The sequence below is a fragment of the Eschrichtius robustus genome, chromosome X (assembly GCF_028021215.1).
Source record: "Eschrichtius robustus isolate mEscRob2 chromosome X, mEscRob2.pri, whole genome shotgun sequence".
Taxonomy (NCBI): Eukaryota; Metazoa; Chordata; class Mammalia; order Artiodactyla; family Eschrichtiidae; genus Eschrichtius; species Eschrichtius robustus.
Window position 1 is genome coordinate 3,627,075 of NC_090845.1, and position 72,089 is coordinate 3,699,163.

A 72,089-nucleotide genomic window follows, 5' to 3' on the forward strand; every position below is an offset into this window, starting at 1 on the left:
GGGGCCTCTAATGACTACTGTTTAGGGTAGAAGCCACAATTAGCTTCACGTCAGGAAGTACAGTGGCTGCCAAAGACATTCGACCACTTCTAGATGCCAGGAAACAGAAGTAGCAAAGGAATTAGATTAATACAATGTCATCCATGGCAAAAATCTAATTTTCAAATAAATCTCTAAATGTATGGTGTTCTCTTGTATTAAAAACATAGCACCTGCTTTGAGAATAGTTAACTTTGTATTGATTTCAAGTTGCATTATTTTAACCTATGTTTGATAAGAAAAATTTATTATAATGTTGCAATTCACTGATGAAACAGTATACAGTATTTAATTACATGGTGCAAGTTCTGTCCTTAAAAATTTGGGATTTTTCTGGAAAAATTATATGGATTATATGAAACCGATGATATGGATAATAATGTGCCCTTTAAAAGCATGAGCTTTGTAACTATATTTAAAATTATACAGGATTTTCTTTATGAGTTTCGGAGAAGAAGAGACTCCAAGTGTACAGAAATATGCATTTATTTAGGGATTGTGGGGTGGAAGATACCCCAGCAAATAAGGGGAAGTGTGACTTTGTTAAAATCTCACATTTTGCTTTCCTTTTAAAAAGCTGTATGTGCACTTTTGAGTACTTTCAGGGAGGTGCATACACCTTACATTTTATGTTCTATTTTCGTCTATACAGGATCTTAGAGAATTCCATGAATAGAACTGGTGAATTGATATCAGTTTAAAATCTATCTTTATTTCCAGTGTGGTGGCCTTGAGAAACAGTTGACATGAAATTTCCGTTCTCATCCATTTCCTGCACACCACTCGACACCCACATGTCTTTAGGAAAAACTTGACATGCCATAAAAAAAAAAAGAGGGGCTATCATTTATGGCAGTGGGATACAACTTATGTCATATCCAAAGTTAACAGAATTTAGAGGCAAATTCTTAACTTGTAATAACAAAATGTAGGGAGATTTGGAAATGGTGAACCAGGACCATTTTAATAAGGTGCTGAAAACATGCTATTCTGCAAACCGTTCATACCCCAGACGTTACTAGGAGTTGGGGAGAAGAGGGGAGACCAAGGGCATTTCAAAGAGTGAATATTAGGGTCATGAACTTCTTAGCTGTCTTCCAGGTTTTGGTAAGCAAGGTAACTTCTGTAGGCCAGGGATCAGCCACCTGTCCTCTGTAGAGGTGAATATTTTTAGCTTTTCAGGCCACTTTCAGCTCTTCTGTCATGCCTGTCAGCTCCGCCAGTGTAGCATGGAAGCAGCCTTAGAGAATCTGTGAACAAATGTCTGTGTTTTGATAAAACTTTATTTACAAATATAAGTGGTGGACCAAATGGAGCCGTAGGATGCCAATTTCTGCTACTCTAAGCCTCATTATTAAACATGTAAATCTTTCCTCAAAGGAATTCGGTTAAGGGTAGACCATGAATGCTTTTCAATTAAAATGCACTCAGAAAAGTTATTCATTATGAATCCAGCTCAGAGGATGGCAAGAACCCCAAAGAAGCCTCTGTTCTTCCGATTTGGAACAACCAGTAAACTGAACATGTCTTCAGAAGACAAGGGTTGGAATACAGGCCCCTTTTTCTGACTTTTTCCCCCTAAGGGCAGAAGACTAGCTGTCTCCCTGGAGCTATGGGAAACTATGAAAACTACAAAACTTCATTTGCAACAAATACTTACTCTCCGTGCCAACATCCAGTCCTGAAGAGAGGCTGCTCAGAATAACGTGTTGTTCAAGCCCAGAAGAGGGAGACCCCCAATCAGAGAGTTTGGGGAATATTTTTAAATGGGGCGGTCAACAGAAAATATCAATAGCATTTGCAGGTCTGAATTTTGGAGCGTTAAGTTGGGCCTTTGGGTGTGGGTGTCTGAATGCGGGCAAAGGTTGTGTACAATAGTTTGGGGCTGGTTCGCATTGGAGGGCTTTGGAATGAGTCTTTATTAATTTTTTTCTTTTAATATTCTTTCATTTTTATTTTTTATTTTTTTTAGAATGAGTTCTCAATGAGTAAAGAGTTGATGTGATAAGCAAGACAGTTCACCCCTTTGAACGATCAATTAAACTTAAGAGAAGCCTGTTTACCCAGCAGAGTCATCTGATTTTTGAGTAAATAGATTACTCCAAGGTGCCTGAATGTAACTGTGAAGTTATTTACTGGTCTACAACCTTCCATGCACAAGCATTGCCTGGAAGAAATCAAGGTCAGGCTGATGATGTAATCTTGGTACTGAATCTCTGGGGAGGTGGCATCCCAGTTTCAACCACAGGCTGTAATAATGGCCACAACTATCTAGATCAGGGGCTAGACAACTACGGCCCACCTGTTGCCAACTGCTTTTATAAATAAAGTTTTATTGAGACACAGCCATACCCATTCGTTTGTGTATTTTCTGTGGTTGGTTTCATGCTACAAAAGCAGAGGTGAGTGGTTGAGACAGATACCATATGGCTCACAAAACTGGTAATGTTGACTCTCTGCCCCATTACGGAAAAAGTTTGGAAATCCTAAAATGAGCCAATATTTCCCACAGATACGTGGGTGGGTCCACCATCAGCTACAACATTTTTCATTAAAAAAAAAAATATCCGCTAGCTATCTTAATATGTGTTGACTATTACTTATTTTCTTATACTGTTTCTACAAACACAGGACTGTGGTTTCTCCCCCCACCAAACAGCCTCAGATTCTATAGGCAGTAAATAAGATTCCCTTCCCTCACAAGTCACCTTCTGTGCTGCCTATTAAACAAACTAGGTCCATTTTAAGTGAAATCATACTGTATATTTGTACTTAAAAATGATTCGTGCTTCTCGTCCTACCACAGAAAGAAATATTACTCAAAACTGGAACATCTGCATATAATAGGACATGTCATGGTTGAGATTTATTTTAAATTAAAACAAGGAATAAAAGTAACTTGCATGTGCATATATATTCATGGTTCTAAAATTTCCTTTAAATATATATGTATATTTATAGTATGCCCATTTTTACACATGTGCCTATGTATTATATATATAATATATATCTGTGTATATTCCTTTTCTGATGAAAATAAGCAGAACAGATTATATCGTCTTCATTTACTAGTTAAAGAAATTACAATTTCTGGGCTTGTTTTGGTAACAGTCAAATTTCGAAAATGGCTGGAACACAACAGTTTTTTTCTTTTCCATGATGGTTTATCACAGGATACTGAATACAGTTCCCTGTGCTCTACAGTGGGACTTTGTTGTTGATCCATTCTATACATAATAATTTGCATCTGCTAATCCCAAACTCGTAATCCATCCCTCCCTCCCCACCCCCCCTCCCCCGTGGCAACCACAAGTCTGTTCTCTCTGTCTGGGAACACAGCATTTTTAAAGAAAAGTAACTTGAAAATAAAGGCACATGATGTAAGATAGAACCAAAGTGAGAATGAACACGAGGGCAAAATAATTTCAAAATGTGAGTTAACTCATGGTCACACTTTGACATTTCTTAGCCAACTGTTGGTTTATACATTTTCTTGAATACTGTCTATTTTTAGCTGGAAATTACGTACATTTCAAACAAGATGGTTAGTCATTCTAAGAATTTATAAAGAAATCCTTTCCTCCTACAGACGTTCTTTCCCCTTTAACAGAAACATCTTTCTCTCATTCCTCTCCAAAATATACTCAAGGAATTGGTATTATAATTCTGAAAATGTTAGACATCAAGGGGAGAAGTGCCAAGAACCTTTCAGAAATACTTTCGTTATCACGTGCTCCAAATCAAGTAAATGAACTACAGCATGAATATAAAAACTATCTTTCTGATCTAAATTCAGAGTAGAGTGGATTTTATGCATGCTTTCCATGAGTTTCCATCCAATTTAAAGTTGAAGAAAGTGAAAAAAATTATCCTGCGGATCAAGAGGGATAACCCCTGCGTCTTTTAAGTGCTATGATTTCTGAGCACCATTTCCATGAATATCAAATGAAAGGCAATGTGAAGAGTGTTATGCAAACTTTTTTTTTTTAATTTGCTACATGCTTGTGTATTGTGAGTGGGAGCTGTTCTGAGAAACACACACGATCATCACGTACCACTGAGGCCCTTTCAAGTGCCATGTAAAGATACACATTATTTACGTGTGTGGCACCCTAGTTATCCTTTCCTAATGCGTCACAGGAAAAAAAAATATATGTAGTATTGTGTTTGGGCAAAACATTCTTTTGTGCCAAGTACATTTTTGGTGGCGGGGAGGATGCGGGTCAGAGACCAAGTCACTTGTTTATGGATTAAAATATACATTTTACAAAATTAAGACATTTTAAAACAACACGCAAAATCAATCTCAGAAAACGGAACCTGATTTTTAAATAACACATTGTAAAAGAACACTACATGATTCTATATAACAATACTCACTTCCGAAGGTTAAATTATTTTGTTTTATATATTACTCATTCACGGTTAGTTATGAATAAAATATCCAGCGCATGGGTTAGACGGACAAATAGAGATGGAAAGTGATGAAAAAGCTAGTTATCTGCTTAAAATGACACTGGAGTTGAATTAAATATTTTGGAGGATTTTTACTTTAATCTCTCTATTTGTCCTTCACACCACCTGCTTCCTTTCCCTTCTCTGTCTTTTCTCACTCCCCGCTCCTTCTCTTTCTAATTTCCTTTCTTTTTGGCTGCACCGTGCAGCATGTGGGATCTTAGTTCCCCAACTGGGGATCGAACCTGTGCCCCCTGCCCTGGAAGCGCCGAGTCCTTAACAACTGGATTGCCAGGGAAGTCCCTAATTTCCTTCTTTTCTTAAAATAAGAGTAGGAGGTCTAGTTAATCAAATGTGTCTGTTCAAGACTCCTGAGCAAACATGAAAGTTCAAGGAGTCCGTTTATCCCATCCTTCTTGCTGCCTCTAGAAGGTCGTTTCCAAAACTTCTATGAAACCGCCTATTATAATACTTGGTATTTTTTTCCTCACCATCTTCTAGCTTGTGAGTTCTCTGAGTGCAAAGAATGGGCTCCTTATCCTCAATACCACCTACATGGTGTGGAAAACAGGAGGTGCTCAGCCATGCTTGATAAGTCAACAAAGGAACTGAGACATGAACGAATAAATTCTGTTTTAGCAGAGCATGCAGACAGTGGTCATGGATCATGCAAAGATGTGGTGTCCTTTGCATTTGGGATGGGGTGTAAGTTAATTTCTCTGGGGTGCAGATTCTGGGTTGCCGGTGCTTATTACGAGTGGTCTTTGGGGTCAACACCTGTGGGAAGGAATCGAAAGATATAGGGAAACATATAAAAGAGACGGATGTGGATGGATGAATGGATACATGGGGGGATGGATAGGTCACAGACACATGGATATGTGGACATACATATCTGTAGTATTTTGTATCACATGAATTATAAATTTGCTGACATAGGCAATATCTAACCATTTTTTAAGTTACAAATATGGTCATTTCATATAAGTAATATATAGACATGTATCTATACATACTATATATACACATATACAATACATAATATAATTATACACATGTATGCATGTATATACACATTAATATTTTTACATTTTATTTATATGTAGACAGAGATATGCAGAGAGGCAGAAGTCATGTCCAGAATGAAGGGAAACACTCAAATACATAAAGAAAAATTATGTTTTAGCAACAAAAAGGTAACGCAGTAAACCACATATTAAATATCTAGAGCTCTGCCTATAAACTGATTTTCTGTATCAGAATACATTATTACTTCTTTTCTATCTTATATGTAATTTACAGTGTTTCATAAAATAGAGGGTGGACAGTTAAATTTGAATTTCCAAAAAACACCAAACTCCCTCTTCATATACGTGCATTCCAACTAGTGCATGAGACATAGGTATACAAAAATATATTTGGTGATAATTGGAGATTCAAACTTAACAGGACGTGATGTAGTTTTATTCGCATAATCCAGCACCTTCTGCAGAAGAGAGGCGGGGTCCTGCAGAAGTTTAGAAAGCAGGTCCACGTCAAAAAAGTAAGACATCGGGCTTCCCTGGTGGCGCAGTGGATGAGAATCTGCCTGCTAATGCAGGGGACACGGGTTCGAGCCCTGGTCTGGGAAGATCCCACATGCCGCGGAGCAACTAGGCCCGTGAGCCACAGCTACTGAGCCTGCGCGTCTGGAGCCTGTGCTCTGCAACAAGAGAGGTCGCGATAGTGAGAGGCCCGCGCACCACGATGAAGAGTGGCCCCCGCTCGCCACAACTAGAGAAAGCCCTCGCACAGAAACGAAGACCCAACACAGCCATAAAAAAATTAATTGATTAATTAATAAAAGCAATCTTTAAAAAAAAAAAAGTAAGACACCTTCCAATGGCTCTACGAGTGGAGAGGCACTTATGATGATATCCAAAGAAATTTAGGATGGAGCAGTAAGTTTCCGAAGTCTTCATACCCTGGACGTGGGTCACCTTATCTGTTTGTGGGATGGCAGGGGTTCTAAGAAACATGTTCAAGAAATGCTAGATGATGCCCTTATTTTTGTCTGCCAGCTGGGTTCACTTCTGTTCTGAGCGCAGGCGACAATAGGCTGCATGTAAGAAACATTGTGATAGCAAACATGTGTCTTCTTTCAAATATTCAGAAATGGAACACAGGCAAACTGCAGGGTCCACCTTAACCTTCCTTTCTCTTCCCATGCGCTCATTTATCTGCAGCAAGGTAGATGATGCAAATGGAACATAGCCTCTGATATTAATTATGATGGGATTTTCTCATATGCTCAGTAAATAGGGCAGCGATTATTCCAGGTGTAAGCATGATTAATTATAGCAACAGAGAAAAACGCTTCAGTTTATCACAAGGTTCTGGGAAAACCTACTGCCGTGTGACACCAATACTCCAGAGGCAAAAGGAAATACAGAGAAGAGAAACTGGAGGTGCTGAAGGAAAAAGAATGTTACTTAGAAAAACACTGCATGAATGGCTGGCCTCTTGGGGAGAGTTTTCCTAACTGGTTTGTATGTTGTCTCCATACTTTTATAAATAATACAAAAAGTATGAACCTCTTCTACAGTGCGTTTAGCTTTGTTACAGTTGTGGGAAACGCATGAAGCACAATAAAAACCCGAAGGGAACTCTTTGTATATATTTATGTCATTATCTGATGTTAGCTTACCTTGAATATTTTCAAATAAATAAATGTCCATTTATCTATCTACCTCTATCCACCCACCCATCTACCCATCTGTCTGTCTATCATCTGTACACTCACATTAAACACTACTCCCAAAACACCCTCTTGTAGAACAAAACACTACATTTAAAAAATGTTTGATTTTAAATAGAATGTGTTCATTTTCTAGAGACAGAAAGCAAAATAAAAGTTTTATTTTTGTGTACAACTTTTACTATTTTGACATAATTTACTAGTATTAGAAGTAAAATGTCAATACATTTGAACCTCTAATAAGCATTCATTTGTTTTTATTTCTTTCTAACTAGAATTACATTCGAATGTGTAAAACGAGTATTTAAGGTATAAATTGAATGAGTGTTTTGACCACACAATACTGATTTCATTGTAGACTCCAATTTTGAAATCATATTGTGATGTGACAAAGAAACTTTCAATAATTTTAAAATAATTTTAATCATATGAAACATTATTTTTATATCCCAACATAGGAAATTGTTGGATTATACATATCCATTGTGTTTGAAATCTGTGTGTGTAAAGAGACTTTTTAGCATTATTCCATCTATATGTACACTTAATAAAAACCGAGTGGGCTTCCCTGGTGGTGCAGTGGTTAAGAATCCGCCTGCCAATGCAGGGGACACGGGTTCGAGCCCTGGTCCGGGAAGATCCCACATGCCACGGAGCAACTAAGCCCGTGCGCCACAACTACTGAGCCTGCGCTCTAGAGCCCGCAAGCCACAATTACTGAGCCCGCGTGCCACAACTACTGAAGCCCACGCACCTAGAGCCCGTGCTCTGCAACAAGAGAAGCCACCGCAATGAGAAGCCCATGCACCTCAATGAAGAGTAGCCCCTGCTCGCCGCAACTAGAGAAAGCCCGCGCGCAGCAACAAAGACCCAATGCAGCCATAAATAAATAAATAAATTAATTAATTAAAAAAAAAAAGTTGGGGAAAATGATAAGAGAAAGAAGGCAGATTCAGGAAGTCAAGTATCTGTCTTAATAGAGAAAACAAGTGCAGAAAATATTAAGGAAAGATGAGGAGAAAAACTTTCTATGTCCAGAAAAAAAAAATGTTAAATTTTAAGATTGAATTTTTAGAGGGAGAAGGGGAGGGAGGAAGAAAATAGCGAGACAGAGATGGAGAAAGAAGAGGGAGGTGGGGAGGAAGACCTTTATTAAATACTAAAGATATTGAAAACTTCAAAAGTTGAGGAACGTCTAAGTATCTACAGACAAGAGTGGGAAAAGCATTCTGTATAAGGAGAATTACTGAGATATTGAAAGGAGAAGACAGACACGTGATCCCTTCACAACGTCAGAAGACATATCTTTAGCTTAGAATTTTATATACTGTCCATGAAGGACAGTTTAAAATCAATACAGACGTAGTGATTTAAGAACATTTACTGCCCACCTCTGTTTAAGATAGACTTTTACTCAAGCATGTACCTTCATCCAAATTCTATTTTGTACCTCAGGAATCTAACCATTGCCCCATCAAGGTTGAAGTTTCATCTCTCTAAGCACAATGTGTGTACACTGGACTTTATTTTTAGAAGTCCCAGAAATGGAACTTCTCAAACACCTCTCCTTCCGAGAGAAAATGGGTCGGGATCTCCATCTGTAATGTTTGCAAACTTCAAACGGAACAGGAATTGATAGGAGATTAGGAGAGAGAAAGTTTAGGTGCTTTTCTGTTTCAATCACGAGGACTTCAGTGTTGTTACCTAACAAATGATTACAGGCTGTGCTGCTGTTGGAAAAATAGATTTGGTTATTTCTCGTGACTAAGAAATCGAAAAATGGAATAATTTTCTACTGCTTCTGAACGTGGTATGAAAGTTCTCAGTTTTCCATCTTAGTTTCCGTAGTGGTTTCTTTTCTTATTTTTCCAAATTGTACTCACTTTCTTCTACAAATGATAGAGTTGATGCTAGTTGGGTTGCTTAAATCCATCGTGGATAAACAGCCAACAAGCCACGCAAATAATAGTTTTTACTCTGAAATATATCTCTGTAATTATTTCTGTAGGTACCTTTACTTATGAATGAAAAGAAACAGTAATTACTTGATCTATGGAGATTTCCTTGTGTATAACACCTTGTAAATGTGGATTCCCAGGGAGAGAAGGCAAGAAGACTGGCTGATAAGCATGTATGTACCATCTTAAATCTCCAAATTAGGATGAAATATGGCAATTCTTTTCTTGTCTTGAGGGATACATTGTTTGGCTAAGGTAGTTAAGCTAGCCCCTCAGTGCATCTATTGTCAAGGAAGAAATGATAGATAACTCGTTTGAATCATCCAAGTATCTGAATAAATACGGAGAAACAAATTCTCTTTTCCTGAGTGTCCGACTTTTGCAGAGATCATTATTACGGTTTTATATACTATAGCGGAAGCTAATTTCTGAACAAAATGGTTCAAGCGTGGGTCATCTGTTAACAAAAAGCATTGATCAGTTATGCCTTTAATAAGATTCCTTTACATGCTAACTCTTTTATTCTTTTTTAAAATTTTTATTTATTTTATTTATTTTTGGTTGCATTGGGTCTTCGTTGCTGCGCACGGGCTTTCTCTAGTTGTGGCGAGCGGGGGCTACTCTTCGTTGCAGTGTGTGGGCTTCTCATTGCGGTGGCTTCTCTTGTTGCAGAGCACGGGCTCTAGGTGCGCAGGCCCAGTAGTTGTGGCTCGAGGGCTCTAGAGCGCAGGCTCAGTAGTTGTGGCGCACGGGCTTAGTTGCTCCGCGGCATGTGGGATCTTCCCGGACCAGGGCTCGAACCTGTGTCCCCTGCATTGGCAGGTGGATTCTTAACCACTGCGCCACCAGGGAAGCCCTCTTTTATAATGTAAGTAATTTTGTATATTTCTGATTAGTTGTCATAGTATGTTTTCAGTAACTGACGTTACATTGTACCTTGAAATTCAAACCTATGTATGACATGTGAGGAATCTGCTTCACAGATGGAAAGGGTAATAATGACAAAATAACATATCAGTAGAACACATGCTACACTTGCCTTATGTGAAAAATAAAAATTGCCGGGACTTCTCTGGCAGTCCAGTGGTTAAAACGTCGCCTTCCAATGCAGGGGGTGCGGGTTCGATCACTGGTCGGGGAGCTAAGAGCCCACGTGCCTCTCGGCCAAAAAAGTAAAACATAAGACAGAAGCAATATTGTAACAAATTCAATAAAGACTTTAAAAAATGGTCCACATCCAAAAAAATAAAGATAAAAATTGCCTCTCAAATTGTGAAGAGGAGGTAAAAATGTGAACCTGATTATTGTTCTCTCTGCAGAAAATCCAGCAATGGCTTCTGATTTCTGTGATGAAGAAGTTCCTTTTGGCCCTACACGAGTTGGTTCTTCTTTTATGTCATCTTCTTCCGTTCTCTCTGCATCTCCCAGCCAAGCCACACTAATTGTATTTGTGTTTCTAGAACCAGCCTTGTTCAGCGACTCCGCAGAGCCCTTGCACAGGTTCCGTGCTCTTTCCAACGCTTCTCTCACCTTCAAAAGGTTGCCTTCTCTCCCTGACTCAAGCCTCAACATAAATTACTTCCCAAAGCCTTCGCTTGTCTATCCTATTTAAATTAGACCTCACGCACCCCTCTCTCAGCACTCCCTCTCTGTGCTTGGCAAAATTTATGACTTTGTCAAGTCACATGTTTAAGCTTTTCTTTATTCTCTTGTGCATTTTATGGTTAAAATCCACAAGAATGCCACCCATAAGGGCACAAACCTCGCTTATCTTTTTTTTTTAAATATATTTTATTGAAGTATAGTTGATTTACAGTGTTGTGTTAATTTCTGGTACACAGCAAAGTGATTCAGTTAAATATATGTTTATGTATATATATTCTTTTCCATATTCTTTTCCATGATGATTTATCACAGGATATTGAATGTAGTTCCCTGTGCTCTACAGTAGGGCCTTGTTATTTATCTATTTTATATATAGTAGTTTGTATCTGTTAATCCCAAATTCCTAATTTGTCCCTCCCCTCCTCCCCCTTGGCAACCACAAGTCTGTTCTCTGTCTGTGAGTCTGTTTCTCTTTTGCAAATAAGTTCACTTGTGTCATATTTTCAGATTCCACATGTAAGTGATATCACATGATATTTGGCTTTCTCTTTCTGACTTACTTCACTTAGTATGATCATCTCTAGGTCCATTCATGTTGCTGCAAATGGCATTATTTCATCATTCTTTTTCATGGCTGAGTAGTATTCCATTGTATATATGTGCCACATCTTCTTTATCCCTTTATCTGCCGAAGGACATTTAGGTTGCTTCCATGTCCTGGCTATTGTAAATAGCGCTCCTGTGAACATTAGCGTACCTGTATCTTTTCGAATTATGGTTTTCTTCCGATATATGCCCAAGAGTGGGATAAGCCTTGCCTATCTTGACCCTGTTGCAAATGCAGCTCCAGAAAAGATGTTGAATGATGGATGTTGCACACACACACACACACACACATATGTTTTTTACATAATTGTACATATACACATTATATATGGATATATGCACACACATAAATATGACTTGTCTATATATATATATACACACACCCAGTCATACATACAAACATTGCTATTTTTTCAAGTGTTCGTAATCTATTACTATACTTGTTTTATTTGGTGCTCAAATTTTCCCAGAATGGGATCTCCTTTATTACAGCTTCTATGTCCTTCTGAGAAGTTCTTCTACTATTTTTGAGCACTTTCTTACTTTTTGGCCGTTGGAGATATTCCAGGTTCATCTTAACATCTCCCAGCCATGCAATCAGCCGTATCTGTACGATCCGGTTCCTTGAGTGAGGACTGATAGTATTAGAAAGTAACGTCTGGGCACAAGGTTGGCTCATTGTGCTGGGGGTCTTGCTCCTTGGCTCTTTGAGTGAATGGACATAGGCAGTGTATGTATGTATGCATCAATTGCCACATGCCCGCGGTTACACACACCCACACAAGCACATACGCACATTTACTTGCATACGCGTACTCCAGAAATCATTATTTTACAATGATATCTTCAATTTCAAGCCATTCCCATATGGACCTTAGGTTCCTACCCTTGGATTTCTCCTTCCACTATGAGAACCCTAGCTCCCAACACTTAACTTTTCCCCCTGCATTATCTTAATAATGAACAGTGGACCATCCATCACCACTCTGTGTGAACGTGTATACCCACACCTATTACAGTTTTGATAAGAGGCCATTTGTATAATTGACATGTACATTTTCCTCGGAATTTTCTGCTGAAAAAAATGGGTGTGGATAATGGGCATATACCCTGAGAAAACCATAATTCAAAAAGAGTCACGTACCACAATGTTCACTGCAGCACTGCTTACAATAGCCAGGAGATGGAAGCAACCTAAGTGTCCATTGACAGATGAATGAATAAAGAAGATGTGGCACATATATACAGTGGAATATTACTCAGCCATAAAAAGGAATGAAATTGAGTCATTTGTAGTGAGGTGGATGGACCTAGAGTCTGTCATACAGAGTGAAGTAAGTCAGAAAGAGAAAAACAAATACCGTATGCGAACGTATATATATGGAATCTAAAAAAACGGTACTGATGAACCTAGGGGCAGGGCAAGAATAAAGATGCAGATGTAGAGAATGGACTTGAGGACACAGTGGGCGAAGGCGAGGCTGGGACAAAGTGAGAGAGTAGCATTGACGTATACACACTACCAAACGTAAAATAGAGAGCTAGTGGGAAGCAGCCACATAACACAGGGAGGTCAGCTCGGTGTTTTGTGACCACCTAGAGGGGTGGGATAGGGAGGGTGGGAGGGAGACACAAGAGGGAGGGGATAGGGGGACATATGTATACGTATAGCTGATTCACTTTGTTATACAGCAGAAACTAACACACCATTGTAAAGCAATTATACTCCAATAAAGGTGTGAAAAAAATAACATAAAATGGGCGTGGATTTTTCCACTATTTTATGTAAACAGAGACGGATGTCACTTATCCCTAGGATAAGATGGATTTCAGAGAAAATCAGCAGTGAGAGCATATTGAACGACTATTAAGAACAAGGTTTACAAATGCTTTTTGAAAACACTCTGGTCAGCTGCCTGTACGATGCCAGAACGCACAGCCCATTCACCTACTCAGTATGTGGTAGGACTAACCACATAGGCATGTGTATTATAGAAAGCAGAAGACGTGTTCTACAGTGTCTAATAACCTTTGCCAAATGATAATAAATGGTTCCTCTTTTAAGTTATATAATATTTCATTAAAATACAGCACAGCACGTTAACTCCAATGTATTCCTTTTTTTTACTGAAAGTTTTATTCCTGTTTTCTTAGGAATACATTTGTAACTTTTAACCACCTTTCTTCCCCCTAAAGTCATTCAGAATATAAAATTGAGACACAGTGTGAAACAAGAGTGATTGAAAGGGTTCTCCAAGCTCTTTGCCACTCTCGAGAATAGTAAAAAGGCAGAAAGGGCGTGATTTGCAGCGTAGACTTATTTCCCAGGAGGCTCGCCACCGAGCTCAACAATCTGATCACAAGACGGATAGACAGGCCAGGCTGAGGACCCGGCCTTGTGTTTGTCAACCACATAAAATAAGGTGTCACCACTCTCCATATTTCCTACCGACGTTCTTTATGTTCTGTTCCCATACCATGTTCCCCGAGGAACAATTCCTTCTGAGGAAACAGCTGGTCATGGAAGAGGTGAAGTTGTTAAAATGAATGTTGTAATCACTCCCACTGTGCCAATCTGCAATGTATCTCAATTCAGAGTACCCTGTGTTGGCTGGAAATACCTGGTTTGTTTTCCACCCATAAAAGAAATAGGAATGAGACAGGGAAGGATCCAACGTCCTACATATGGTCTATGGTGCCCTCATTAAAACGGGCTCCATCAACACTCGTGCCTTGAATCACTTCTCTGTGTTGATGAATCACCTGGAGTATTATTTTTTACACAAAATTTTTTTTTAATTTATTTATTTATTTTTGGCTGTGTTGGGTCTTCGTTTCTGTGCAAGGGCTTTCTCTAGTTGTGGCAAGTGGGGGCCACTCTTCATCGTGGCGCGCGGGCCTCTCACTATCGTGGCCTCTCTTGCTGCGGAGCACAGGCTCCAGACGCGCAGGCTCAGTAGTTGTGGCCCACAGGCCCAGTTGCTCCGCGGCATGTGGGATCTTCCCAGACCAGGGCTCGAACCCATGTCCCCTGCATCGGCAGGCAGATTCTCAACCACTGCGCCACCAGGGAAGCCCCTGGAGTATTATTTTACATCCCAGAACACCGCATCAGGCACAAGAGGTGCCTTTCTCTGAGAGACGGTCGGGGGAGTGAGAGATGAAGAAGCAGAAGACCCCATCATCACCCACAGCAAGGTCTCAGGAAGAACAGGGTTTTGTTTTTGTTTTTTGTTTTTTTAACAATTTATATTTTTATTTTATTCTACTTTAAATCTCACTCAACTTCTAAGATTTTTCCATCTGCCGTGGTCACCAAGATTCTTTAAAATCGTTCTTTTAAAACATTATTTTAAAAAATATTTATTGAAGTATAGTTGATTTACAATGTGTTGGAGAGAAAAACAAGGATGTTATAAAAAATGAAATGAACATTCACAACAACAGAGCAGAAAAACTTAAAGGAGTTAGACCTGGAGGTTAGACTTCTGTATTCTAAGCTACATGAAATAAAGAACTCAAATTCAAAATATATTAGATCCAAAAATGATAGCAGCGTCAGGACAGAAAACAAGCTGAATTTATGCATAACTCAATCATGTGATAAGGGATTACGGATGCAAGACTTTTTATCAGTGATAGAGTGACCTACAAGGTAACAATGCTTCAAAGACCCTGGGGCAAGTCACAGAGATGGAAACATTTTGTATCCTGAGCTATCATCATTCAACAGTAAATGTCAGAGAAAGATATCTCCAAACATAGGAGACCGTGGAAAACATAAAGGAGCCCTTCTTAAAAGAAAAAGGGAATCCAAATCCAGCCAGTCAAGTGGATGAATATTAAATCTCAATTCAACATATTGTGAATGGTATAAAGCACTGAGGCAGGTGTTTGTCATACATAATTTATTTGTTATACGTAGGGCAGTCATCCCATTAATCCAGAGTGGAACTGGATGGAGAGAGAGTGTCAGGTAGAAGTGGAAATACGTCTCGTTATCCCTCTTCACAGAGGAAGTAAGTGGACATTGCAAAGATGACGTACGGTGATAGAGATTTATGGACATTATTCAAGGGTTTGTCCGAATCATTATAAAAACTAGAAATAATAAGATAGTGAAAATGAGGAAGAAATGAATAAGGCAGGACAATAATTATTTTTGTAACATCCAGATCTATGTCAATAGGAATCAATGCCAGGTTTATGTGGATAAAACAAGAAGTGATTTTGAATACATTTAAAGTTAATAGTAATCAACTTTTTTTTTTGGGCCGCACGGCGCGGCTTGTGGGATCTTAGTTCTCCCACCCTGGCCCTCGGCAGTGAAAACGGAGTCCTAACCACTGGACCACCAGGGAATTCCCAGTATTAATCAACTTTAAAGTTTAACCATAGATGATGTAAATTCCATGTTAGGGAAGTAAAATAAACCACACACACACACACACTAAAGGGAGAAGATCCTCTAATTGTCATATAAACACAAAATCAAAGATTAAAAGTGAAAACCAGTCTTCTTTTGCTGGGTGACTGTCCATTTTGCATAACGAGGTTCCTCCCCTCTGCAAGTTTCCCTTAAGATTAACTGCACTTTTAAAAGTTGAATTTCAGTACAAGTAAGAGTGGAGGTAAAGGTTTCCCGGCAGATAAAGGATTTCAGTGCTACTTAGAAGAAAGAAACAGTGCTGACTGATATAGGAGAGAAGAAAAAGGCACAAGTTAAGCTTGAAGTGCCCTTCTTGGGAGGTCCGGTGTAAACAGCAAAAGTGGAACCCCAGAACATGGTAAAGACACAGAATGATCATTTTTAAAAGACAATCATTATAAAGGTTTGTGTTTATAGTCTTCTTTATAGAGTGAATTTTGTGACTTCTCAAAAATTCCTATGTTGAAGCTCTAGCCCGCAGTGGGACGGTATTTGGAGATGGGGCCTTGGCAGGGGAGCATGGGGTAGGGTGGTGATTAAGGTTAGGTGCGGTCATGAGGGTGGGATTAGTATCCTTATAAGAAGAGGCCCCAGGGAGCAAGCTTTCTCTGTCCATCACGTGAGGACACAGTGAGAAGGTGGCCGTCTGTCAACCAGAAGAGAGTCCTCACCAGAACCCAGCCCTGCCAGGACCTTGATCTGGGACGTCCAGCCGCCAGAACTGTGAGAAATAAATGTTTCTTGTTTAAGGCACCCAGCCTATTGTATTTTTTTATGGCAGTCCAAGCTGACTAGGACAATCTCCATTCAAAATAACTGACCTATTGTCAAAGAGGAAGCCAGTATTTTTCGGTTTGTTTTTTTAAAGTTTATTTTATTGAAGTATAGTTGATTTACAATGTTGTGTTAATTTCTGCTGTACAGCAAAGTGATTCCGTTATACACATATGTACATTCTTTTTCATATTCTTTTCCATTACGGTTTATCATAGGACATTCAATATAGTTCCCTGTGCTCTACAGTGGGACCTTGTTGTTTATCCGTTCTATATGTAATAGTTTGCATCTACTAACCCCAAACTCCCACTCCACCCCTCCCCCACCTGCCTCCCCCTTGGCAACCACAAGTCTGTTCTCTGTGTCTGTGAGTCTGTTTCTGTTTCTTAGATAAGTCAGTATTTTAAAGACAAAGAGTCAGCTCTATTACCTGTAACAGGATTTGTAAATAGCTGGAAAATACTAAGTATATTTACAGAAGACTGGTGTTTTTGTCTTAGGAAAAGCGGTCAGAGAAGGAAAAAAACCCCACTATTTTAGAAATGCACATCTATGTGTATTCTCAAATGAAGTAGAAGGTATGAAGAGGGACAGCATCTAAACTTTGTTGCTGCCAAAGATGTAGAAAACTGTTGACTGTAGAGACAAAAAACTCAGTTGTGGCAACATAATTGATTTTGCTGTTTAAACAGCAATAATGATACAGATGTACAAATATTCTCACTGATTTTACTTTTGGAATCACCCATATCACTGAAAACAGGATAATTGATGCAGATCTAATATAAGGTCTGTGGCTTGAGAATATAAAAGTATGAATACCATTGATGGAAATTAAAATGCAGAAATGATAACAAAAAACAGGGAAGGTGTTAGAAAAGAGACTACAGAGGACAGCAGAAAGGAACTAAATTTTTATAATATGTAAGTTAATTGATGCATGATATATAAGAAATGTGAAACCTAGATGAAATCATTTTCAGGTAAAACAAAAATCACGCAAATAATAACAGATGATATATAAAGTATTATCATCTAATTATCGAGGATGGTGTCAATGAGATTCTTAAAAAGTCCCAAGTGTAAATGTTTTGTCCTGTAAACTTTTTATAATGTATCAGACTCTTCCAGTGCTACACCAGCTGCTTCAGACTGTGTATCAAGAAAGAAAGCGTTTCATAAATAGAGTCACAGATGTAGAAAACAAACTTATGGTTACCTGGGGGTAAGGCAGGGGGGAGGGATAAATTGGGAGATTGAGATTGACATATACACACTATATTAAATAGATAACTAATAAGGACCTACTGTATAGCACAGGGAACTCTACTCAATACTCTGTAATGGCCTATATGGGAAAAGAATCTAAAAAAGAGTGGCTATAGGTATATGTATAACTGATTCACTGTGCTGTACAGCAGAAACTAACACTACATTGTAAATCAACTATATGCCCATAAAATTTTTTTAAAAATAAAATAATAATAAAAAAAGAAAGAAAACTTTTAAAGCTTTATTTTATGGTTTTGGCATCATTGAATACCAACACCTATAGATTAAAATCATTTATGATTAATGAGGCAAGATTTCTACAATAGTAAATAGATCCCAGGAGGAATACACATAATATATTGCATGACCTAATGGGGCTAACTGCAATAATTCCAAGATGCTTTCACATTAGAAGCTGATGTGTGTGTATGTGTGTGTGTGTGCATTAGTGAGTAGGAGTATAAATTGTGATTTTTTTCCCTAAGAAGGAAAATTACATGGCAGTGGAATAAAATGGGTTTTGAATATATAGGCAAAATGGTGACGTGGGTGGTAGAGCAAGTTGCTTAAGAGATGAGTGAATGCAGTCAGGACCTAGCGGAAGAGGAGAAATTTAGAGTTTCCAGAGGCTGGTGGTGTGGTGAGGCCAGGATTGGGAGTGATCGTGGATGGGGGATTCGGGATCGGGTAGCTTCAGGTAGGTCTCACGGGCCTGGGCTGCTGATGCTTCTGGAGAAGATGGGGGTCACTGAGCAGAGTCGAGGAGGCTGGACCACCCGTCCACAGGCTGCCGCTTCTACTGCCAGCCTTCGGGCTACATCTCACGTCTCCCTGGGGAGGTACCCGCAGAAAGGCCTTGCTTTCTCAGTAAACATGCTCTGTGAATCACAGCAGCTGTGTTTCCTTACATCTCAGGCTATCAGGACCCTCACTGATTTTAGTCTGGGTATTCTGAGACAGCGTAAAGCTGCTCATTATTTGTCTCCTTTTCTTTTTTTTCCTCTTTCCCCATGAATCAACTATTTGTCTCTACTATCACTTGTCTCGCACGGCAGCAGCGAGAAACAAAACAGAGAAAAACCTGTAACGTTTTCTCCACGGAGTAGACTAAAACCCTGAAATGCATTTCACGAAAATACAACAGTGGATAAACTCATCAATATAAATAACTTGGAATAATGTTTTCAAAAAAGAACTTAAGTCCCATTGAGGGCTTTTGGTAGATGAAAGTGTACAAGGCAGAGATCCAGGGGGATGACAGCGTTGTCCACAGATCACGCTGGACTGAAGGAGATAGAAGAGGAAATTGATTTTCTCAAATCAAAACAAAATAATGTTACACCCTGCCGTTTTCAGAAAGTTATTGCCATGGAGATCCTGGGCTTTTCACACTGCATAACTGCAAGCAGTGGGGGAGAAAATAGAATACATGGGGGAAAAAGACTACATATAAGGATCTTTCTTTAAAAGTCAAATATTAGGCATGTATCTTTCAAAAATCAGCATTAAATTCCCATATCATATGATGTACTCATGAAAAACATGCAATTTCGCGTTTTTTAGTTTATTCACAGAATTGCGCAACTACCACCATCCAGTTTAGAACATTCTCATTTTCCATAAAGAAATCTTGTACCCATTAACTCACTTCTCATTCCTCTTCGCCTCCCAGCCCCTGGAAACCCTGCATCTACCTTCTCTCTACAGGTTTGCCTATTCTGCAGATTTTTTATGAATGCACTCACACACCACGTGGTCTTTTGTGACCGGCTTCTTTCACTTGGCATGTTTTCAAGATTCCTCCAGACTGTAGCCTGTGTCACTATTTTATTCCTTTTTATGATCATACAATATGTTATGATTATATGGACAGACCAGATTTTGTTTATCTATTCATCCATCCATGGACATTTGGATGGTTTCCATTTTTGTGGCTATTGAAAAAGGCACGGCTCTGAATGTCCACAGACAAGTTCCAATGCGGAGATACGTTCTCATATATAACTTGGAGTGACATTGTGACATTAAACATGCATCATCAAAGATCGGCATTCAACTTTATTTCAAAGAAAATGCAAGACTGTACCTTATGGGTTTGTGCACGAGCCTCTCTACAACAGAACCTAGTTTACATCAGGTCCACGCAGGACACAATGCCCTACGTCACGTGATTTTATCACCCCCCCCCCCCCGACATGCTACTTATTCAAGACCCCTGGACTCTTGTCTTTCCATTTCTAGATATGACTTGTGTTTCTAAACCTCCATTCTTTCTTGCTGTGTTTCTACGGACTGAACGCCTGTTGTGAAAAGCCTAGGCAGGACTTTTCCTCAGCTCCTGGCCAAAGTGATTTCTTTATTCTCAACACTCTCTTCTCTCACTTTTAATTTTCTTTTAACTACTCACGGAAATCTCAGAATGCACAAGGGAGAAAAAAATCAGACTCCTAGAGACGAGGGCCTCAAATTGCCCCCCTTTCAAGGATCTAAAGTTTCCTTATTCCCTTCCTTTATCACATCAGAAATTACCATTTTTTCTTTCAATTAACTTTAGAATTCACAGACTGAAAAGCATGCGAGCCTTTAAATTCTCTTTGTCCACCCCCTCTTGCAGTTAATGAAAATCTTACAATGGGAATAATTTAAAAGGGAATTAACTTTTATAGTCTTCCATTACTCACTGGAATTTATAGTTGGTGGTGGGAGAAAAACAAGATTGGAATGTAGCCATGGCAGGTGAAAGATCTGATCTATTTAAATCGTCCTAGGATTTATCTCCTTTCTTTTGGAGCCTGTATCCTATCATGACCTCCAAAATCCTTGCCTGTGAGTACGATGCCAGTCAGGGTATGGGGTCTGTGGGTGGTTTGGTGGGATATCCAGGCAGGTCTTCTCTCTTAAGACTATCTTATGACAGAGAGTGAGAAATAAATGTCTATAGTGTTTAAGGCATCCAGTCTGTGGCTACTTTGTCATGGCAGCCCTAGCAAACAGCCTAAAGAATCCGGTAGCATTAATAAACACAAATTGATTATGGGACGTAACCACAGGTTATTTCCAAGACCAGACGTCTACGTGGTACATTTCAGCATCTGCCAATGTTACAGTGCTCAGGATGTTGGATGGCTAATACCAAGATGGGGAACTACGATGCCACTGATATTTAGGTAAAGATCACGGCTTCTGGAAAAGAACTAGGCAGCTAACACAGAAGGACCCCATTGGATTGGTCAAACACCAATACAAACTGTGTGTTTATGCCTGCCATGAGGCTCATATTGGCACCTGGCAGTCCTAATAAATTAAGACTTTGGCTCTGAGAAGAGTGAGCTTAAAGGAACCTTTACATTTCCACTGCACTAGAATTGAGACTACCCACACTGCCTAATTACCCGTGCTCACGCTAGTGTCTGAATATGTGTGCCTCTTACAAATCCACCCCATCACCAAATACTCGTTTAGTGTATACATTCTGACGGCATCTGTGCCACCAATACCGCCACAGGAATTCGTTATCCTCACAAAACATACAGAAAGGGAAAGAGAATGTTTATCAGCATCACACACAAAGTGTAATACAACTTTGATGAACGCCAGTAGGCATGATTTCTCCTACCATTTCATCCTGGCTAAACTGTACAGGAAATGCAGTGCTTGTTTTTGCAGGTCGAGTGACCTTGTAACGCTGAGGGCCCATTTCAACAAGCCAGAGAGAAAATTAAACTCCATCCGGTCCATGCTTTCCATGGATATGCCACGTGTCTGGAGGTTGTTTCTTTGTGGTTCATTGTCTCATCCATACGGTTCTTCGGTTCTTACCAGATAATGTGCATTCATGTTGAGTACAGAGTGAACATTTGCCAAGGGAGAATCATTTAGCTCTCTCAGCTTGAGGAATGGCAACCCAGGTACCTGCCTCGCTCATACAACCTGCAGACCATGCCTCTGATTTCTCTGCCAGGCTCTGCAAAACCCTTGTACACGTGAATAACCTGCCTGCCTCTCCGGGGAAGGGTCCCTCAGAATTATCACACTCACCATGACACACACCACAATTTCCCAGAGTCAAATGCTTATTGTAGAAACACACAAATTAGAAAGAATTAATTTGTTGATAATTGTCTTTCTTCCTGGTCTGCTACAAAAATTTCCTGAGCCTGGAAAACTTTACTACCTAAAACCTCTTTAAACGAGAGAATGAAAACCTAAATATTTAATGTCTTACTGCCCCTACAGAAAGAAGAAGTGGATTATTAGAGAAGGATAAATGGCTGAGGGGTGTGCAGGGAGAGTTGAAATGGAAAGTCCACTGAGGTGAGGGATCACTTGAGATCTGAAGAATGATGGATGGATGTTACTCAAAGGCGGTGGAGAAAGGATTTCTAGCAGGGGGTAGGCAGTACACTTTCAAAGAGAAATTTTAAAATGTACACGTGAAATTCAATAGAGTGGATGTAGTTGGGAGGGTGGACAGAGAAGAAAGAGAAGGGGTTATGGAAATAGAAGGCAAGAAGCAATAGAACAAAATAAAACAGGAGAGGTGGGGCTTCCATTGGTTAAAGATGGTGATAGCAAGCCATGAACTTGAGAAGTATAATTAGTTCAACTAAAGGCTAAAAGCTTCTAAGCAAAAGAATATTTTATTTGTAGTATTCGTATTTTATCTATCTATCTTTCCATCCACTCAACCAGCCCCCCATCCATCCATCATATCTATTCTATTATCTATCTATCTATCTACCTAATCTATCTATTCTATCTACCTTTTTTTCTTTCTTTCTTCCTACCTACCTGTCAATCATCTGTCTACATCTATCTATGTTTCTATAACTTATCTATCTATCTAGATCATTAGCTCAATGAATGAATGCACGGATAGATGGATGGGTGGATGGATAGATGCAAAGACAGATAGATCATAGAGATAATCATACAAATTTAATATTAATTATGTGCACAAAATAAGGGAGTTGACAAGCAAAGGAGGTGCCATGCAATTGCAACCCTGAGCCATTGATCAAATTGTCAACTGTACCCAACCCACCCTTCTTCAACAAGCGGGGAGTGATGGAGCTTTCCAAATGGGAAAATAACAATCTAGTCCCCTGGTGGTCGTGGTGATGGTGAAGGATTATCAACTCACACTTAACACCCATTTCAACGCACTTCGATGTGTCCCTCTGTGTTGCTGAACCCAGAAATAAAACGTACATTCTCTATTTCCCTTGCAGATAAAGATTATATAGGCAATTCAGATCCTTTCTTTTCTTCCTTTGTTAACTTTTTCGATGACATGGCATGCATTCATAAAAACGGCTTAAAAATAAATGAACAGCTTTCCGAAGGAGGTGAAACACAGCACTTTCTCCATTTGCCCTGGAGGTAACCTCTATCCTGAATTTCGTGACAATCACTTTCTTGTTCTTTTCTAAACTTTTATGCCTAAGAGTGCAAATTTTGGATTTCCTATAAATGGGCATGTGGCATATGTATTGTTTTGTTTCTGGCTTATTTCACCCAGTATTACAGAGATCCATTCAGAGATTCCAAGTGTAATAGGGGAGAACAAATCTGACTCCATATTAGAGCTGTTTCTTTTACTTTAACCTTTGTATTATATTGCTTTTGTTAACAAGTTAACAATGTTGCCTATAGCCTGAAATATACAGGATAACCTATTCTCAAGGTTTAAAGGTATAACGCTTTCCCATTCATATAGAGATAAAAAGTTGCACAACAGAGAATACCATGTGTCTTGTTGGAGGTTGGCAGGACCATCGTGACCTGACCTATGTGGGCAGCTGCAAGAACAAAGGATTCCAGCACCAACAAGTATGCAGCAACCAACCACACCCCCGCCCCTGTTAGTATAAAAGAAGCCTGCATTCTGACTTGGGGAAGATGGGTCTTTGGGACACGAGTCCACCATCTTCTCCGTCTGCTGCCTTTCCGAACAAAGTCGCTATTCCTTGACCCAACAACTGGTCTCTCGATTTTTTGGCCTGTCGTGCAGTGAGCAGTACAAGCTTGGACTTGGTAACACCAGTACCTTATAGCTCACTCCCTCCTCCGCTGTCTGATATTTTATTTTATGAACACACCACGATGGGTAGAGCCACGCTACTGTTGGCAGACGGGGTGCGTCAATTCTACTTAAAGCTCTTTTAAACAATGCAGCTGTGAACATTGTTCCTTATAGTATCTGGTTCACAGAGAATACAATTATGGATAGGATTTCTGGGACTTGATGTGATTTAGGCTCGGCTGGTTGAACGCAGTATTCAGAAGGCAGATGTTACACTGCTTCTGCAGTTTCTCACTGGAAGACTCAAACACAGACTGTTTGTTTTATGTTTTCTGTGCCTCAGCATTCCAGAGTACGGTTCTTAGCCCTGAGGGCTGTGGGCAGTGAGGTCAAATATTTGTTTTGGTTGGTTCAGATCTAGCTGGACAGAGAAGCCAGGACATAAGATTTGCAGTCATGGGCTGAGGGACTCAAAGGCTTGTTGGAGGAGATTTCATTGCACTCAGATGACCCTAAATTCCCTACTCCCAAACCCAACGGAATTGCAGTTGATTCTCCACACTGCCTGTTCTTTCCATGTGATGAGCTAATCCTTCTTACTGGTAAACACTGCAGGACCACACTGAAGGCAGTTGCTTTGCCAGACAAATCCCATTGTCATCACACTGTACCCCTGAAAGACCGACACCCCGAGACACATGATTAAACTCAGGTCACAGCTTGCTCCAGAAGGACACGGACAAACACCCATCCAGGAAGAAACAACACACAGGCCAAAGAAATAGGATGAATTTATAACTATACAAACCATGGTCTTCAATTTCAGGAATAACAAACCACACATCTCAATACTCTGAATATGTAAATCCACTGCAGACAGAACCGATAGTGCTGACAAAGTAAACAATGAAGTGCTCTTTGTAAAGACGATATGGAGGTTGTCAAGTCTTTCCCTATTTAAGAGGGTGTGGAGAAAAGGGAACCCTCCTACACTGTTGGTGGGAATGGAAATTGATGCAGCCACTACGGAGAACAGGATGGAGGGTCCTCAAAAAACTAACAATAGAGTTACTATGTGATCCAGCAATCCCACTCCTGGACATATATTGGGAAAAAACAAAAACACTAGTTCGAAAAGGCACATGTACCCCAATGTTCACAGCAGCACTATTTACAATAGCTAAGACATGGAAGCAACCTAAGTGTCCATCAACAGATGAATGGATAACAAAAATGAGGTACATATATACAATGGAATCTTACTCAGCCATGAAAAGAATGAAGTAATGCCATTTGCAGCAACGTGGATGGACCTAGAGATGATCATACTAAGTGAACAAAGTCAGATAGAAAAAGATAAATATCATATGATATCACTTATATGTGGAACTAAAATGTGACACAAATGAACTTAATTACAAAACAGAAATAGACTCACAGGCATGGAAAACTAACTTACGGTTACCAAAGGGGAAAGTGGGGAGAGGGATCAAGTAGGATTTGGGGATTAACGGACACATACTGCTATATATAAAAGAGATAAACAACAAGGACACACTGTATAGCACAGGGAATTATAACCATTATCTTGTAATAACTTATAATGGAGTACAATCTGCAAAAAAAAAAAAAAAAAAAAAAAATTGAATCACTATGCTTTACTCCTGAAACTAACACAGTATTTAAAACTCAGTTATACTTCAGTAAAGCAAAAACAAACCAACCAACAAAAAACCCTTCCCCTATTTAACCCAAGTTAGATCTCATCTACGATGTAGGATGCTTGGGGCATGTTTAAAATGCTTTTTAATTTTAATTAATTTAAAGGCAAAATTAGAAACATATACACACATATACATGCATTCAGACTTATGCAATTCCACAAATATATAACACAAGGAAATTCATACGAAAAATGTCAAGCGAAATAGCGGCATGAGTGTTCTGTTCCAATATCACTGTAATGTGGCCCCAATGATGGGTTTTAAACGTTTGGAGGCAGTGGGCAATCTCAAACCAAGATATTGTTCGTCTAGCCTGAAGGAGAATTTTGGCTGTAAAGTGCTGAGCTCCGGAACACAAAGATAATGATTCTAGACACACAAGCCATGCAGCCATCTCTTATAAAAACGGTCACAACGAGGCGGGGGGACCGACGGGGGGTGAGTCTGCAAGTCCTGTTGTGATGCATCCCTGTCTGGAGCTAGGATGAGGGTGAGAAAACCACTGCGACCCTGGCCTTCGTGACGAGGCACATAGATGTTTGGGGAAAGTGAGCACTTTAGAATTTGTCACACCAATGTGTCAAATGATGCCTGCACCCCAAGGCAACGGGGGTTCAGCGGGTGTAATTACAAACTCTGCGATATTGCACTTTAGGTAAAAGCCATCTGCCAGCCCTTCCAGCATGGGCCATGCTGTGGCTTAGAACTCAAATGGATGGCAATTAAAACGGAATCACATGCGGTATGAAGAAACAGAGTTTTGCTGACCGCACATCTTTCCCCAGCGATTTAGGGTTCACCCCCCTGCCTTTTTTTACACCTGACTATGAGTTGGAGATACGATAAGACCTATTTAAAAACTTAGCGCTGAGAAATATTTGACAGGCTGCAATGTTTTTTTGTTTTTGTTTTTAAATTGTTGTAGTTTTGCTGAAGAGTGGATTTCCACAACTTATTCATCTTGCATAACTGAAGTGTTCCCCAATCCCCTCCCCTCACCTCCAGGCAACCGCCATTCTACTCTCTGCTTCTTTGAGTCTGGTTATTTTAGATTCCACATATAAGTGATATAACACAGTATTTGTCTTTCTGTGGCTGGCTTATATCACTTAGCTTAATATCCTTTATGTCCATCCATGTTGTTGAAAATTGCAAAATTTCCTTTGTTAAAGGCTGAAAAAAATCCCAGTGTGTGTGTGTATTATATCTCATCTTCCTCTTTACCCACCTGTCTGTTGATGGGCACTTCGGTTCTTTCTATATCTTGGCTACTGAATAATGGTGCAATGAACATAGGTGTGCAGATACCTCTCTGAGATATTGATTTCAGTTCCTTGGAATCAATGCCCAGAAGTGGGATTGTTCTCTATGTCTGTGAGTCTATTTCTGTTTTGTAAATAAGTTCATTTGTGTCATTTTTTTTAGATTCCACATATAAGTGATATCATATGATGTTTGTCTTTCTCTGTCTGACTTATTCACTTAGTATGGTCATCTCTAGGTCCATCCATGTTACTGCAAATGGCATTATTTCATTCTTTTTTATGGCTAAGTAATATTCCATTGTGTACATGTACCACATCTTTACCCATTCATCTGCTGATGGGCACTTAGGTTGCTTCCATGTCTTGGCCATTGTAAACAGTGCTGCTATTGAACATAGGGGTGAATGTATCTTTTTGAATTAGAGTTTTCTCCAGATACGTGCCCAGAAGTGGGATGGAAGGATCATATGGTAGCTCTATTTTTAGTTTTTTAAGGAATCTCCATAATGTTTTCCGTATTGGCTGCACCCATTTCCATTCCCACCAATAGTGTAGGAGGGTTCCCTTTTCTCCCCATCCTCTCCAGCATTTGTTATCTCTTGTGTTTTCAATAATAGCCATCCTAACCAGCGTGAGGTCATATCTCATTGAGATTTTGATTTGCATTTCCTTGATGATTAGTGATGTTGAGCATCTTTCCACGTACCAGTTTGCTATCTGGATGTCTTCTTTGGAGAAACGTCCTTTACGCATTTTAAAATCAGTTTTTTTTTCAGGTTTGTTTTTGCTATTGATTTATATGAGTTTGTTATATATTTAAGATATTAACCCCTTATGAGATATATGGCTTTTGAATATTTTCTCCAATTCCATAGGTTGCCTTTTCGTTTTGTTGACTGCTTCCTTTCCCTGCTGAAGCTTTTTAGTTTATTGTAATCCCACTTGTTTATTTTTGCTTCTGTTACATCGCAGAGTTCCTCTGAGGTATCTGATCATGTCTTAGACTTCTCTGGTGACACAGTACAGTTTGGCCAGTTCCACATGCAACCCCCGTGAGGGTCCAGCAGTTTCTCAGGGCACATGAGAAAGTCCTCAGGAGGATACCATTTGCCCTATCACTAAATTTCTTATTTTTTTTAAATTATGGAATCCCATACTAGTGTCAACTTAACAATGTATTGCTTTTCACGTGAAAACAAGCTGCTAGTGACCAACCAGCAGGGTTTGCAAGTAGATGCGCGAGCTTGTTTTCTAAAAGTTGCAATGGCATGTGAGGATGCGCTTGAAGGTTGACCTCTGTGACCAACTCCATGCTTCGGAGGGCATTAGGCATGCAGCCTGTTTTCCTGATGCAGAAAGATGGGGCAACAAAGTAGCATTTAATGAGAAACTGCTATATTCCAGACACTTTTGTCTTCTGAATGTACTTTGAGTCTTTCCAACAATCCCATCAAATATGTTTGTGATATCCCCGCTATACAAATGTGCAGGAAAAGAGCTAAAATAGCTGAACACTTCATGTGGATGCAGCTCGTGTTCACATGAAAAAGTTCTAAACTCCGTATTTTGAAATCAAAAGTGAATTCTATGCAGGCATCAAATCCCAAACCTGGCCTTTGGTCACGATTAAGGAAAAAAATCAATATAATTTATATTGATTATAAATTCAAACACACCCACATTGAAAGGGGTCTTCTTGATTCTCCACCCTGATTTCCATTAAAAAACATATAGGTTAGGACTTCCCTGGTGGTGCAGTAGTTAAGAATCTGCCTGCCAATGCAGGGGACACGGGTTCGAGCCCTGGTCCGGGAAGATCCCACGTGCCGCGGAGCAACTAAGCCCGTGCGTCACAACCACTGAGCCTGTGCACCACAACTACTGAAGCCTGCGCGCCTAAAGCCTGTGCTCTGCAACAAGAAGGCACCGCAATGAGAAGCCCGCGCACCGCAATGAAGAGTAGCCCCTGCTCGCCGCAACTAGAGAAAGCCCGTGTGCAGCAACAAAGACCCAACCATAAATAAATTAAATAAACAAACAAACAAATAAATAAATAAAATATATAGGTTAGACATAAACCACCTCAAACAATGCATTCCTATGATAACTGTTCATTTGTACTCTAGAAATATCTTTACATGCAGTTCATTCCTTAATTTATATTCTACCCCACCCTGATGAATTAATCCAAAGGATGTATCTAAGAACATAGATATTCCAAGTTAGAGAACTGATTTTTTTTTTTTACATGCAATATTGTTCAGATACTTGTTGGTTATGAGTGTCTCGAGAACTGATTTTCAAATAACATTTCTTCATAATCAAAATCTGAAATATAATCACAGGGATCAATTATTCCCAGCTCACTAGAAACAGTGCCCCCTACAAGCTTCCTTCTTCTATAACTTAATGCTGCTACAGATGGATGCTTGTCCCTTCCTTGGTTTCTGGATAATTTTTTATAATTTTATAATTTGGATATTTTATATAAATTATAAATTTTTCTGATTTTGGGTAATTCATAATTGTACATAACTTTATACTTTATATATTTTATAATTTTAAAATTCAGCTTTTATTATATTGCATTACTTTTGTTTTTCATGCATGGAAATGCTAACAGTGGCCTGGAATCATAAACCCTGTTTACATTAATGTCCCTGATAGTTTTGTAAAATGACAGGGTTTTAAAATGGTGGCAGGTAGGTTTCTAATAATCTGGCTTAATTTTTAAGAAAGGCAGTAAACCATCTCTTTTCTGATGTCGCCTTCATTCTTTTTTTAGGAGACAGGCATAACAGAATCCGGAAATACCCTATAATCCTGATAAAATTTTTATAATACAAATCACAAGTTCCCAGCTATTGAAAGGGGGACTTTACTAGTCCCAGAATCCTCAGAATATATTTGAGCATTCATTATCTAGTTTAAGCACATGGAATTGTCATTTTTGACCTATAGGAATGACAATTTTATGATTTAACCCATTATAGTCTTAGTAAATATGAATAATACAATTGATAAAAGAAAATGTATTTCTAATCTTAGTTTTATTAAACCAAACCATAGCTCCTAATTGCAACAAACATCTGTTTCAAAACAGTTTTCCAGAATGAGCTTTACAGAAGCTCCTGCCTTATCCAATCCAACAGCTAACACATTAGGAGTATACCTACAGTGTGTTTCTTTTCCCTACCCTTTCTGAAGGACACAGCATGAAGAGCAGTGCTTTAAATGCTGCCTTTGTAAACATTTGTATAAGCACCTTTGCAAGCATTTTATTCCAGGTATAAGTATAACATTCAGTTGCTAACTTGCAAGTGAAATATTTAAACCCTGAGCAGGCATAGCAAACACAGCTACATTTGCTCTTTGTAACTTGCTATTATGAATAAAAATAACGTTTTAGTTTTTTGGGAACTAATAGTCGTGACCCATCCTGTGAAATGGCAAACCAATTATCTCGGCAAAACGTGGAGTACTTAATTTACGTCATGCTCTCTGATTACTGAAGTTTACCCATGGGTTTAAATGGTTACGCAAAGTACACTTGTGTACGTTTGTCTCACCAGTAGGGAAACAAGGTTGTACCTTCACTAGGGATCCTGAAAAATATTTTAATACCTTAAGTTTGGGATGTTTAATCAGACTCTGTCGCTAAGAGACTCATCAGGGCTTCCCTGGTGGCGCAGAGGCCCGCGCACCGCGATGAAGAGTGGCCCCCGCTTGCCGCAACTAGAGAAAGCCCTTGCACGGAAACAAAGACCCAACACAGCCATGAATGGATAAATAAATAAATAAATATTAAAAAAAAAAAAAAGAAACTCAACAGCAAGCATGATGGCAACATATTTTGACCCAAAGGCAATTTAGTTATATGCTACATGGAAAGAGATGATGTCTGCATCCAAAGAAACCAAAAATTGCCTTGTTACTATGCTGTCTTGCAATGTTGGACAGATAGGTAGAAACTGGACATTCATGGTTCACCTTTCAACTTGGGTCTCTCATCATTCTACTCGGGTGAGTCTAAACCACAAGCAGCAGTAAAGCAGGGTAAGATTTATGGCTCTGGGAATGGAATTTGGGGATGGTAATAATCGCATTTCAGAATGCTAAGATGTGGTTCCCTACGACGTCCTTTCCAAGGCAAAATACTTGATTCTTTGACAGGATTGGGCAGGTTTCTCTTCAGAGAAGCCTTCAAAAGAGGAAGAAAAATAGGTTTGTCCTTTCGGTTTCAAGAGATAAATGAAGCAGTGGCCCACGAGTCAGATGAACAAGCTTGAGAGTTTTGTTTCTATGAAATAACTTCGGAGTTTTTCTCTTGTTTTATTAAATTACGTCCCCAAAGATAGACAGCCTTGTCCATATTTAATCAGGACATTTGTTTGCTTTATCCCTACTCTTTGGGGGCATGTAGCGTAATTGTCCTGGACGAACCCTGGGGATTTTGGTTCTTCGATCTGAGCCTCAAAGTGCTGAGAGAGGGTCATTTCTTATAGGGCCCTTGGAATGAAATGTTGCTATACTTTTCTTCTTCCTTAGGAGCAAACCATGTGCCTAATATAAAACCAGAACCTTCTACGTGTGTTCACATTGGGTACTTGTCATTTTTGCTACAGAAGCTGGATGTTGGGTTGGGTTATTTTTTTATGTTTTGGCTCATTTACCAAATGAAATTCTTTTTTTTTTTTTTTTTTCTGACACTGGCTTCTGATTTCAGTTCTACTTAGATGATACCCAATAGTGTAAGATCATGTTAATCTGTAAATGATTTATTTACAGCCATGTGTCAAAAAGGGCATAAAGGATATTACTGCCCTGATACACTCTTTTCTAGAAATTGTAGTTTCTCATTTGGATTGAAGTCCTGGACTTCTAATATTTATATACATATATATATATATAAAATATAAAATATATGAACCCTAAAAATGTATATATTAAATATATATACTAAGTCATATATATGATATATGTACATACTAGAATATATATATAAGAACATAAATATATATAGTAGAATATATATATACTAGAACATATATATGGTATATATAGAAATTGTAGATTCTTATTTGGATTGAAGTCCTGGACTTCTAATATATATATAAAAAATATATATATAATACATACAAATACTACAAATATATATACTAGACTATATATATGAACATATATCAATATGTATGCATATATATTATATATAATAAAAGTATATACACAAATATTAACATATGTTCACATATGTGTACATATTTATATATACTTGTATGTGTGTGTATAAAATTATAATTATATGCATAAATTATATAGAAACAAAATAATACTTGTGTGTATATGTGTGTGTGTGTGTGTGTATCTGTCCATAAATAGAACGATGTGTAGCGATGACAAGGCGATCCTTTTAGATACCAATGGGGCACAAGTAATAACTATTAATATTTGGGAAAATGAATCTTTAAAGATCCATGATCTAGACTGAGCTCATCTGCTACCACAAGTGTGGTTAAAGACTGTTTTTTATCTCCAAATCTCTGATAGCCATAAGCTAAAACATTTCTTCACCGGGAACACATAGATGCAAAGCAATTTAGATTAATGCACGATCCCCAGGGGCAGTTTCAAAATCAATGTACACTTAAAGGTACACGTCACAACTTCTTTATTTGTTGTAACTTTATAAACCAGTAGGGAGAGTGTAAAATGAGAGAGCAAGAGAAAAGGATTTCCAGATGGGCAACACAATGCCATCTCCATGCAGTTTTGCTACGTCTGCCAGGAGAGCAGGCTTTATCAAACTATGATGACTTTATCAAAAATATTTTCCTTCACTTGCCTATTTCTAATACGTGGAATCCTATTATGTTTATAGAAGCTCAACAGAGGTAGTCCAAAAATTCATCCTTAAAACCAACATTGTATGCATTTCTTACACCTTACTCCAGGTTTTACAGAGTTCTGTTTATTCAATGGAATATTTCGGTGATGGCACAGCTTCTTTTTCACTCTGATGGTTAAACAGGTCATGAGATATTTTCCCTAAATGCATGTCTCATATATCCACTGACTCCAGGTATCTAGCCTAAGCAATCTTGGCCAGACAGGTCTATCCTTACCACATCATTCTATGCTAAAGAAACATTCCACTAACAGATGGCATTAACGCATTTAGCACAAAGTCTATCTGTAGCCTGCTTACAAGGAAAGACTTTTCTCAACTCTTTGCTAGTCACCTGCTTAAGACATTCATCATCTTGTCCTTCCCCTCAAGCCCACTGATATGATTAAGTCTTTGAAGTAGGAATTTGTTAGACAAATATATTCCAGATTTGACCACAAAAGCATGATCCATAAAATTTCAAAAAGAAATGCCATTGAGAAAATAAAAAATAATTAGCCATGGTTTGAAAGAAGGTATTTGCAAAACATGTATCTGAAAAAGGCCTCCGATCTTTAATGCATAAGAACCCTCAACCTTCAATAAAAAGACAACAAATCACCCAATTAATAGTACTAACTGGATAAAAGATTTCAACATATCACCAAAGAAGATATATGTATAGGAGGCAAGTAAGCACATGAAAAGATGCTCAAAATCATTAGTAACTGAGGAATGCAAAATACAATCAGTTGGGTTACCACTACACACAGAATGTTTCAAAAGAACAACAACAAAAGCAAAAACTACAGAAACATCAACCTGACATTGCCAAGAACTGGTGTGGATGCAGAAAAACTGTAACTCTCATTCATGGCTGATGGGGTACAAAATGGTCCAGACATTTTGGAATCTAGCTTGTCAGTTTCTGACAAAGTTTAGCCTGTCCTTATTTAAATCATCAACCCCACTCCTGGGTGTTCACCCTAAAGAAATAAAAACTTATGGGAGAAAGTGTGAGTACAAAGGGGCACAGAGAAAAATTTTGAGGTGACAAAACTGTTCCATATCATGATTGTGGGAACGATTACCATAAAAGAGTTAAATGAATAGTAAAAAGAATGACTGTAACTGCACAGAAAATAGGTAGACCTATAAAAAATATATAAAACATACATTGATAAACATAACTTAAATAACAACAAAAAATACATACTTCTACTTATGAACTAATTCTAATTTATCCCCAAATGCCTTTTTGCTGAAATGTAATTATTTAAGTAGTGATGTTCCTTACTTCCAAATAATCCCTTATGATTATGTTTCAGCAAAACATTTTTTGTAATAAATGAGGCTCTCTTTAAAACCTAGATTAAGGTTATATTTATAACAACAAATATAAATGTGCTTTTTATTTTAACCAAAGAAACCCCCCAAAAACTGGCTTAATGAAGAGATTCTAAGAACCTGGAAGGAACTAGGGTGAAATACAGGGCTGGGTGAAATTCTTCTAAGGATAAGTCTTTATTAAGTTTTGACTTTCACACCATGTGAACATTTCACTATATATGTAAATAAAATTAAATCAAAGAGTTAAAAAAAATTACTACTACCAACAATTAAATAAGGGATTTAACTTTCTATCAAATAACTAAAACAATGACAACAAACTATGTTGATAACAACACAAATTTCAACTTAAAAAGATGAAGAGATATTATTAGGAGCTAAGCCTTTCAGTGTAAGAAAAAAGAGGTTCAAATAAAAAATAACAGAAAACTCTAATTCTAAAGGATACATGCACCCCAATGTTCATCAAAGCACTATTTACAATAGCAAAGATATGGAAACAACGTAAATATCCATCGATAGATGAATGGAAAAAGAAGATGTGGTACAGGGGCTTCCCTGGTGGCGCAGTGTTTAAGAATCCGCCTGCTGATGCAGGCGACACGGGTTTGCACCCTGGTCCGGGAAGATCCCACATGCCACAGAGCAGCTAAGCCCGTGTGCCACAACTACTGAGCCTGCGCTCTAGAGTCCATGAGCCACAACTAGTGAGCCCATGTGCCACAACTACTGAAGCCAGCACGCCTACAGCCCATGCTCTGCAACAAGAGAAGCCACCGCAATGAGAAGCCTGCACACCACAATGAAGAATAGCCCCTGCTCACTGCAACTAGAGAAAGCCCACATGCAGCAACGAAAACCCAATGCAGCCAAAAATAAAAAAATAAAATAAATTTATTTTTAAAAAAAGTGGTATATACATACAATGGAATTACTACTCAGCCATAAAAAGAATGAAATAATGCCATTTGGAACAATGTGGGTGGACCTAGAGATTATCATATTAAGTGAAGTAAGTCAGAGAGAGAAAGACAAATATATGATATCACTTGTATGTAGAATCTAAAATATGGTACAAATGAACTTATTTGCAAAACAAAAACATACCCACAGACTTAGAAAACAAATTTATGGTTACCAAAGGGGAGTGCGGGAGAGGGGTAAATTAGGAGTTTGGGATTAACGTAAACAGACTACTATACATAAAATAGATAAGCAACAAGGATTTACTGTAGAGCACAGGGAAACATATTTAATACTTTGTAATAACCTATAATGAAAAATAATCTAAAAAAAATAGATATCACTGAATCTCTTTGATGTACACTTGAAACTAACACAATATTGTAAATGAACTCTACTTCAATTAAAAAAAACCATAAAAAGTAATAAAATCTGTTAAGAAAAGTACTGTAATGCTAAATTTCAAGTAAAAATGTTAATACAAACTCATCATTTCTAAAAAAGTCTAGACCTTAACTCAGTCCAATAGAAAGACTTAGAAGCAATGATACCACAGAAGAAATCAAACAATTAATACTGAAATCTTGCTTTCTGGTAATTGGTGTTATTAAAAGGAATTTAGGGCTCCTAGGGAAGATAGCTGATTTATGGTGTGGAGAAAGGACAGGGGAACCCAATATTCTGTTTCGTGCCTGGAAGCAAACAAGAAAGGGCTGAGTGAGTAATTCAGAACATGTGGGAAGCACCAGGATAAGAAATCCAGTTTTCTCCCTTCTCTTTGATTCAACTGTCAACTGCTACAGTCATAGTTCCACAGGCAGATATTAATAAGGTTATGGTGAATCTGTTACCAAACTCAGATCTGGCTGCTTACAGCTCAAAAATCAATACCCGAGAGGCAAGTGTTGGTAGAAAGGAAAACCAACACTTTAATGTTGCTTTTAATCAGAAAGGCAGCAATCTGGAGAGAAGGCGGACGCAGTGTTCCCGAAATCCAGCTCCAAAGATTCTACTCGGCCATGAAATTTTTTAAAGGGAAAAAGGGAAGTAATTTCAGTTAATCACTGAGATGGGGGGGGGGGGGTCAGAGTCGTTCACCATCCCGCACTGTGTGCAGGCTTGCTGACGTGTGATTTTTCTTTAGATGCTATATTGTTCACACAGTCCGTTCACGAGATTACTGAAGGGAAAGCTAGGGAAGAGATCTGGTCGTCTGTTAATTACTTATTTTTCATTTCTACTTCTTTGATCTACAGAAAGAGCCAAGAGTTTAGGCAAGGTATTGTGTGATTAAAAGATGTGAGAGGTGTGCTAGGGCCAGAGATGAGGAGAGGATGCAGGCGCCTGACTTAAAAGTTAGGGGAGGACTTCCCTGCTGGCACACTGGTTAAGAATCCGCCTGCCAATGCAGGGGACACGGGTTCGAGCCCTGGTCTCAGAAGATCCCACATGCTGCAGAGCAACTAAGCCCGTGCACCACAACTACTGAGCCTGCGCTCTAGAGCCCGCAAACCACAACTACTGAGTCCACGAGCCACAACTACTGAGTCCGCATGCCACAACTACTGAAGCCCGCGTGCCTAGAGCCCCTGCTCCGCAACTAGAGAAAGCCCGCATGCAGCAACGAAGACCCAACACAGCCATAAATAAATAAATAAATAAATTACTAAATTAATTAATTAATTTTTAAAAAGTTAATTAGGGGACTTCCCTGGCGGTCTGGGTCCAGTGGTTAAGACTCTGAGCTTCCAGCGCTGCCACTGCAGGGGGTGCGGTTTGACGGCTGGTTGGGGAACTAAGATCCCACATGCCATGTGGTAGTTACAATGTAGCTTTCCTAAAGTAACAAGAAAAGGGGCCTCCAGCAGAGAACTTTATCCCCTGCAAAAGAGCTGTTTCCTGACAAAAGCTGCTGACAAAACATGTTATTTTCAGATCTGTGTATACATAGTAAGTACAGGGCGGGCATCTCCACACATGTTACTGTAACTGGTAACCAACTCCACGCTCTTAGATACCCTGTATCAGTGCTATTATACCATAGAGACACGTCTAGTGTAAATTATTACAATTAACATTATATTGAAGGAGGGGAGTATAAAACAAGAAAGACACACTTGTCTAGGTGGTTTGAATCTTGGGTGGATTTAAATGATTTTTGTATATAATAAGCAGTCTCTCCTGTGCCTTGCTGAATGGATTCTCAAACCAAGTAACCAATTTTCAAGGTTCAGTCTGCATAGAGCAAACAAAAGCAATTAAAGCAAAAATAAACATGATGAAAAGAAACAATTACTCAGTCTGTGGGTTTCATGGAGAGCACACAGTCAAGTGTGAGAGAGGTGATATTCAGACTATGGTTTCTTTTGTTTTAGTCAGTTCATTTGCATTTTGAAACTGAATTTACTGGTTGAAAAGTAGCGCAGAAACGATACAAATTAGCTCTCACCCAAAACTGTAGTAATGTTTTTAAAGTATAGTACAAAAAGTTACACTGTTCTGGTGGGCAACTCTATTTCTTTTTGTATTCATGATAATTGTATAATTTAGATATAACTATAAGTGGTCATTTATTTTCTAATACTTTCTTCTTCAAATTAAATGCATTCACTTATGTTAAGTCAAGCTCAGTGATGTGTGAACACTTTGAAAAACATGATAAAGAAAATGAAATTGTACCTTGACCCCAAATTCAAATATCCTTTCCTGATTACTACATGAAATAAAAGAATGTAGCAATATGATATTATCTGTGTTCTATAACATTCTTAATTCTTTGGTAGATAATTTTACAAAAATATCTCCATTTTCCAATCGTTTCTTTTCCATGTGGGAAACTGAGGACTCTAATTTTATTTTTTTAAAACCATGTATCACATAATTTTCTGAATTGTTTCTTTATCTCCAGCCAAAAACTTTGTCTCTGGTTAAGAATGAGAGAGCATCTCACCCATTCCAGGGGCTGTGTGGAGCCTTTTGAGGCTAGTAAATTTGTCATCTCTACATGCCATTTTACAATTTTGGGAAATAACATTACAAATTATCTTCAAAAATGGGAAAGGACACCCAGATATGTTTAAGGAATTCTTACTTTCTTTTCTCCGAAAATCACACTGTAAAACTCTTATATAATTTAGATAATATTTAATCTCTTTCTTTTGGGAATCTATCAAAATTATAAATGTAATGGCATTATTTGCTTTTACACAAGGTAATCTACATTTCTTTTTTGTTATTTTCTAGTACAAAGTATATGAAATTCAAAAACATAAAATAGGGAGAAAGAACAAAAAAGGGAATCACATAATCACATATATTTTGTCTTATTTCTTTTAGCATTTATTTGTATTTGTCTATTTTTTTAAACTGATGGCAAGATATGCAAGTGTGCACATTTGCATAGTTTCTTTCGTTCAAAATAATATTGGGATTTTGTTTCTCATGTCATATTTGTCTTTGAAGGATTATTTTGTACCTGCAGAGATTCCATAATGAGAGTAAATTTAATGGTCCACCTCATACCTGAAAACCATGATATTTAGCTTTCCGTATTTAAACTTCCCTTATGAGGGACTTCCCGGGTGGTGCAGTGGTTAAGAATCTGCCTGCCAATGCAGGGGACACGGGTTCGAGCCCTGGTCCACGAAGATCCCACATGCCACGGAGCAACTAAGCCCTTACGCCACAACTACTGAGCCTGTGCTCTAGAGCCTGCGAGCCACAACTACTGAGCCCACGTGCCACAACTACTGAAGCCCGTGCGCCTAGAGCCCGTGCTCTGCAACAAGAGAAGCCACCGCAATGAGAAGCCCGCGCACTGCAACGAAGACCCAACGCAGCCAAAAATGAATAAATAAATAAATTTTAAAAAATATATACAAACTTTCCTTATGAGACTCTTTGCAGTCACAACTTTATCATTTTGGTATTTTACTGCAATACAGTCAATTAAATGGAATTATTGTAACAAAGTATAAAGTCTTAGGATCATTCGTTCATAACGCCAATGCTTTTTTTTTTTTCAGAAAAATAATCACAGTAATGATATTACCAACATCATTGCATACAAATGTCTTGTTGGCCTGCCGTTTAATCATGTATTGTTTTTTTAAATAAAAACAATAATTTTATCATAAAAACTTGGGTCTCGTTACTGAAAGGACACACCTTCCTCGTGTGAGGAATAAACAACATGTTTTTTCATTAACGGCCCTGTGTAGAACTGCTCTGAGTTGTTCCTTGGTGAGGTTCTCTGTTTTTATTTTAGCTTATGTTGTTCAGCATGCTATGTTGAGAACATCAGCCGTTTTACAGCTGATTCAAATGCATGTGGCATCCTACATGCCCGCAGTGTGTATTTTTCCCCTGAGGATTTTCACTGACCTTACGTGCCCTGCTGCTGCTTCCCCATTCTGCCTGCTGGACACCAGCTCAGCTCTGTCCAGTCCAAAGGCCATCTGTACAGCAGAGAGAAAAAAAGCTAACTGGTCTCCATCCCTCACAGAGCCCTTGCCCGGGTCTGCCTGAGGACCACGCAAGGTCTTTTTAATTCTTGCCATAATGCCCATTTTTGAGTCAAGGATTCCTGCCCCACGATGAAAAGGTGCTGAAGATTTGGTTTCTCCATCACACAGGCAGCAAAGATGTGCCGGGTGGCAGGGATAAATCCAGCCAGGTCATCCATCAGTTTCCCTTTCTGCTGAGTCACCCGATAAATGGAATGTAGCCTATGTGATCAGTTACTTCAAACCTCTGGGGGTCAACTCCTGATTTGAACTATTTTCCCCCATCTTAAAATTATGTGCTTCCCTTACAATAACCAGGGCAAGCTTTATTTTCTATTTTTAACATTTAGGTTTGGAAATTTAGGTTTTGTTTCAAAACCTGGGTTTTGCTGACTTACCGGCATCTTTAGTCTCTGTTCATACTTCAAGGATCATCATGCATGCTTAAAATAGATCTGTGTAGAAAGACTATGTATACTCTCTCCTCAGGAAATATGGAACATAAATTTTTAGATGCCTGGAATAATCAACCACAGAGGTTGTGTTACCAACTTGGTATTGGACAAAAAATTGAAAACTGAAAATCTTACTCGGAGATTTACTTTTAGCTTTGCTTTAGACTCTGGTTAGGACTCTTGTGTTCTCACTGCCAGGGCCTGGGTTCGATCCCTGGTCAGGGAACAAAGATCCCGCAAGCTGAGCAGCGCGGCCCAAAAGACAAAAGTACTTTTAGCTTTGCTTCAATGTGTACAGTATTTCACATTTTATTTATTTTCCGTTTTTAAGTGGTGCTGTCCTTGAAGGAAAAGAAAGGAAAGGGAAAGAATGGAAAGACCAGGAAACAGAACAAAAAATACTTCTTGGTGAAAATGGGGCAGGTCCCCAAATCACAAACACATCTTTGCAGGGTGAGGCACCTGGGAGCCATTCTCAGCTCTCACGGCTCACAGATTTTATGAAGGAAAAGCAACTTTCTTCAATGGGTCCTTAACAAAAAAACAAGACCTCTTCACACCCGGGGCTCAGTGAGAGTGGACGCTGCTCGAAGCATCTCCCAGTATGATCTCCCGGGAAGACAGTGAGGCGGGTTAGGTTTCTCTCCCTTTTACTTTTACAGGACCAGGCGCTGAGGAGGGATGGCCCGGCCCACGGGCACAGCCTTAGGAAGCCGAGAACCTGAACTGCGGTAGCTGGATCAACTTGTTCAAGGTCATGTGGCAAAAACATACACACAGACACGCGCAAACGTGTTCTCAGATCCAGAGAGTCACGGGTGGGTCTTGAAGCTCTATTTATGTGCAGGAGTTATTTTAGGAAAAAATATTCCTGTTTCATTTTAAACACAGTTATTGGATTTTCAGTGGGAAATCGAAGCGTATCGAAATGCACGTGTGTATATAAATATATAAACGTATAATGTGTATATAAAAAAGCATAGGCATATGTGTATAGATATTTATATATGCATACATATTTATGTAAACATAAATGTGTATATATAAAACATAGGCACATGTGTATAGATATTTACATGTAAATATGTGTAAGTATATAAATATCTAGACAGGGACGTCCCTGTAAGTCCAGTGGTTAGGACTCCGTGCTCTCACTTCCGAGGGCCCAGATTCGATCCCTGGTCAGGGAACTAAGATCCCACGAGCTGCACGGTACAGCCCAAAAAAGAAAAAAAATACATCTATACACATATGCCTGTTTTCTATGTACACATTACTTATATTTTGATGCTTCTATTTTCCATGGAAAATACAATAATTATGTTTAAAATAATACAGAACACAACACTGTAAAGCAACTGTACTCCAATAAAAAATTTTAAAAAAGAACTGTGAGATAAAATAAATTCCTGCTGTTACAAACCCCCCCAAAAAATATAGAAATATTTTCCCTAAAGTAGCCTATATGTATATATAGCCACACATAACATGTACATATATAAATAAGCATATGCATCAGTGTATATACACTTATATATGTACATATGCATATATATTTATGTAAGTCTATATACACGAGCATCCGTTTACATATGCACATTTTGATATGCGTGTATATATGTACAGAGTTTTCTGATACTTCAGCTCGATAACTGCCGGAATCCTCCACGAACAATTTAATTAGCAGATGCACACACTGGCCCCGGCTTCCCAACAAGCCCTCTGGGAGGGTGACGGGTGGATAGACAGCCCTCTCTGGATGAAGGATGTGATCACCATCCTCAGCTGTTTGCAGCAAAGCACAAGCCCAAAGGCAGAGAGAGCCACGCTGCATTTCAGGGAGTTGTGAAACAGGGGCCAGGAGAAGGCATGCACAGCTGCATCCAAGGGACCCAGGGATGCTTTCCAGGCGCAGTGACATGGAAGCAGAGGCGAAAGGACAGAGAGAACATGGCTGGGGCCACCGCCAGGGGTGACACAGAGCACGGCGGCACGACAGCTCTGTGGCCAAGAGGGAGACCACCAGACACTACGTTTTTCGCGTCTCTGAAACTTCCTTGGGGACCTTTCCCAGGGACTTTACTTATGTCTTCATCACATACATGTTCTCCTTTTCTTTCCTGACATCCTTATCAGCTGTGTCATCGTTTTAACGTCCTTGTCTATTAATTCCATGTCTCCGGCATTTCTTGGTTGGTTCGCTTGTGAAGTGCTCCGCCCCAGGAGTCCCACCTGCTGACCCCTCCCTAGACAACCCCTCTGTCTCCACGTGTCACGAGGAGACCGGGCAGGCTTCGGGACTGCCCCCCGGGCAGTTCACAGGGGCCCTTGTAGGGACCGTCTCCTCTGTCCCCTGTCTCCCAGGGACCCAATATCTGAGAACAGCTGTCTCTTATCTTCCATCTGTTTGTTCTACTTTTATGGCAAGAGACACTTTCCCTTGTAGTTGCCACCAGACGAGAAGTCTGCAAATAAAGTTCTCCAGAGGTGAGAAAGGATCTCCTGAAAACTCTGGCCGAGTCGTGATTTGTGCGTGACCGGGTAAAATTAACCACCAGAGAGCAGAAGAATGGGAGAGTCCAGAAGTTCACACATGGCTGGGAAGAGGTTGCATTCCTATCCACCCAGGAAATCAATACAGTATAGTAAACACACACAGCTGTATACCAGGACGACTTATAAGAGCTGATAAATGAATTCTCATGGCCGGTGGCTTAAGTTAATGCACTGCTTTCATCACTAAGAAAAACCCAGCTATGAAAAGAAAAAGTGTAGTGCTTTTACATCTCTGGGGAGGGGGGGGCAGGGTTCCTTATCTTACGAGAACAGAAGGGTCATTTTGCAGAGTGGTTCCGTCTGGGGACCACAATTTGAGTGTCACTGCTAGATACACGCATAAGGAAGACTTGTGTAAGGAAATGGGTGGTAAGGGTGCATGCTGCCTTTAGGATAGTGGACGAGCCAGGAATGGTGAGTATTTCTCTGCTAGAGCTGCCATAACAAAGGACCATGCAGTGGGAAGCTTAAACCACAGACATGTATGTCTCCCAGTCCTGGAGCTGGAATCTGAGCTCAAGGTGTCAGCAGGGCTGGTCCCTCCCGAGGCCTCTCTCCTTGCCGTGGAGACGGCCATCTCCTCCCTGTGTCCTCACAGGGTCATCCCTCTAAGCGTGTCTGTGTCCTGATCTCCTCTTCTTATAAGGACACCTGTCCTGTGGGATCAGGACCCACCCCAGTGACTTCATTTTACCTAATCTTCTCTTTAAAAGACCCCATCTCCAAATATAGACACACTGGGAGTTAGGGCTTCCACATATGAATTTTGGAGGAACATAATTTAGTCCATAACAGAGAAAAATAGATGGATGGGGATATTTAGATTTTTTTAAAGAGCACATTTCTCTGCAAAGCCCCAGTCATTATGATGCACACAGAATGTCAAGTAACCAAAATATCCCATCCAAAGAACACTGTGTAATAGGTACAGATTATAAATCCATCAACGTTCCTAGCAGCTGATGGTATGAACGATGGACCCATCTGCTTGCTAAAATAAAGCTGCAAGTTATTCTGACGGAATTAAGCAACAACGCTGCTTCATAGTTTCTGAAACATCTACTTCTATCTTGCCGTAATTCACTGAATAAAAAAAGTACTTATGGGTACATGTTTGAGAAGCAGACTATCAAAGCTGTATCCGCTGTATTTGCTGATACACGATTACATGTATCAACCGATACAGAATCATGCACAACACTTGGAGTTGGATTCTGATGTGTCTCTTGCTTTTACGTCTTCCAGCCTTCCTGTTACACAAGATCACCGAGGCAAAAGTTTAAGGTAAGGATCAGTTCGAATGGTCACTGGGTGCTTTCCTGGTCAGCTTTTCTGCTGCATTGTCAGTGGGTCTGGAGCTGGCTCTGCGCTGTTTGCAGAGCTGGTTTTGTCTCTCTGGTCCCTGGGCATGTCCACAGATGACGCTGTAACCTGGAGATGCCCTTCTCTCTGCACTCCTCACGCCTCTTTAACACATCGGTTGGTCTTTGTATTTTTCAAGCATGCGTCCCTCGACGAAAGCTTGCGATCAGCCCTTTGACGTAACCTAGTGTGTATGAGGTGTGTCTGTTAGAGGGTCGGACAGCAGGTCCTGCGTGCTGACTACAGCAGGTACACTGGGATGCTTTCCATGAGTTCAGGAGAAGAGCACTTAGTGGCCTCACATGGAAGAAAACTGCAGGCTCCTCTCTGGGTAAATTCAGAGAGATGTCTGCAGGTGATTAAGCCACTGCATTTCTCCAGTTGGAGAGGGAGCAGGTAGACGCTGCCTAAGCAGCTGCTCTAGGGGCTCTTGACCAGGACACAAGCTAAGCAATAAGGATGCTGCAGAAGGAGCCCGCTCAGCCCTCCCTTCATCTCAGAACGCACCCAGCGATGGGCAGATGGCTGGGTTCCTGGCACGCCTTACAATTCTACCAAGACCCCAGGCAACATAGGAATCATTCACAGGGTGCCTCCTACGTATTTATTCCAACGTTTTCCAGTTTAAAGAGGTAGTATTTTTTAATGCATAAATCAAAAAGGTGGCTCTGAAACTTTGTCAAGGTGATGTGTATATTTGAGGGCATTTAGTAACAAAAGAAGACATTCAACCTTCATGCTGTTGCTGCTGCTGGAGATGTGGATTTCTGGAGCTGTGAGATGCTCCCTGTGATTGACTCGGTGTAATATAGCCTATCGCATTGAGGGCAAAAAGACGATAGATACATGGGTAAATAGATGGGTAGACAGACACATGGATAGGTAGGTAGATGAATGAGTGGAGAGGTGGATGCATGGACGGAGAGAAAGATGATAGATAATAGATAGATGATAGACAAATAGATACGATATGTACATAGAGATAGATATGACAAGTAGATAGATGGATAGATAGATATGATAGGTAGATAGATGACTGATAGCTAGCTAGCTAGCTAGATAGAATAGGTAGGTAGATAGATAATAGATAGATGATAGATAGATATGATAGGTAGATAGATGATAGATAGGTAGATAGATAGAAACATGGATAGGTAGATAGATGAATGAGTGCATAGGTGGATGGATGGATGGAGAGAGAGAAAGGTGATCGATAACAGATAGATGATAGACAGATAGATACGATATGCACGTAGATAGAGATAGATATGATAAGTAGATAGATGGATAGATAGATATGATAGGTAGATAGATGACTGATAGCTAGCTAGCTAGCTAGATAGAATAGGTAGGTAGATAGATAATAGATAGATGATAGATAGATATGATAGGTAGACAGATGATAGATAGGTAGATAGATAGAAACATGGATAGGTAGATAGATGAATGAGTGCACAGGTGGATGGATGGATGGAGAGAGAGAAAGGTGATCGATAACAGATAGATGATAGACAGATAGATACGATATGCACGTAGACAGAGATAGATATGATAAGTAGATAGGTAGATAGACAGATAGATGATAGATAGATACGTAGATAGATATGATACGTAGATAGATATGATAGGTAGATAGGTGATAGATACGATAGGTAGATGGATGATTGATAGCTACCTAGCTAGCTAGACAGATGGAATACGTAGATAGATAGATGATAGATAGATAGATAGATGATATATAGCTAGGTGATAGACACATACATACATGCATATATACACACACATACATACATATTTGGCTGCATAAGAAACCACTGATTTTGATCTTATTTCCCAAAGCAAAGGTAGAAATAAGCATTTTATGGAACTATTAGAGGCACATATTATTTGCTCCCTCTGGGAGGATGATGGGTGACCCTACAGAGTGGCAATGGGAACATCTCAATGCACGGAGTGCCTGCAAACGAAAGATCTCCTTACTGGATGATCAGGACCCTTTTCTATGAGTCAGAACCTGCATTAATTATCTGACACGTTTGTGTGTCAGCTCTCTGTGGCTTCCATCCCATCCTCTCTAAAATGGGGGGCTGGCGTTCAGCATGTCCTGAAGCCCATTCCTGCCTTGAAATGTGTATACCCTGGCCCATTTGTGCATTCACGTGTGTGCTCATCTACTGGGGGACAGAGGCATGAAAAGTTCAAGCTTGGTCTTCAATGCTTCTGGACATACACGTTCTCAAATTTAAGGGAGTTGGCCCAGTGTTAGAACGCAAGCAGTAATCTCCTCCTTATCTTCAAGGAGATGTGAAGTGTAACTCTTATAAACACAATATCCTAGTTGTAGTAACAGTAACAATGGACATCCATCTTCATGAGAAAGGGTTTGGGTTTCTTAAATCCGTGATTTTCAGAAGGGAATTGTGAACCTCAAACTCTGTATCCTAGAATGTTCCCCTTTTTGAGACAGCGTGATGCAATTTCTTCTATGTTGGTGATATTACTTTGTCTTTGCCTGTATGCTTATTTGCACTAATCATTGCCATAAAGTGATAAACTACAGTGTATACAAAAATACATCTCAGAGTATGAAGATATAATGGATTTTTATGAGAACAACGCTAAGTGTTTATAATTCCATCAGTGAAAACGAAAAGGCACACACGGCTGAATTCTCATTGGGACAAGTCTGAAAGATTTTATAACAGCATGACATCTTGTGATGGTCAGTTTTATGTATCAATGTGGTTAGACTATGGTGCCCAACTGTTTGGTCAACCATCCATCTACATGTTCCTGTGAAGATACTTTTTTAAATGGGGTTGGTAGACTTGAGTAGAGCAGATTATCCTTCATAATGTGGATGGGTTTCATGCCCTCAGTTGAAGGCCTGAAGAGCAAAGACTGAGGCTTTCCAAAGAAAAAGCAGCTCTACCTTAGCTGGATTGCTATCCTGCAGGCTTACCTGCAGCCTTGCTCACAGGTTTTGTAGTTGAGCGCTCCCACGATCCCGCAAACCGATTCCTTAAAGTAAATATATACTTCCTATTGGCTCTGCTTCTCTGGAGACTCTTGAATAATACAAATATCTTGACTAATACACATTTATACGATACAAGTACTCATGAATAACCATGAATGACAGTAGACTGAATCTTGGCTAACATGACCTGGTATCTCAGATAACATGGTCTTCTTTATTTGCAAATTTATTCCCAAATCCATTTCTGATTCTCTGAAAGTCAACAACCAGGAGTTTTATGCTTACAACGTGCATATTGTATGATATGCGTCTCTAAAAAACATGCATATCACCACTGGCCAACTTCTCCACTATCTTAACCTGCAACACGTAAAAAGCACAAACACATTTGGTAAGATTTCTACTGGGAAAGGATGAGCCTTGGGGCACCAAAGCAAGATATTTGGAGAAGTATTGTTTTCAGGGAAGCCTCTTCGGCTGATTAAAAAAGTGACCACAAACAAGGCCACAGATGTGTTAGTCAGAGTTCTCCATAAAAGCAGGACCAGTAGGACATGTGGATATAAATATAGATGATATAACAGATGTAGGTGTCGATGTAGGTGTAGGTGTAGGAATAGGTATGACATAAAATATAGATTTATTACAAGAAATTGGCTCAGGTGATCATGGAGACTGCAAATCCTCACGGATAACAGAGGCTGCAGTGGGCAAACTGGAGACCCAGGACAGCTAATGGTATAAGTTCCAGTCTGAAGGCTCAAGAGCCAAGAAGAGTGGATGTTTCAGTTGGATGGTGAAAGCAGGAAAAGGCTGATGTCCCAGCTCAACCAGTCAGGCAAGAGGAGTTTCCTATTACTCAACATTTTTGGTCATTCAGGTCTTCAACTGATTAGATGAGGCCCACCCACACTGGGGGAGGGCACTCTGCTTCACTCATTCTACCAATCCAAATGCTACTCTCATTCAGACACTCCCTTACAGAGACACCCAGACTCCTCTTTGGTCAAATATCCAGGCACTCTGTCACCCAGTCAAGTTGACACATAAAATTAAACAGCACCATGGGCCCTAGAAATTTTTGTGTTCATGAGACTTTTTCTCCATGAAGAAAACAAAACAATGCCAAGGGGGAGGAGATTGGGGAAGGGATGCAGTGGGAGTCTGGGGTTAGTAGATGCAAACTATTATACAGAGAATGGATAAACAACAAGGTCCTACTGTATAGCAAAGGGAGCTATATTCAACATCCTATGCAAAACCATAATGGAAAAGAATATTAAAAGAAAAAAAGAAAAAGAAATGAAGAAGCCCACTCAAGGATTATTTTTTTAAAGTCTTTAGCAGAATGTTTCTCTCTTTGATGTGGTTATTTGGTATCTGATTACATCCCAGATACTGTGAAGCTGCATGTTAATTTGTAGATTTCTGTCCTATAGAAAACAAACCTTAAAGTTTATAGGTTTTGTATCTAAACTAGTAATTTTTTTCTAACCTTCTTCTTTTTTTTTTTTTTTTTTTTTTGCTGCACGACACGGCTTCGGCAGTGAAAGTGCAGAGTCCTAACCACTGGACTGCCAAGGAATTCCCTCTAACCTTCTTTTTTAAAATGCTTTTCCTGATGGACCATACAAACACGTGTCCCTTAAATGCTCTTGGAACTGGCTTTACCATTTAAAATATTCTTCCATTATTTTAGGAATCCAGGAAACATATTCACATGTGTTCTTTATTTGCATGCGTCAGGGTTTTAGCATTGTAAAAATTAGATTTTGCCACAGGAAATGCTAAGAAATGAAAAAAAAATTCAAAGTTTCCAAGACCCAAAGATATCAAGGGGAGGGCACTAAAATGGACTTGACGCACAAGTGATCAGATATTGACTTTTCAGGGAAGAATGTGGAGGGGCCATTAGAGATTTAACAACATGGAAGGGTCAGAATGTAATGCTTCAGGAAAGGTAGCTGTGGTGCAAGGCATGGGGCTGAGTTAAATACTGGAAGATGAAGCAGGGAACAGGTAGAAAGCGAGTGTGGTGACCTGGGTGTAATTAGGCGAGTGAGGAGGGGAGACATGGAGTGACTCCATGAAGGAAGATGTTAAGACAAGTTGAGAGCCTTTTGATATGGTTGGTGTATTCGTCTCCCAGGGCTGCGGTAACAAATTACCCCAAACTGGGCAGCTTACAACAACTGAAATGTAACCTGTCACAGTTCTGGAGACCAGAAGTCTTAAGTCAAGGTGAGGGCAGGGTTGATTCCCTCTGTGTGTGTCTGTGTCCAGCGTCCCCTTCTTGTAAGGACACCAGCCATTGGATTAGGGCTCCTGTCAGGCAGGATGACCTCCTCTTAACACGGGTACCTCTGCAATGATCCTATTTCCTAACAAAGCCACATTCATAGGTTGTGTGTGGAAATGAATTTGGGGGGATGCTCTCCAATCAGGTACAGTTGGCAAATTGTCAGTAAACAAGAGGAGATGAGGCGTTTGATGCCCTGACCTTTGCAAACTACTAAGTCTGTGCGTTTGTCTGTATCCTGGTTCTTGCCTAAGCTGTTTCCCCTCATACTCTCCTGTAATGTTGAAATGGTGCAGGACCCTGTGGTCCTTCCCACCATGTCCCCAGCCTGCCTTTTTTCTGTGGAGAAAGTTTAGCCGAAGAATAAGTTTAATCAGAGAAGTGAGAAAATGCAGAAGCAAAGGAAAACAGTCAAAGGAGACCAAATAATAATAGTTCAGTCCTTAAGCAAAGTCAAGGACCTTTAGTTCCTCCTCAAGGGCTGTAGATCATCTTCTGAGCCACATCCTGTGAGCTGTCTAATAGATACTGAAACCCCGCCAAGAAGTGAACTACATGACGACCATAATCGGCCTCAAAGAAATGGGAACAAACGAACCTTGGAACTGAAGACAAACTGTACCTAAAACAATCAAGATGACGCGGATCAGACCATCGCAGGACCAATTTCAAGATGACCGTCAGAGCTGACAGTGCTGTTTCTGCCTGGAACCCACTCTGTCCGTCTATAAAAGCTCTTGCCCCCTGACTGTCAGTGGACGGGGGGAGTCGGCCTTTGGACAGGAGTCCCCCCCAACCTGGTTGCCGGCATCCAAACTAAAGCAAACTTTCCTGTCCACCAACCTGGCCTCTTTATTATTATTATTTTTTAATAAATTTATTTTATTATTTATTTTTATTTTTGGCTGCGTTGGGTCTTCGTTGCTGTGCGCGGGCTTTCTCTGGTTACGGCGAGCAGGGGTTACTCTTCATTGCGGTGTGCTGGCTTCTCATTGCGGTGGCTTCTCTTGTTGGGAGCACGGGCTCTAGGCGCACGGGCTTCAGTAGTTGTGGCATGCGGGCTCAGTAGCTGTGGCTCGTGGGCTCTAGAGCGCAGGCCCAGTAGTTGTGGCGCACGGGCTTAGTTACTCCGTGGCATGTGGGATCTTCCTGGGCCAGGGCTCGAACCCGTGTCCCCTGCAGCGGCAGGCGGATTCTTAACCACTGTGTCACCAGGGAAGCCCCTGGCCTCTTTATTGGCTTTTGAGCAGCGAGCAGCCGGACCCCGCCTTCAGTTACATTGTAAAGGTTCACGAGAAGAGTGAGTGACCAAAGGCAGGGTTCTGACGGTGGGTGTACTCATGGTGATGGATTTGCATCTGTCACACCCCGCTTGCAGCTGTGAGCGTCTTTCCTGCCAGCTCCTCTGCGCTGGGGATATTAAAAACTTACAGTAAATTCTTGCCCACGGTTCCCTCCTCTTTTGGTGTGAAGTTTTCAACATTCTCAGGAAATGCCAGCTCAGTTCAGTGGGGACTCTACAGATGTCCCTGCCCTGCAAGGCAGACTTTTAAAATGAGATACCTCTAAAGAGTCTTCAATTCCAGAAATTTGGAAGAGCTGGGCCTCCCCACTCGAGCTTACCAATTGGCAAAGGTTGATCCTTGCAGCCTACAGTGGACAGGGAGAAACCATTGGCTGTTTAAAACTGCAAGATACAGGTCTGTCAGACAAAACACACACAGTGAAAAGTCGAGAATGCCTCAAAATAGGAATCCAGTCTGTCTACTTGTTACCGCAGTTTACAGTACAGAAAAAAAATAGATGTAAATATTGAAAGTTAGCTAGGTAACATTTTGCTTAATCATCAGATTAAAAGAAAACAGTAGATAGTTAGGTTACAGTATACAGAGTGTATTTGGACCTTGCCATCATCAGTGGATATTTCTTTGTGGAATTAATAAGCAAAATTAATTCTTTAAAAAACTGGAATATAAGGCAATATTGCTTGTGGATTATTTCACGTCCTAGAATTTTTAGTCGCTTAACAAACAGGAGTATTGAAGGCAAGACTGAAAAGAAAAATCTCTACCTCACAGTAATAATGGTAATACAGTAATAGCCTGAATTAAATAACTTTTCTTTTAAAGATAAATGCTGTTTATAACATTATTTAAATTATCAGACACATCCTCAGTCATTTAAAATGATTTGTGGCAAAAGGGTTGGGTCTTTTCATTTTCCAAGTCCTCAATTCTCTTGAAAGTAAGCAAACAAACCTCCAAGCATGTGTATAAGAAAAATGGAGGATTAAAGAACAGAGCACACAAAATACTATTTTTTGGACTTCCCTGGAGGTCCAGTGGTTAACACCCACGCTTCCACTGCAGGGGGTGCGGGTTCCATCCCTGGTCGGGGAGCTAAGATCCTGCATGCCGCACGGCTCGGCCAGCAAATTAAAAAAATAAAATAAAATAAAATATTAAAAAAACACAAACTACTCTTTGTTTCATCATGAGAGAGAACTATAAAATGATGCCTGTGTGTGGACTGCATTGTAAATGCCGTTTTGTGGACCGAAAGAGATTGTTTTCCCACTCAAACCCAAAGCATTATTAAGTTAATCTCCTTTAATATCTTACGTCATTTTTCTTAAAGGTTTGGACTCTTTCAACCTTCCGATAAGTTAAAATCGCTGCTCGCCGGCTGTACTGGGGGGTTCTTCTAATCCAGCTGTTGCCTGAGCCCAGAGACTCAGTCTTCATCTCAGACCCCAGTTCTGGAAGTGGGACCACTTCCCCTTCCCTGCCCACGGGTTCTGGCCTTGCTGTCTGGGTTCGTGTGTCACCCCTTTAAGACTTTGGTTGTGCGTTCATCTTGAACGCTACCCGTCTCTGGTGGGCCCAGCTGGGCTGCACGATACCTGCGAATGGGATGGGACCCTGTGGAGGACAGGGTGTCTGCTGTGGGCGGACCATGGCCTGGAATAACGGGGCAGCATGTAAATGATGCTACCTGAGCTCGCCATGCGGTCACAGGCTGGGCCCTTGGGGGCTGCCACATCCCCACTGCCACCTCCTTGCCCATGAACCAGCTGTCACATCTCTCTCAGCTTCCCCGGCCTCCTGGTTCCTCACTGCCGGGGAGATGCACAGACCATGGGATTGAGGTGCACAGAGCAACTAGGAAGGTCTCAGGCCGGTGTGCCCAAGCTCTTGGATCCAACGTGGACCTACTTGTGTGTCTTCTTTCGTGGTTATCACGCTGGAGTCAAAGCCATCTTAAACCCAGGCTGAGGGGTTCTCTTCACCAAGGTGGAATCCAGTCGCTATTGGTTTGCTAGAATGTCTCACAAAGTACCACAAGCCGAGGGGGTCAAACGCCCGGAATCTATCCTCTCCTGGTTCTGGGGGCTGGAAGGGAGACCAAGGTGGCCGCAGGGTTGGTTCATCCCGTCCTAGGAATTCTCCCCTCCTTCAGTCTCTTCCGTATAAAACAGCTGACCAACGTACGTTTGTCCGCAGAGTTCTGTTTTCCAGAGTTAAACTTCAAGGACTGAAATGGAGTTTCAATGTTTAGTTCTCCACGCATATATTCTTAACAGTGGCGTATTTTTTTTTTTTTGGTAGAAGGTGCTTGAATATATATTTTTAATTTTATTCCATTAAGTGTAAAGTTTCAAGACTTCTACAAAATAATCCCTCTGTGTGGAGGGAAGCATTTTGTTTCCAGTTGCATGCACTTGAGTTACATCTTTCAGATATAACATATTATATATATTATTTATATATAAATATGTATAAATTTTACATATAATTATATCTGTATATATATATGACAATCTGATACAAACTAGTATATATAGAATGGATAAACAACAAGGTCCTACTGTATAGCACAGGGAACTATATTCAATATCCTGTAATAAACCATAATGGAAAAGCACATATAAAATTAGATATAACATTATACATATTATATATAATTTTAATATAAAATTTAAATGTCATATAAATAAATATATAAATATAAAATTTACACATCTTTATATATGTAGAAAATAATCAAAAAATGGAAAGGTTTATGCAGTGAATTCTTTTTTTTTTTTTTTTTATGGAGTGAATTCTTATCTACCAATCACCCAACTTTAATAATTTTCAACTCATGGCTAAACTAAATTCATCATCATACTCCTCATTTCTTCTTTCTCCCTTCAGATTATTTTAAAGCAAATACCAGGTGTGATAAAAAAAAATAACATCCATTACTCATATGTAGGTATTGTGGAATTCTATCTAATATATAGGAGCCATTTAAAAAATAAATCCACAACTTCTCTGGCACACGTAAAATGTTGCCCATCATACTTAAGACCACAAACATCTAATCAGTGTTTAATTTCCTACATTGTCTCATACATTTTTATTATTGTCACGATTATTAATAGTTTGTTATTTTGAAACAGGATCCAGCTCTGCTCCACACATGGTACTAGGCTGGCAGCTCCCTTTTCTCTCATAATTACATTCTCTCACTCCATCTCTCTCTTTCCCTCTTACAATGTGTTTGTTGAGGAAACAGGGTCTTCTTCCCTCATATAATTTCCCACAGTCTGACTGTGTATTTATGACGCCCTTAGCATTTCCCACGGTCTTTTGTTTTCTCGTGAACCAGTTGTTAGTTTAGAGGTTTGATCCGATGAGCGTTTGATTGTATCAGCAAGATGATCTCCATCAGGAGGTGCAAATTGTGTGCATTTTTTTTCTTCTTTGATAGGAAGCATCCTTGGTAGTCATCATTTAGAGGTTAGAAAATAGGGAGTTTCGGGACTTCCCTGGTGGCACAGTGGTTAAGACTCCACACTCCCAACGCAGGGGGCCCAGGTTCGATCCCTGGCCAGGGAACTAGATCCCACACGCATGCCGCAACTAAGAGTTCTCATGCCACAACTAAGGAGCCTGTGGGCCGCAACTAAGGAAACTGCCTGTCACAACTAAGACCCGGTGCAACCAAACAGATAAATAAATATTAAAAACAAAAAAAAAGAAAATAGGGAGTTTCTATTTGCCTCATTCCCTTGCATTGATTAGCTGGGTTATTTCTGTAAAGAGACGATTCATTGCATCAACTATTGGGCTAAACTGCGGTAAATTCTATTTAAGAAAGGGGAAACGGTATATTATTTCACTTTGTCTACCAGGTTGCAAATTGCATTTCCCCATTTGTTTGTTTAAATGAAATCGCAGAGACTTCTTTAACTTTGAATATCCGATGCTCACATTTTTTCATGGGATGCCCATGTGGGAATATCTATTACTCTAAACTAGACAGGATACTTTTTACATGTCTGCAAAGCTCCCTCGACAGTGGAGTATAATTAACTGAAAAATGACATTTATCTGCATTGCATCGGGCATTGCCAAGTGAAGCAGACAGGCTCTTTCCCCTCATTTTCTGTACCACATCTTTTCAAATTTCTTCCCCTTACTCAGGGTGGAGAGAGGTGGGTGGAGGGGTGGTACAGACCCTCTTTGTCCCCCTTGAATAGTTTAGAAATCTCATGGACCACTTTACATCTCAACATTACAGTACGTCTGGCAAAGGCTTAGCTGGACATGGACTTCCCCCACTCTCCACGTATTCAGGTCACAAGTGGAACAGCCATAGCCCTTGTAGAACAAGAGGACAAAATCTCAGCTGTCACCGTAGCCAGTTTTTCTATTTTCATTACACTCCCTCAATTCCTGTCACCACAGGCTTCAATCAGGGATATCTTCATCTACTTTGATCAGGGAATAATCTCTACTCTTCTTTTCCAAAGCCCCCTTCCTACCCTGGAGATTTTCTCTATTTTTACCCAACCCTCATCTGCCCTTGGAGCTGTTATAAGTTATCTCTCTATTTTGGAAACTGGGCTTAGGAATTTGGACTTAATCCGGAGGGTCCTGGGATACCATTAGAGAGTTTTAGTCAGAAAGCCAGTTGAATGGATAAAGAAGATGTGGTACATATATACAATGGAATACTACTCAGCCATAAAAAAGAATGAAATAATGCCATTTGCAGCTACATGGATGGACCAGGAGATGATCATACTAAGTGAAGTAAGTCAGACAGAGAAAGACAAATATTATTTGATATCACATATGTGGAATCTTAAAAAATGATACAAATGAACTTATTTTTAAAACAGAAGTAGACTCACAGACATAGAAAACAAACCTATGGTTACCAAAGGGGAAAGGGGGTGGAGGGATAAATTAAGAGTTTGGAATTAACATATACATACTACTAAATATAAAAGAGATAAGCAACAAGGATTTACTGTATAGCACAGGAACCTATACTCAATACCTTGTAGTAACCTATAATGGAAAAGAATCTTGAGTATATATGTATATGTGTGTGTGTGTATATGTGTGTGTGTGTGTGTGTGTATATACATGTATATCTGAATCACTTTGCTGTATACCTGAAACTAGCACAACATCATAAATCAACTATACCCCAATGTAAAATAATAATATTTAAAAATTAAAAAAATAAAATCAAGAAAAAGAGTTTTAATCACCAAATGTTATGTAGAGGCTGGACTTTGGGCACGTTTATTCTGCCTGCAGGATGGAGAAATAGTTGAAGAGGAGCAGAGAGGCAGAGATATCAGTTAGAAGCTTCTTAAAGAAAAGTCGAAGAACAAAAAGGTCATGAAAATGATGAGGGAAAATCATATGGATAGACTGGGAAGTGATTACAGGGATATCACTAACAGGCGCTGGGGAGAGATTAGGGGTCTGGGGAGCCAAATTCTCTGGTTACAGCCAACTGTTTGCTTGAGGGTAGGTTGGTGACTTGGTATTCACTAGGGAAGCCTGGCAGGACTGGACTTGGAGATGATGAAACCAGCTTTATTATTTTTTTTTACATCTTTATTGGAGTAGAATTGCTTTACAATGGTGTGTTAGTTTCTGCTGTATAACACAGTGAATCAGCTATATGTATACATATATCCCCATATCCCCTCCCTCTTGCGTCTCCCTCCCACCCTCCCTATCTTACCCCCTAGGTGGTCACAAAGCACCGAGCTGATCTCCCTGTGCTATGCGGCTGCTTCCCACTAGCTATCTATTTCACATTTGGTAGTGTATATATGTCATCGTGAAGCCAGCTTTAGACAGAGGGTGTTTAAGGTGACACAGCTAAGTGATGGTTCAGGTGGGTTGCTGAATTTGCCATCATGGGCTTAGGGGAGAGAGCTCTTGGGGATGTCACCTCAGGAGTCATCACCAACGTGGAGATGGTAAATGGCATCATGGTAGCAGATGAAGCTCTAATCACAGAAGAGACCAAAAAGATCATACCCACTCCTGACTTCCAGACAGAAATATGAATGTGAACCCCTCACGCCAGCATGCTCTCCCATATCATGTAAGCAGCACCAACAGTATCTCCATTTAAATGTGTGTGTGTGTGTGTGTCAGCGTGTGTGTGTGTGTGTGTCAGCTTGTGTGTGTGTGCACCCTACGTGGGCACTCTGCTTATTTTATCACAGGGAAGAAGATGTAGCTTTGTACAAAGAATAGAACCTTTAGAGCCTAACACAGTTGAATGCAAATCACCGATGAACACCCAAGACCACACACGTTCCCAAGCAAGTGCTAAGAGTTGTAACTTATAGTCTCCTTTGCCTGAAAGGTTGAGTGAGTTCAGGGGAGAGAGGGAGAGGGTGGAGGTGGGGAGTTGTGTGTTCATATCCCAGCTGTGCAATGGCTTGGGTGACCTTGGACAGTTCAGTCCTTTATGGAACAGATTTACATTCTCCATCTGTAAAATGGAAACAATTAGGTCTTTCCAGCAGGGTTGATGAGGAATAAATAACCTACATGAGCAGAAAGGAGAGGACAAATGCTATCATACACGTCAACTGAGCCCAGAGGCTCTGCTCCTCCAGGACAGGAGAGCTTCTTGTAAGGAAGAAGGAGAGTCTTTGTGGATATTTTTAGGGGGTACCTTGCCTTGGTCGGGAAAGCAGCAGAAAAGGGGCTTAGCTGAAGTGCAGAATGTAACTTCATGCTCACGGATGTTGAACAGTCAATGCCTCACAACAGGGGTATTAACATTGACTATTCAGCAGCTTTGCGTCTACTATATTTATGGAAAGGAAAGACATGTGAATTGTTGAAAAAGGCACAATTTGAGCAAGACATGAGATAAAGACTAGACACTAAGAATCCCATGCAGTCAGTAAATCAGAGCCAGACGCAAAAAAGAAAACTGTCACACACATGACCACAGAATCCCTGAGATGTTACAAGGAATAGTTATTTGAGATAAATTGAATTCACTTAATTTAAAATCTCAGAGAGCAAAGGCGTCGTGGGCTGCATGAAATGGGGGTCTCTGGTAGCTGAGGCATCTCATGGAGACCCTCAGGAAATAACATTGCTGGGTGGGATGAATTGGGAGATTGCGATTGACATATATACACTATTAATACCATGTATAAAACAGATAACTAATGAGAACCTGTTGTATATCACAGGGAACTCCACTCAGTGCTCTGTGGTGACCTAAATGGGAAGGAAATCCAAAAAAGAGGGGACATATGTATATGTACAGCCGACTCACTTTGCTGTACAGCAGAAACTAACACAATGGTGTAAAGCAACTATACTCCAATAAAAATTAATTATAAAAAAATAACATTGCTATTGTAATGGTAGTAAAAGTAGTCCCTGATGTTTTCATAAATACTATTATTGATAATTATAGAGAGATACTATTCACCTATAATCTGTACGGTAAACAGGAAACCCTTCCGTCATTGCAAATGTGCTCTATTGACAACATATACGTCTTGTACCATCCTTTGCTGACTTTTCCAGCACTTTCAGCTGAATTCTCATGCAATATCCACGCACAGTTAGGATACTTGCACGTGTGTTGAATTGCCTCTGGCCTAAAACGCCCAACCAGAAACATACGCTAATGCACAAAGTAGTTGGTACCATGGAAGCATCCTTCTTTTCCATTTTTTGTGCTGGTGTCTCCTGTCATTTAACCGTTTTGTTTTGAGATGCTAGTATGATAGAATTCAGCATGTGTGGCAGTACGATATGATGGAATTGAGGTTCCCTTTAAACACCAGAGGGTCTGAGTTTGATGTCAGGGCCACACATCCTGCCTTGTGCAACCCCTGAGAAGTGACAAAATGTCTTAGAGCTTTGATTTCTTCAGATGTAGAGTGGAAAGAAAAACTTGGCCAATGCCACAAATTCATGGTGAACATTAAAGTGGTACCACATGCAAAGCACTGGATTTCTATCAGGAAGATGGGAACCCAAGACACCATTTTTCTCACAGAGGCCAGACGGTCCAACGCCCTAAGAGGTAGATTTTACTTAAGAGTGTGATTTACAGGAACACTTTCCAAATCTTTCTTCTTCCTACTGAGTGTGGTGAAGTGAGGAATGGGTGACTACTTTTTGCTGATTTGGCAAAGTCCTCAATCTTTCCCACTTATTCATATTATTATTAAATAAGAAAGAGGGGTTTCAAATACTCACATGTATTTGAGAAAGCCCCAACCCAGAATATTAACTCAAAAAAATCTCTAAGAGTGCACCTGAGACTTCAGTATTTTGTGAAATCCCCTCAGGCAATTCTCATATGCGGGCAGAGGTTCCCGAAGAAGAGGTTTGGATAGATGAAAATGGCAACTTCATCAAACTATAGTTCTCCAAAATCAACCTGACTTATAGAAGAAGTGCTTGAATCCTTACCATGTTAAGTACAAATCCAAGTGTCTGACTCAAAGCAAACCCTAGAGGGATGATGAAGAAGGAAAGAAGGAGACAGAGGAAGGAAGGAAGGAAGGAAGGAAAGAAGGAAGGAAGAAAGGGAAAGAGAGAGAGGAAGGAAGGAAGGAAAGAGAGAGAGAAGAAAATATGTGCCACATTAGAAAGTAAAATTCGTTTGTCATGTGTTGTGTGCAATTGTAAAGTTTGTAACTTTAGATTTATTGAACTGTCAAGAGACACACAAGGTAAGAAATACGGCATATGTTCAGCCCTATAAGGGGAAAATTCGTGACATTTTGGAGGTTTGGGACATTAAAGAGATTTTTGTGAGGGAAGGTTTCTGGAGCAGAGTCCAGATGGCTCTGTGGTTGGTGGCGTTTATTAATGTGACAGAGATATTTTTATAACATCGTGACATCCCATAGTTGTCAATGTTCATTAAGAGGAAAAAGTGCCCTGAGGTTCCTTTAACACTATTAATGATTAAGTTTTTAGCAGCCATAATTAAATTCCATCATAAATCTTATTGTTAATCTAAAGAAACAGAAGATTTCTGGCAAAAAAAAAATCCGCTAGAAATAATTTAAGATGACAAAGTGAATTTCCATATAATATTAAAGGGCTTTAGATGCGTGCATATAAAAGTCAAATTTCCATTAAATTAGCAGGTGTTGAGCACCTACTATTGGTGCAAAAAATAACCCTTCATATTTGGTCATTTAAAGTCGACCAAAGTCTGCTGAAATTAATGTTATTATTTTGAGTTCACAAAGAAAACTGAGAATTAAAGATATTAGCTTTTTGATCGAGGTTATGCTATTAGGTACACCCCCAAATGCATCACATATGATTAAAATTGTGAAAATTGCCCCAAAATGTCCTATCTTATCACCCATGAAATCTATATGACATATGTCTTGGGGACTACACCCTGGATAACAGAAATCTGCTCACAGATGTTTAAGCACCTTGAAGAAAAAAATATTAAGTATTTGCAAAGGCTTGGTCAGTGAAAATACTCCTCTTAACTCACTCATTCACAGCAGACGCATGAACACTGCTGCCTGAGGTTACGTGAGCATCTCACGGTGGCCGAGGGGAGGGAGGGTGACGTCTGGACCCGGCGTTATGTTCCTGCACTCACCATCACCACTGAGCTGAGCGGGACGCACAAAAGGACAATAGTAAGTACGGTGCTGATTGGTTCTTTGAGATCAAACCCGAGTATTTGGGGACATATGGATATCGATAGTCTTAAACACTGTGTTCACTTTTTAAAAAATATATATTTATTTATTTTTGGCTGCGTTGGGTCTTTGTTGCGGTGTGTGGGCTTCTCACTGCGGTGGCTTCTCTTGTTGCGGAGCACGGGCTCTAGGCGCACGGGCTTCAGTAGTTGTGGCACGTGGGCTCAGTAGTTGTGGCGCACGGGCTTAGTGGCTCCGCGGCATGTGGGATCTTCCCGGACCAGGTCTCAAACCCGTGTCCCCTGCATTGGCAGGTGGATTCTCAACCACTGCACCACCAGGAAAGCCACACTTTTTAAAATACAATTAACTCGGAATTTATTCAGTGTACCTGGTTGCAAGACCCGTCACAAATGCCCACTTGTGTTTAGCCAACATGGAGATGAGCATCAGTGTCATTTGATGCCGGAGTTCTCTGGAGGAACTATAGCAGTGTAGCCCATCCCTGGAGAAGGCAGGGGCACGGTCCCAGCAGAGGTGGTCCGGGATAAATTTAAACGGCACCTCATTTCACTGCCACGGCATCCGGTGCAATAACGTGTGTGTGCTAAAGGAACTGAAATATTTTAATTTCAACACTCCTACCACATTCAACAAGACCACCCAGTCTTAAACAAGCTTAACCACAGATGGAGAAAAGATCCAGAGGACAGAATCCAGGAGTTTTGTTGCTTTTTAAATCAACATTGCAATTAACTGCAAATCAGAATTCTCTTTTTAAAAGGAGAAACTCCAAAATTGTTTTTTAATCAATATTGCAATTAATTGCAAATCATAATTTTTTTTTTTTTAATTTTTGGCCAAGCCGCGAGGCATGCGGGATCTTAGCTCCCCAACCAGGGATCGAACCCGCGCCCCCTGCAGTGGTAGCGCAGAGTCTTAACCACTGGACCTCCAGGGAAGTCCCCCGAGAATTTACTTCTTAAAAGGTGAAACTGCAAAATATATTTGATTGTATTCAATCCCAATTAACTTCTCTCTCACCTGCCTTGCTTGCCGATCTTGAAAACCTCGCCAGCATTTAAGGAGCTGTGAAGTCCAAGTATTTACAAAGCAAAGTGATTCCAATGCCACAGAAATAGGTGGTTAACTTCCTTAAAGCGTTTAAGGTTTCGCCTAAGAAAAGGCACCGTAACTATGTAGCAAGATTTATTGATTCCTCGGAACTAGAGGCTGGAGAGGAATCCGAAACTTACGCAAAGACAAATACTTGGGTTGGGTAACCCAGCGAATCCACTTGGCTCTGGGGGGAGGCCCTACCCTCTCCTGCTGTCTGGCCTCAATGCAGTTGCCCTACGGTGTTCGGTGTTCGCTCGCTCACCGCCAGTGTGTCTATGGACCAAACTGAAAGATGGATGAAGTATTAAGGAAGCAGAGGCAGCTGAACCACTGGCGGCATCGTGGAGTCCGGGGGCCACCCAGGGCTTTGAGTGAGAAGCGCACAGCTTGGCCGTGTCTCTACCCATCGCTCACGACCCACGTCGGGATGCAGAGATGCCGGCAGGGCAGACGATGCCCTCGGCAGACACCTCTGGAGAGAGGGGAGGAATTATTTACAGCGCAGGGCTCCTTTGTCAGGCGCGGACCGAGCAGGTTTGTGAGGGAAACACTGAAATTAGGAAGAGAGGCTCTTCCATCTGAACAAGCCCTAAAAATAACTCCAGGTGGGAGACAAAAGAGAGCAACCTCTGAGACCTATTTTCCATTTCAGCAGAGCCCTGGCTGGGGAATGGAGGGCTGGTTTTGCAACAAAAGACATCCTACTAAATTACACGAGGGCTGGTGTGTGGCCGCCTGCAGGTGTGCACCTGGCGGGGCTGCCGGTCGCTACTGGACCTGCAGGTCGTTAGGAAAAGTCCACCCGTATCTGAGGACAAGGGGCACAGATGTCTTACCTCCTGGTGGTCGGTGAGGGTCTGTCTTCCTTGGGTCTTTTGAATAAGAGCTATAAAGACTTCTTTGCAAAAGCCTTTTTTACTTTTTTAAAAAAGAAATCAGTGGCGTGCATGAAAAGTGAAAAAGGCAGATCAAGATGTTTAAATATAAATGCCTACTGGGGATGTTCAAAGGCAAGCTTCTGAGAGGCAGGGGCTGCTGGCTGTTCTCTTCAAGGGGCAGGTGTGCATTGGAGGGAGCCCTTCACCTTTGCTTTATCAAAGCCTGCCTGGCAGGGAGGGAGGGACCGCACCCCTTCACTCCAGGCTGCCCTTCCCCCATGATAAATCGGATCACCCAACCCTGTTCTCTTTCTTGATGCGTATAAAGGGAGTGATGCACCCATGTTCATTGCCAGGATTTCTCCTTATGATTTAAAGATATTACAGGACTTCCCTGGTGGCGCAGTGGTTGAGAATCCGCCTGCCAATGCAGGGGACACGGGTTTGAGCCCTGGTCCGGGAAGATCCCACATGCCGCGGAGCAGCTAAGCCCGTGCGCCACAACTACTGAGCCTGCGCTCTAGAGCCTGTGAGCCACAACTACTGAGCCCGCGCGCCACAACTACTGAAGCCCACGCGCCTAGAGCCCGTGCTCCGCAGCAAGAGAAGCCACCGCAATGAGAAGCCCGTGCACCGCAACGAAGAGTAGCCCCCACTCACCGCAACTAGAGAAAGCCCGCGCGCAGCAACGAAGACCCAACGCAGCCAAAAATTAATTAATTAATTAATTAATTTTTAAAAATTAAGATATTACAAAGCAAGAGGTATCTTTGGACCAGGTTTGAATAGTGCGATCTTTATCATTTGATCCACCTCACACCACTTCATATTTAACAGCACCTTAAGCCAAAATGGTTGAATTGAAGGCAGAACATAGAACCCGAGGAAGAGATTTTTTTGTGACCTTAAAAACAGAAAATGATTGGCCTTTGGCTTTGGCAGGACATTGCTTATTCATGAGGAAGGACAGTACTCCCAGCTTTAGATGACAAACAAGAGGAGGACGAGCTGCTTTGGAAAATTTTCACCTTCAGTTCAGTCTTAGGTCCTCATGATCTGAGGACCTCCTAAACATTAAATTCCAGATGAACCCAGGGGTGCAAACCCATTTTCAATTTCAGGAGATAAATAGTTGATGGGTGCATCCCTTTCAAGCCCTCGGGATCAGCTAAGAAAAAAAGTGCATGGAGAACAGGATAAATGGGCAAAAGGGAAGGTTGATTAGCATGGAGTAGACACACTCTACCCCAACGTTGGTTCCTGTTACAACTAAGCCTTGGACAGAATATGGAAAGCAATGGCATGAGGACTTTAAAGGTACGTAATAAGGAAGGGACAAGAGACGGAGAAGGAAACCAAACCTCAAAGAAAGGCCAGGCAACAATGGGCTCAGGGTGCTTCTCCTGCTGTCTCTCCCGGCTCGTGGCCAGCCGGACCCCCAGGGCTGTGCAGCCCACGTGGACAGAAAAAGCACCAAGGAAACCCCCTTATTGCGTCAGAGTCCCAGAGAGAGGGACCCTGCGGGGCACAGCTCAGGGCTCTGTGCTGGCCCCCCTCCAGCGAGCTCTAGGGACAAAGCTTTGTCACAAACAGTGGTGACAGTGGTGGCAGTCGCACGCCCAGGCTGGCTTCCCATGCCCATCTGTCCGGGGAACACCTAGCCATGGAAATGAAGCAACACCCTGTAGGAGGTAAAACCCTGGCTTTCCAGCCAGAGCGCCAGGAAAAGGGGTCCCCGTGAGCGGAAGATTGTTGGCACAATCAAGGAGAGGAAGAGCTTAGACTAGGGGCTTCTTTGACACTGTGTGTGATGCCCTCGGCCAGCCCGGAGCCCTGCTTATGTGGAGGCACTGACATCAATAGAGCAGAGGCTACAGTAATTGTAGCAGATAAAGGCTACCACCCAGAAACCAGACTGGCTCTTTAGAGGTACCCATGGGGGACAGACTAAAAAATAACACAGCGCAGTCTTGGAAAACTAAAGTTGCAACCACAGCCCCTAAAGGCAAGTTAGAATTTGTGATTTGAAAGTAACAAAAGCATATACAATGGAATATTACTCAGCCAGAAAAAGAACAAAATAAGGCCATCTGCAGCAACATGGATGGACCTAGAGATTGTCATACTGAGTGAAGTAAGTCAGACAGAGAAAGACAAATATCACATGATATCGCTTATATGTGGAATCTAAAAAAAAGCATACAGATGAACTTATTCACAAAACAGAAATAGAGTCACAGATGTAGAAAACAAACTTATGGTTACCAGGGGTAAGGGGGGGGGGAGGGATAAATTGGGAGATTGGGATTGACATATACACACTACCATATATAAAATAGATAACTAATAACGACCTACTGTATAGCACAGGGAACTCTACTCAATACTTTGTAATGACCTATATGGGAAAAGAATCTAAAAAATAGTGGATATACGTATATGTATAACCGATTCACTTAGCTGTACAGTAGAAACTAACAAAACATTGTAAACCAACTATACTCCAATAAAAATTTTTTTAAAATAAATAAAGGGTATAGTATTAAGTTATACTGGATGAATAAGTTCTAGGGACACACTGTAAAACATGTTCACAGTTACCAATACTGTACTGTACACTTAAAAATTTGTGAAGAGGTTAAGATCTCCTGTGAACTGTTCGTAGCACACACACAAAAATCTAAAAAAACCCAGAAAACTTTAGAAAATCTTCTTGAAAGTTCTGAAGGAAAATAACTGTCAAACCGGAGCCTCCATCTAGCAAAAAAATGCCCTTTAGGAATGAAGCTGAAATAGACATTTCAATTCAAGAAAAGCTACAATACATTGTCTCCAAGGATCTGCTTTTTAAAAGAAATGCTAAAAGAAATTCTTCAGAGGGAAGAGAAATAATAACAGAGGGAAATGTGGAATTGTCAGATATGAAGAAAGAAAAACAGAGTAAACACTTGGGTTCATATAATAGATCATTTTCCTCCTCTTAAGTTCCTGGCAGTGAAGAAGCCTGTTGAAAGTAAAAACCACAACGTTGTCTGAACATTTTTTAAAATACTCGTCCCTCAACCTCCACAGGATGTTGGTTCCAGGACCCCCTCAGATACCAAAATCTGTGGATGTTCAAGTCCCTTATATAAAATGGCATAGTGTTTGCATATAACCAACACACATCCTACCACGTACACTTTAAATAAATCATCTGTAGATGACTTATAACACCTGATACAATGTAAATGCTATATAAATCATTGCCGGACTGCAGCAAATTCAAGTTTTTTTTGGAAATTTTGGAAAAGAATTGTTTTCTGAACATTTTTGATCTGCGTTTGTTTAAATTCACAGGTGTGGAACCCGCTGATACGGAGGGCTGACTATAAACCTTATTTTTCAGACCAGTTTTACATTCACAGCAAGATTGAGGGGAAGGTACAGAAATTCCCCCCATACATCCACTTCCCCTACACATGGAGAGCCTCCCCCATTATCCACATCCCCCCACCAGATGGTGCATTTGTTATAATCAATGACCCTACATGGACACGTAATCATCACCCAGAGTCTGTAGTTTACATTACGGTTCACCCTTGGTGTTGTATATTCTATAGGTTTTGACAAAGTATATCTCTCCATCTATTTGTATCATCTTTAATGTCTTTTATCAGTGTCTTATAGTTTCCTGCATACAGGTCTTTTGTCTCCTTAGGTAGGCTTATTCCTAGGTATTTTATTCTTTTTGTTGCAATGGTAAATGGGAGTGTTTTCTTAATTTCACTTTCAGATTGTTCATCATTAGTGTATAGGAATGCAAGAGATTTCTGTGCATTAATTTTGTATCCTGCTACTTTACCAAATTCATTGATTAGCTCTAGTAGTTTTCTGGTAGCATCTTTAGGATTCTCTATGTGTAGTATCATGTCATCTGCAAACAGTGTGACAGGTTTACTTCTTCTTTTCCAATTTGCATTCCTTTTATTTCTTTTTCTTCTCTGATTGCTGTCGCTAAAACTTCCAAAACTATGTTGAATAACAGTGGTGAGAGTGGGCAACCTTGTCTTGTTCCTGATCTTAGTGGAAATGGTTTCAGACAAAGGTACAATGACAGGTACACATCATTATAGTATCGGACAGCATATTTTCTGGGCCCTCAAAATCTTCCGGGCTCTGGCGATTCATTCCTTCCTCCCCTCTACCTCCTGGCCGTCAATGGTCTTTTGCTGTCTCCATAGTTTTGCCTTTTCCACGATGTCACAGAGTTGGAATCATACAGTAACCAGTCTTTTCAGATGGGCTTCTTTCACTAAGTCCTACACATTTAAGGTTCCTCTGTGTCTTTTTCTGGCTTGATAGCTCATTTCTTTATAGCTGAATAATATTCCGTTGTCTGGATGGACCACAGTTAATTTATCCATCATCTACTGAAGGACACCTTGGCTGCTTCCAAGTTTCGACAGTTAGGAATAAAGCTGCTATAAACATCTGTGTGCACTTTTGTTTTTATTCTAATATGTACTTCCTTGCATTTTAGTAAACATATTTGAATTATGAAATTCTAGTGAAGCAGACTGTACCAGTATTTCTGATTACTGAAGTCCATTGCTCCCATTCTTTCTTACTTTTCATTAAAACGTTTTTTTACTGTTTTGCACAAATGAAAATTTGAATAAATTTCACATTAAACTGATTACAACTGGAATTCACTAGATTCAAAGTCTCTTTGCCTCTATTAATGAAAAGAATTCATTTGTATTTTGTTTGCAGAATTCCTTTACAGTGACTGCAAATCCTTACTCTTGCTTGGAATTCTATCTTTCTGTATCAACATTCGCCAAGCCAGGGGGGTGTGTGTGTGTGTGTGTGTGTGTTTCTGCTTATGCTGAGTGTTAATGGCAGTAGGATGTTAATATGTGACTGTAATTAATCTCTATCATCTAGATCAATGCTGCCTTTTTAACTTTCTATGATGAAATGTTCTATAAAACAGAAATGTTTTATATCTGCTCTATCCAACACGGTGGTCACCAGGCACAAGTGAGTACTTGACGTCTGGCTGTTTGAAGTGAAGAATTGAAGATTCCATTTAATTTAACTTAAATTGATTTATATTTAAATTTAAGTAGCCATATACAGATAACAGCTATCATATTAGACAACATAGCCCTACAGAATATTCCTGTTGACTCACTGCCACATTTCCTATACTAATTGTTACTAGTTGTTTGCATGCCAATCACAAAGTTAAATATCACATAGGATTTTCTTTTCTTTTTTTTTTTTTTTTTTTCAGTAGTCGTGGCTTGCGGACTCAGTAGTCGTGGCTCACGGGCTCTATACGCAGGCTCAGTAGTTGTAGCGCAGAGGCTTAGCTGCTCCGCGGCATGTGGGATCTTCCCGGACCAGGGCTCAAACCCATGTCCCCTGCATTGGCAGGTGGATTCTTCACTGTGCCACCAGGGAACTCCCACATAGGATTTTCTAGCATAAAACTTTAGACAAATTTGTTTAAAATAGAAATATTTCCTGGAAAACAGATACAAAGATTTTCTCTCTGCCACTGGCCACAGGGGTGCCATAATTATGAACTATATATCTAGCAGCTTTGTACAAAATCATGTAATTAACATTTTATATACCTTACACATCAATAACAATTTTTTGTTACAGTATAGATGATTTACAATGTTGTGATTATTTCTGCTGTGCAGCAAAGTGATTCAGTTCTACATATATATACATTCTTTTTCACATTCTTGTCCATTATGGTTTATCACAGGATACTGAATATACTTCCCTGTGCTATACAGTAGGACCTTGTTGTTTATCCATTCTATATATAAAAGCTTACATCTGCTAACCCCATTCTCCCACTCCATCCCTCCCCCAACCCCTCTCCTTGGCAACCACAACTTTTCTCTATGTCTGTGTGAAACTGTTTCTGTTTCATAGATAACTTCATTCATGTCATAGTTCAGATTCCACATATAAGTGATATATGCTATTTGTCTTTCTCTGTCTGACTTACTTCACTTAGTATGATCATCTCTAGTTCCATCCATGAATAACTTAAATTTGAATGAAAAAAATATTTAAAAAAAAATTTGAATCCAAAATTATTTTTCTTTTTGGTGTCTGTCTTGAAATAAACTTGTCACTGATATGGTTTCCCTATAATGTTAATATTATTATAATAGTAATCTATTAATATTAGTATATCATAACAATTTATATCTTATACCTATTATAATTTATACAATATACTATGTTGATTTTATATGATTATAAGATTAATATCATGTTCAAAACCCAGCAAAATATATTTAATAGTGTATGACATCTGCAGGAATCAGGAGCAGAAAGGTGAAGAGAGGATAGGAAATGTCCTTTTCTTCGAGCCGGCAATAAGTAGGGTTTCATATACAGCCTAGAAGTGATGTTCTGTTCTTCCTCTTCAAGGCCATGAAACGTATCAGTAGCATGAACAACAACAGCAGCATTTTATCATCAGCAGCAGCACCCGAGATCCAAGTGCATCCATGAGGCGATACCAACTGAAGAAGTTCACAGGTCCCTCCATCAAATAATTTTACTGCATCCCGCTGATTAGTTTGCGTTTGGGTTTGTTTACACCCTTCCTGTTTAGGGAACTGGCTTCTGTGCATTAACGGCTGGCATTCACACACAGGTATAGACTCTAGATCCTACTAAGTACTTGGGATCCTGATTCCGACGGGATAAGCTGGGTAATTTTATGCACGGGGTGGTTTCTGGAAAGTTCTGTGCCCCAGCAATGGCTTTGCCTCAGAGCACCGACCTCTGCTCAGTGGCTAGTCATCATGACTGGCCTTGTCATCAGGCTGCAACATTTAATAAGGACTAAATGAAATTTGCGGTATTAAAAAAAGGAAACGGCAGCTTCCAAAGGTAGCTGAAGATTCGGTGGCTTCCAGAGCTCAGATATCCTGGCCTATATCTCCTGCTGTTTCCTACAGAACTCCCACTGCATCTGGACGGTTCTCAGATTGAGATTAAAACTGAGCAGGAACCTTTGGGATCCTCTTGGGTAGACGAATCCCCCCATCCCATGTCCCCTGTCTCTTGAAGTGAAAGGCTTTGCTTCAGGCCTCTCCAGAGTCTCAAAAGGCTGGCTTGAGAGTTAATAATTAGGAAAATGTGAACATGATTGTAAGAATAGCTTTTGGGCTGGGAAACTGGTAACCATGTGTACAACAGATCAGCCACATAGCAGAGTCACAGAATCTTTAGTTCCTCCCTGAAGGACATAGATAACAATGTCTGATGCACATTTATAAGTTGTTTTTACGGAAACCAGGCTCCCACCAGAAGGAAACTGCTGACCACCGTCACGTAGACCCCAGACCACTTGGGAGCAGAAGATTGATGATTGAGATTCCTGAAACATCATTCTGTTATCTCAGTACCGACCAATCAGAAGAATGTCTGTGAGCTCACCACATACTCTGTGACCCTCACCCCTAATGTTGCCTTTAAAAACCGTTCCCTGAAAGCGCTTGGGGAGTTCAGCTCTTTTGAGCTTAGTGCCCTGCAATAAACGCTGTACTTTCCTTCACCACAACCCGGTGCCAGTAGACTGGATTTGCTGTGTGTCAGGTGGGCGAACCCAAGTTCGGTTCAGTAACAAGACATTGCAAAGCACCGTAATGAGTTGAACTGTATCCCTCAAAAATTCATATGTTGAAGTCCTAAACCCAAATACCTCAGAATGTGACCTTATTTGGAAATTGGGTAGTTTCAGATGTACTTAATTACGATGAGGCCATTAGGGTGGGCTCTAATCGCATATGCCTGGTGTGTTTATATAAATGGGACATCAGGGCACAGACATGCACACAGAGAGAAGAAGGCCATATGAAGAGGAAGGTAGAGACCGGGATGATGCATCTACAAGCCAGGGAACATCAAAGATTTCCTGAAACCACCAGAAACTAGGATAGAGATATGGATGCGAGTCTCCCTCGTAGGGAGATCTGAGTCTCCCTCCTCCCTCTGATGGACTCAACCCTGCTGACCCCTTGATCTTGGACTCCTGGCCTCCATCATTACGAGACAATACATTTCTCTTGTTTCAATAAGCCACCCAATTTCTGACACCCTGTTACGGTACCCCTCAGAAATGGATACAGCCTCCCCCAAGTGGGAAAGCTCTGACACATGGTGAGACCCATTAGCACCCCAGTCTGAGAAGATGAGGTCCAGAAAAAAGAAGGGGAATTAGGATCCTTCTAAATTCACACGTCCTGCCCTGGATCATCTTCTTCATAAGATGAGGGATGGTGCGGATTTCCATTCCCCGTATGGAAATCTTGGGTATTGGACCTTCTCCCGTTAGAAGAACCACGTTAGAATCCAGTTCTCTGCACGCACTAGTTTTATCAGTTTAGGGGTCAGCTACTCTTATGCACCTCGGCCGCTGACCTCTTGGGAGAGAACACCTGAGAAATATGGTCCTGGTATCCACAAGAAGAAGCAACATTTTCTAGGCTTAGCATGATTCAAACCCATGTTTGTAGAGACCTATTCAATCCTCTAAGGAACAATCTGCAAAGCTTCAGCTCTTCCCCAGACTAATTTTATAATTTACACTCAACTTATCTCTACTGCCACAAACTCTCAAAGTTCTGCATTTTGATAATGGTTTTTGCTCCTGTCTTGCCAACGTTCACTGTTCCACTCAACAGTTACCTTAAAATAAACGTGTAGCCATCCTCCTAGATCAGCTATAAATATTGAGGGGCTATGAAATGATATTTATGCCAGATTCCACACAACCACTTCTGTCTCTCAAAGATCGTTGCATAGATCTCACTCAGGATAGTCTATTATAGAATCCATTTTTGAATCAAGAGCTTTGTATGAATACTGCAGCCAAGAGTTTGCACCTGCACTTCTTTGACGGTCTTGTATAGGCTTGCTACGGAAAATGTGGTATGTACCAGCAGTACCAGCAGTATCAGCACCATATGGGAGCTTATTAGAGCCTTGCAGGACATGTGGTCCTGTCCAAAACATCCAAAAGACATTAGTTCCACTCCAAAAGATCCACAATATTTGCAGGACCATTTGGTCCTGTCCAAAACATCCATAAAACATTTGGACCACGCCCAAAGGTCCTTGATATTTGCTCCTGTCCCAAACCATTTGGCATGAACCAAATATGCTGATGAACATTTTGGATAAGACCAAATTTCAAGGACCTTTTGGTGTGGACCAAATGTTTGTGGGCCAAACATCTTACGCACCAAATATTGTAGGGACCAAACATCTTACGGACATTTTGGACAGGACCAAATGTCTGCTAACCTGTGAGAGATGCAAAGAACTGAGCCCTTCATCAGAGCTACTGAGTCAGACTTAGTGTTTAGGAAGTGGTAGATTAATAATAAGAAGAAAAGTTGGTTATGATTAGTGTAAAATGTTAATGGTCTTAGAAGCTCTGCAAATTCACATATCAGGGATGTGTCATTGTATGTCTGGACATCATGAAATTCAATGAGACCAAGTTAACAGAGCCAGGAAACAACTAGGATTCATAAAAGGGTGGAGTGGTAAGATTCTAGGCAATTCTCCACGTCCTATCATTTATTCTTTCAAGTTAAAATTCAGGCATAGACAATTCCACTAGAACAATCTATTTCTCCTTACATATAAATCAGGCATGATTATTCTTAAATAGGAACAGTCAGAATGTGCGGATAATCATTTAAATTGAGACTGAATAATGGTTCTTGATTAACAATACATTGAACGAAATGGGGGGGGAGGGGAAATCAGAGTGCTTCTCTGTTCATTTTGTGTCTCGAATACTTGAAATTCAGTTAAATGGCGCATTTGCTCAAATGAGCCCCGTAAA